The 70,478-nt window shown below is 36.8% G+C and overlaps 6 protein-coding genes and 2 long non-coding RNA genes across 16 annotated transcripts in view; 3 read left to right on the forward strand and 5 right to left on the reverse strand.

Annotated features, from left to right (window-relative positions):
* The first annotated feature begins 1,337 nt into the window (after positions 1 to 1,337).
* On the forward strand, positions 1,338 to 6,598 carry LOC130460718 (serine carboxypeptidase-like 20). The gene is made up of 14 exons (XM_056828206.1): positions 1,338 to 1,769; positions 1,937 to 2,082; positions 2,219 to 2,295; positions 2,943 to 3,065; positions 3,160 to 3,262; positions 3,356 to 3,393; positions 3,482 to 3,583; positions 4,429 to 4,509; positions 4,619 to 4,873; positions 5,514 to 5,579; positions 5,685 to 5,806; positions 6,065 to 6,178; positions 6,266 to 6,311; positions 6,410 to 6,598. Exons 1-14 carry the CDS (start codon positions 1,378 to 1,380, stop codon positions 6,491 to 6,493), a joined length of 1,749 nt encoding a protein of 582 aa, XP_056684184.1. The 5' UTR covers positions 1,338 to 1,377; the 3' UTR covers positions 6,494 to 6,598.
* A 334-nt stretch (positions 6,599 to 6,932) lies between these two features.
* LOC130459097 (uncharacterized) lies at positions 6,933 to 10,372 on the reverse strand. Of its 2 annotated transcripts, none has more exons than XM_056828205.1 (4): positions 8,936 to 10,372; positions 7,928 to 8,118; positions 7,758 to 7,816; positions 6,933 to 7,670 (listed from the first exon to the last, which is right to left on the reverse strand). In XM_056828205.1, the coding sequence occupies exons 1-4, from the start codon at positions 10,114 to 10,116 to the stop codon at positions 7,161 to 7,163; spliced, it is 1,941 nt and encodes a 646-aa protein (XP_056684183.1). In that variant the 5' UTR covers positions 10,117 to 10,372; the 3' UTR covers positions 6,933 to 7,160. The 2 variants fall into 2 exon arrangements, with proteins under 2 accessions (XP_056684183.1, XP_056684182.1); XM_056828204.1 differs by having other exon boundaries at positions 7,758 to 7,822; positions 8,936 to 10,370.
* A 1,374-nt stretch (positions 10,373 to 11,746) lies between these two features.
* Positions 11,747 to 15,877, reverse strand: LOC130461101 (rRNA biogenesis protein rrp36-like). Its single transcript, XM_056829032.1, has 4 exons — positions 15,372 to 15,877; positions 12,835 to 13,172; positions 12,577 to 12,647; positions 11,747 to 12,473 (listed from the first exon to the last, which is right to left on the reverse strand). The coding sequence occupies exons 1-4, from the start codon at positions 15,851 to 15,853 to the stop codon at positions 12,102 to 12,104; spliced, it is 1,263 nt and encodes a 420-aa protein (XP_056685010.1). The 5' UTR covers positions 15,854 to 15,877; the 3' UTR covers positions 11,747 to 12,101.
* Positions 15,878 to 24,494: 8,617 nt separating this feature from the next.
* LOC110780418 (uncharacterized) lies at positions 24,495 to 32,998 on the forward strand. 7 transcript variants are annotated; one of them, XM_056828610.1, is made up of 7 exons: positions 24,517 to 25,861; positions 28,329 to 28,611; positions 28,703 to 28,855; positions 29,317 to 29,693; positions 31,429 to 31,640; positions 31,761 to 31,828; positions 31,919 to 32,998. In XM_056828610.1, exons 1-7 carry the CDS (start codon positions 24,765 to 24,767, stop codon positions 32,441 to 32,443), a joined length of 2,715 nt encoding a protein of 904 aa, XP_056684588.1. In that variant the 5' UTR covers positions 24,517 to 24,764; the 3' UTR covers positions 32,444 to 32,998. The 7 variants fall into 7 exon arrangements, 6 of the variants coding, with proteins under 6 accessions (XP_056684588.1, XP_056684589.1, XP_056684586.1 ...); XM_056828611.1 differs by having other exon boundaries at positions 29,320 to 29,693; XM_056828612.1 differs by having other exon boundaries at positions 24,553 to 24,794; positions 24,886 to 25,038; positions 25,478 to 25,861; positions 28,329 to 29,693.
* Positions 32,999 to 34,662: 1,664 nt separating this feature from the next.
* Positions 34,663 to 38,104, forward strand: LOC130460884 (uncharacterized). Its single transcript, XM_056828614.1, has 4 exons — positions 34,663 to 35,845; positions 36,404 to 36,603; positions 37,100 to 37,164; positions 37,359 to 38,104. Exons 1-4 carry the CDS (start codon positions 34,668 to 34,670, stop codon positions 37,866 to 37,868), a joined length of 1,953 nt encoding a protein of 650 aa, XP_056684592.1. The 5' UTR covers positions 34,663 to 34,667; the 3' UTR covers positions 37,869 to 38,104.
* Positions 38,105 to 43,791: 5,687 nt separating this feature from the next.
* On the reverse strand, positions 43,792 to 44,724 carry LOC130462116 (uncharacterized). The gene is made up of 2 exons (XR_008922257.1): positions 44,493 to 44,724; positions 43,792 to 44,205 (listed from the first exon to the last, which is right to left on the reverse strand). It is a non-coding gene; the product is annotated as an uncharacterized lncRNA (long non-coding RNA).
* A 2,753-nt stretch (positions 44,725 to 47,477) lies between these two features.
* On the reverse strand, positions 47,478 to 51,333 carry LOC130461918 (uncharacterized). The gene is made up of 4 exons (XR_008921947.1): positions 51,122 to 51,333; positions 50,327 to 50,448; positions 50,154 to 50,221; positions 47,478 to 47,789 (listed from the first exon to the last, which is right to left on the reverse strand). It is a non-coding gene; the product is annotated as an uncharacterized lncRNA (long non-coding RNA).
* Positions 51,334 to 62,202: 10,869 nt separating this feature from the next.
* Positions 62,203 to 70,478, reverse strand: part of LOC130461937 (uncharacterized) — an 8,889-nt gene continuing 613 nt past the window's right edge. Inside the window, exons 1-6 of one of the 2 annotated variants that reach the window (XR_008921991.1) lie at positions 69,913 to 70,478; positions 68,017 to 68,234; positions 67,822 to 67,889; positions 65,837 to 66,069; positions 65,655 to 65,734; positions 62,203 to 62,793 (exon numbers count right to left, since the gene is read on the reverse strand). The exon at positions 69,913 to 70,478 is cut by the window's right edge and continues 613 nt beyond it. Coding sequence is in view for 1 of the 2 variants with exons in the window: in XM_056830249.1 (XP_056686227.1) it covers positions 67,198 to 67,722; positions 67,822 to 67,889; positions 68,017 to 68,234; positions 69,913 to 70,478 (1,377 nt within the window). In the remaining variant the exon portion in view is untranslated. Of the gene's footprint in view, positions 62,794 to 65,654; positions 65,735 to 65,836; positions 66,070 to 66,725; positions 67,723 to 67,821; positions 67,890 to 68,016; positions 68,235 to 69,912 lie in introns of those variants that run through there. The other variant, XM_056830249.1, reaches the window with a different exon arrangement.

Here is a 70,478-nt window from a genome sequence, read left to right on the forward strand (position 1 = left end):
TTCTGGGACGGGTTTGGAAAACACAAAAATACACTTTTTAGTTATAAAAAGTGTATAGAGATAATTTCTTTTTATTACGTATTGTAGTTCATAATTCAACCTAATTTATATGCTTTTAAAAGTCACAAAACCAAAAACTAAAAACTAACAGTAGTATCAAACGTCCTAACGCGGTCCATTCATATCATGAAAGTATATAAGAGTGATATAAGAGTCCCTCAATACTCAATAGTGATTGGAACTTTTTAAATGTATGTGGGAGCTTACGTCTCAAAGTTACGTGAAATCAATTTTGTAATGGAAAAAGAAAGTGGTCCATTCCTTTATCTTTGTCTCACTTTTTTTTAGCCATAACATAATAATGCCCACATATATTCTTAACAAATTTATGCTACCAATGATTTTCTTAACGATCTGGTTTTCAAGCCCATACGAGTACACATTAGTACATTATATGTAAGATAAAAGAATCTCGGTCATTTAGACCAGACACATACATTCAAGATAAAAGAGTCTCGACGATTGAACCAGTGAATTGCTTGGTTATAAATCACAAAAAAATTGATATGTTAAAGTGTGTCAATAGAGTCAAAATAAAAATAGTGCAGTCATTAAAAAAACGGAAGAAGTAAACATTTTATGAATTTAACTTATTTCGCGCTCAAAATCAAACATCAATTACATCATCCAGTAAAGTCCGATAAATAGTTATTTGGTATCACCAATTTTACCACACTATTTGCATGGTCGCAATTTTATGCTTACGAAATGCTAACCGCACAATTGCACAATTTGCACTTCACGTCATCATTCCCTTGTTCATACTTGATGGTTGAGTACTTGAAAATATAAAATGGTCTCAAACCCGAATAATAAGGGTCAAGTACATAAAATCTGAATATTCCTCTTATCTTGACGTTGACCATTATGATTCCTTCTGGGACACTCATTTATGAAGTCGAAATCAATATTTGAAGAAATATCTTTACCATTTTACCTCTTACCCTAATTGGATATGTTAATTACTTAATTTTATTTACTTAGTAAAAGCTTTTTAAAACACATTCACGTACCGCTTTTCGCTTCGATCAAAGCTTTATAACTTTTTAGGTAATAATATTTATTGATACGATTTAATCATCATATCGAGTTCTGATTATAAACAATACCAATGAATCATGAGCACACGAACATTGACACTTGACACTTTAAGCAAATACGAAGTACATAATTCATCGTATGGACCCGATACACCGTAACAACAATAATTATCTCGAAATCGGAGCATTATTATTATTGTTAACAAATGTAGTAACAATTGATTAAATTGGTGCTCCATAATCACAATTCAATTCCTTAATTCTTTCCACTATCTAAATGATCTTCCTTTTCCATATCAATCTTAATTTAATCACCCCAATCTTGACTTCTAAGCAACAACAAAAACATATCCAATTAGCTCACGTTTTGGGGGCAACCCATCCATCATATCCCAAACGTTACTATAAATTTGTTCATTATATTTCACATTCAAAACTCATAACTTTGCTCCAAAATCCCATCTTTTTCCCCTTTCTTTCAAAACTCTATAATTTAGGCATGGATAATCACCATTTTCATCTTAATTATATCATGAAATCACCATTAATAATGTTGATAATGGTGTTTTTCCTCTGTTTCATTGTTATTACTGAATCTGCCCCTCAAACTGCTATTGTTACCCAACTTCCTGGCTTTAATGGCACTTTTCCCTCCAAACACTACTCCGGGTATTCATTTTATTATTGCTTTCAACATAATCTTCCTCCTTTTTTTTACTAATATTTTTATAAGAAATGTTTTCTTTTTGGATTCTTGTTCTGTTTTTGTTGTTTTAATGGTAAATTTTGAGTATTTTTCTGACATGATTTTTATTATCTTGTTATGAAATTTGAAGGTATGTAACAGTTGATGAAAATCATGGGAAGAAAATGTTTTACTACTTTGTTGAATCAGAAAGAAACCCATCACAAGATCCTGTTGTTCTTTGGCTTAATGGAGGACCCGGGTGCTCGAGTTTTGATGGTTTTGTCTATGAACATGGTATGTACATCTTCCAATTCCAACCAAGTTTTAATGGATTAGTCTAATTAATTTAGTTTTGCTTATTAATTTAGTGAAAGTTTATAGAGTTGAAGTAGTAATTTGATGTATAATTGTATATATATATATATTTCAGGTCCTTTCAATTTTGAGGCAGCAAAAACAAAGGGAGGCATGCCAAAATTGCATCTTAATCCCTACAGTTGGTCCAAGGTCACACAACCTGCCTCGTGTTTTCCCATGAATGGGCATAATTTTGATTACTTCATCATTGTTACAAACTAGACCTAATCAAATTGCGGGCCGGGTTATGACTTAAATTCTGCCCACTATGTCGGACCGGGTCGGATTGGGCCAAACATTTCTGTCCCAAAACCCGCTATTTGGGCCAAAAATGGCAGGCTTTACGGGCCATTCGGGCCGGGCCAACTTTACAACTAAAGTTGCAATTTTGAGTTGCCCAAAACCCACGCAAAAATGAAAAAAAAAACTGACTGGGCCCAAAAATCGGGCCTAAAAATTCTGCTCGGGGTCCGCTATTTTCGGGCTGGGCCAATTTACAACTAAAATTGCAATTTTAAGTTGCCCAAAACCCACGCTAAAATAAAAATTTGGCACAGGCCCGGAAATCGGGCCTAAATTTTTTGCTCTAGATTCGCTATTTTTCGGGCTGGGCCAAATTTACAACTAAAATTGCAATTTTGAGTTGGCCAAAACTCACGCCAAATAGAAAAAACTGCCCGGGCCCGAAAATCGGGCCTAAAATTATGCTCGGGATCTGCTATTTTTCGGGCCTTGCCAGCGGGCCAGGCTCATGATAACCAGGTGTGTTACAAACTCATTTTGTTTCAAAATTCCAGGTTTCCAACATGATCTACTTGGACTCACCATCAGGAGTTGGATATTCTTACTCACAAAACACAACTGATTTTAATACCGGGGATCTCAAAACCGCATCTGACACTCATACATTCCTGCTCAAGGTTCATTTTCATTTATTAATCACTGTAATATAATGAATATGGTTAAATTTTTACTAATTTACTGTACTGATTGTTGTTAATATGGTGCAAACAGTGGTTTGACATCTATAAAGAGTTTGCTGCAAACCCATTTTTCATAGCTGGTGAGTCTTATGCTGGGATTTATGTGCCAACACTTGCTTCAGAAGTTGTCAAAGGTAAATTTTCCTTTAAAAACTTGTAAGAAGATTATGGTTTGATTCGATTTTATTCGATTTTATTCAAAGAGTAATAAACTGAGAGGTATGCAGGACTTGATGCTGGTTTGAAGCCTGTTATCAATTTGAAGGTAATAATTTAATTTACTGTAACTTTGTAGATTAACTGTGAGTTTGAATCAGATTTTCTAATACTTTAATTACTGTCTTGATATTCAGGGTTATATGGTAGGAAATGGAGTAACAGATGAAACCTATGATGGAAATGCTTTAGTCCCTTTTGCACATGGGATGGGTTTGATCCCTGATGAACTATACCGGGTACAGAAAGTTTTCCTCTTCATTTTTTTTGATTCTTGAACTTTTTTCAGATTTTCTGATGATTCTATTGTAGCATATTTATGTGTTCTTGGTTTATGAGATGCCAGAATCAAGCTACATGAATTTTTTTGCTGTCGTTTGCATGATTGCATCAATTGTTTACTGATTTGGAAGCAAACCTGTCAATTTTTAAAAAGCAGAACATGTTACAGTTATTTAAATATACCTGATCAACATGAGCACGGACGCTAGCGCGGAAAATAACGGGCTTTTTGGGAAGATTTTTAGGCCCGTTTTGGGGACTGGCCTAGCCTGATTTTAAAAAATTTAGGGTGGGTTTTGGACAACTCAAAATTATAATTTTAGTTATAAATTTGGACCGGCCCTAAAATGGCCCACAAACCCACTATCTTTGGCCCTAAATAGCAGTTATTTTACCTATGGGCAGAATGTTTAAAGCATGGCCCGGCCCACAATTTGATCAGGTCTAAGTAGATGTGATCAAAATTCGGGCCGGACCGGGTTTTAACACTAAAATTCATGCCCAAACCCATAAAATTGGCGCGGGCATCGCCGGCCGAAACTTGGCCGGGCTCGGGTTTTGGTATAAAATGCATATTTTAGGCTACCCAAACCCATATGACAGAATATATAAAATTGGTGTGGGCATTGCCGGCCGAAACTTGACCGGGCTCGGGTTTTGGGGTCGGGACCGGGTTGGGTCGGGCTGCGCGGGCCGAGCTATAGTTGATCAGGTCTAGGTCTAAGTTATCATTTTGTTAAGAATAACCTTACCAAGCAAACATCCCTTGCGATATATGACAGATTATAGTGTAATTCTGCAGAGGATCGTCACAGAGTGTGAAGGAAACTACTACAATCCAACCACTGATGGTTGTGATGCCTTGATTTCAAAAGTTAACCAGGTTAATTATTTCCACTTTCCTAATCATGTAACTTAATTTCATTACATTCTATATTGATTTGGGTTAGCTTTCTGCTTAAACATAATGCATTATGTTTAATCACTTGCAGGATGTTGATGGATTGAATATATATGACATTCTGGAACCTTGTTATCACTCCCCTAACTCAGGTATACAGAACACTACTACTCATCTAAGACTACCTTCAACAATTTCCAGCTTCAAGGCATTAGGAGAAACCGAAAGGCCTCTTCCTGTGAGGAAAAGGATATTTGGTCGGGCTTGGCCCCTTAGAGCTCCTGTCAGGCCCGGGAGAGTTCCTACCTGGCCCGAAATCGCCAACAGCGTTTCTGTTCCTTGCATTGTAAGTTACTCGATTACAGTACCTTCAGATTTTTTTGAATGAGCAAGTAGTACTAGACCTGTCAAACGGGTCGGTTGGGTCGGTTTGTAGAAAAAATTACTTTCGCGGTCGGGTTAATTCGAGTCGGTCACTTTCGGGTTTGGATTTACAAATGCTTATTCGAGACCAGAAGTTTCGGGTTTGGGTCGAACCGATGGGTTTAGAGATTCTAAAACGCTATTTATATTTTTATTAATTTGGATAATAAATACGGAGTATACAAAATATGTGTATAAATTAACAAATTTTCATACACAAGTTTACATTTGGTCAAATTCAACCATAAAATGACATAGTTCAAATCAAAATTATATTACATACAGCAATAGTAACAACATGTTTAATGTGCTTAAAATTCTTCGTACTCTCATTTATTATTATAAATACAACGATAAAACGAGTTCGGTCGGGTTTTGACCCATTACTTTTCTGGTAGTTTGGGTTCGTATAAAATCGGGTTACGGGTCACGAAATCTTGTTCAAGACCCACTACTTTGGGTCGGGTTCAGGCCGGATCGGGTCGGGTCGGTTTTTGGCAGGTCTATGAGCAACCACTACATGGAGGACTAATAACAATGTGAATGTGTATTTAAACTTATAGAATGATGAAGTTGCAACTTCATGGCTGAATGACAAGGCAGTAAGAAAAGCACTTCATGCTGATGAGGTAAGAGTATCACTTTCATCTCTTTTCTTCTGCAGAAAGAAATACAAATTTAGTACAAAGGTTTTCTATATGCCAATCTGATTGTTCTTCTGATTATTGCTTCAGGAAAGTGTAGCAGGTCCTTGGGAACTGTGCACAGGCAGAATTTCTTTCGACCATGATGCAGGAAGCATGATCAAATACCATAAAGATCTCACTTCTCGAGGCTACCGAGTCCTCATATACAGGTAAATCAGTTTCTGATAACCATAAAAATAGACCTGATCAACTACTGACCGGCCCGCTGGCCCGACCCGAACCAATCTGTAAAAAAATGTGGGTCTGGACAGCCTCAAATACGATTTTTGATATATGTTTTGGGTATACATATTTGTGTTAAAACCTGGCCCGACCTGAATTTTGATCACCTCTGCATAAGCATGATTTCACTGATAAATGTGATTTTTGTTCTGATTTTTTTGTTCTGATTTATCAACATATGACAGTGGAGACCATGATATGTGTGTTCCATACACCGGGAGTGAGGCATGGACGAAATCTATTGGATACAAAGTAGTAGACGAGTGGAGGCAATGGGTTTGCAATGAACAAATTTCTGGGTTAGTCTTTACTTTTCAGATTATATGTTCAGCAAATCTATTGTGTAGTAATGAAATGATTAACTGGTATTCACTACATATTTGCAGGTTTACACAGGGGTATGAGAAGAATCTCACTTTCCTTACCATAAAGGTAAACAGAATTTAAATTTCTTAGTTCAATCCATGTTTTGGAAAACATGAAATCTTCAACATGAGTCTGAATCTGCAACATGAACATTTGTTGTGCAGGGGGCAGGACATACAGTACCAGAATACAAACCGCGAGAAGCACTGTATTTTTATAGCCAGTTTTTGGCAGGAAAAAGAATATGAAAATATTTCATGTTTAGAGACTCGAATGTAATTTCATCTGACAAATAAGTTTCTGTAGGATTACAATTTGAAAGAAATATACATGGTTATACTTCAGATGCAGCAGACATGCTGATGCATTTGTTTACTTTGCTAGTTTTCTTTGCTGGTATTACATCAGAGACTTAAGACAAGTCTGCAGTGGCATAGAGAAAGTATGTGATTATGCGATTTCAACAGAAATGGAAAACTGAAAACATAAAAGATAACACACTACGAGGTCAAAAAAATAAATTCTCAACCCATCTGATAAACCATTTTGACACGTTTAGCGTAGACCTGATCAACATGAGCTCGACCAGCTGGTCTGGCCCGAATTGATTCAAATATGAAACAATCAATTGAAAGATTACAAACAGAACAATCAGAATGCTGTGAGGATCAAGGCATTTTTCCATAATAAAAATGATAAAGGCATTCATAAAAGCATATGACAAATTAGACTAAAAGTCTCAAAATTCCTGCATTTCTTCATAATTCCTGCATTTTTCCATAATAAAAAGGATCAAGACATTCCTAAAACATACCATATTCCTAAAACATAACATATTCCTAAAACATAACATATTCCTAAAACAAACACAAGGACTGTCAGAAGACGTACTACACAGCAAATTGCATTTACAAATCAGAGAAGTCCCTCTCCCAGACACTGATCAAGATCTATTGGTTCCGGAAATGGAAGTTTGGCGGACAAACAAGCTTTTTTCTCATCAAGTTCTTGCTTCACTTTAGCACTACGAGCAAGGAACTCTCTTTCCTTTTCATCAATTTGAGCTTTTGACTTGTTAATAGCCATTATAGACTCAATCAGAGGCTTACTTTTATGCAGTGTCAGAACCCACTCAACAAAAGCAACTAACCAGTCTACCTTTAAGCCTACACATTGAAGGTCATGCAGATTGGATGCGAGTTCCTGAGCTAAGGAATCAGTCAATGTCCTCAGTGTAGTCTTTTGGAGAAATATTATGATATTTGCTAGTGATTCTAAGGTAAGGGTTAACATGACTTTGCTGCGCACGGTTTTTTCTCCAATAAGGTTCCCATGCTTGTTCCAAATCATTTGCAAAGTTGGCAATAGATTGGGCCTGATACCCAGAGATTCTAAACCTTGAAGCCCGATGTTTGGTTCACAAGCCTGTGAAGCATACAACATTACAAAAAGATAAGAATGTTTCAGTGATGCCTACATAAAATTTTGAAGAAAAAAAACAAGCATCCTTACCAGTACTGAAGAAATAACAGGTGGAAAGTCCGCGATAGAAACTTTATTTTCTGAGATATCTGGTGCTGAGTGTGAATGGAAATCAAGTCAGAAATCATGCAAGGGAAAGAGAGTTCAAACTTCAAAGCATTAAGCAAAAATCTGCGAATTCAGACTAAAACACAAGTTACCTTTTTTGTGCTGAATCTCAGAAACAGGCAAATGGGATGAAGATTTCCCTTGAGTTGCCGAGGTTGAATGGATTTTAGTGTTCTGTTTCTCAGATTTAGGTGTATTTGAGGGAGCTGAGCCATGAGTTTGTGAAGATGCACCATTTTGATTGGTTGCATCTGATTCCATCATTTCATCTTCCTCAGGATTACTTCACAAATATAGGCAGATGAAAGTTCAGATTTCAAGCATTATTCTAATAAACCATTCAGCAACTACATGTGGCTATGCAGATAAAAATGGTTAGCTACTTATCTCTATCGTACAGGATCATGGTTTAAAATTTTCTGAAACAAAGAAAATTTGCCATCTCAAAATAACTGTTTTGTACAGATAATACTGCATATTTGACTTTGATCCCATAGTTTCTCACTGTCGACCTTTTAAGATGACACATCCGGCATTTTTTTGGACGAAAAGGTAACACACACTCTAACAAAATTAAACACTTCATCAACCTATACTGTGTACTTAAATCTTGAAACCTTGAGATGCCTTGCATAACATACAGATAAGCCACTTTCAACCCTTAAAGTTTCAGCCATAAAATTCAAATTTAATGCCTCAGAATTGTTACTCTCTATCTATTTACAGTATAAGACACAGAACATTAAAGAAGTGGCAGCTAAGAAAATTTGCTGCTCCCTAATGTTCACATTGCACATTTGGAATAAATAAACATCAACAGCAGCAACAACAACAACAATAACAAGGTCAATAACAACCAGGTCAACAACAATTCAAACAATCCAGCACAATCTCCATATTATAGGAAACACAAATCATCTAAGCTTTGTTTGGCTGAGGAAATGTCCTGAACTAAGAAAATAGTTTTAGATGTCCATGTTCAAATTTCTAGTTCATATCACAAGTCAAATCATTGATCCTACAAACATCAGATATCCATCATCACAAAAACCATAACTTTGAACTCTAAAGAACTAATTAATATGACCACTATTGATTACCTTTGATAATGTGGCGGAGATGGAGATGATTGAGCCTGCAAGGCCCATTCCGGCACAGAAAAAAGGCCAGATTTCAGGAAATCTGCAATTGGTTTGAAATCCGCAATAGGCATGAAAATATGTCCTCCTAACCAGAAAATCTGAATATTTTCTTTAGAAAACTTGGATTCATTAGGTTTACTATAGGGATGGAAGGCGTCATTGGAGAAGACAATGTAGTTGTCAAATCCGAAACCAGGGAATTCAGCAGCTGAAACAAAGAAGCTGTAAACTTTCGAAACAAACAACACCATAGGATCATCCCCAAAACTCTTAACCTTAACCCAACTCCATGACTTCTTGTTATGAACCTTACACAACTTGAAAACTTTAACCATTTCATTGATCCGCATAATCATAAACAAATCCCCAGATTTTGATGATCCCACCAAACGTTTCCCCCACCCCTTGTTTACGCAATCCGGCTTAATCACCGGCTTTTCAACTAAGGTTTTAAGTACTGCAAACTGATCAGTAAACATCCTGTACAACTTCCCAAGTCTATCCAATGCATAAATTACACCCCTAAAACTCAGAATATCATCAAATTTGTCAAGTGAACCATATGATATGTCAAACCATGGAAGTTCCGTTCCATACTGATACTCCGGCTTAACTGGTGGAGACCCACCTAATTGACCCCCTCTAAATAAAACCAACAAAGAACCATCATCAACCATGGACGGAATACTCCGATCCTTGAAAAAAAGCAACACTTTCTCATGATATGAAAGTGCCCTCGAACAATCATTCATTTCCTCTTCATCAGCCATATGGTAATCAACAGAAAGACGACGAGGTTGAAACCGATCTAAGGTAAAATTCTCAGGAATATCAAAGAGAGGCTCACCGGAGAGAGGATTGCAGAGTTCGAATTCCCCTTTGGTAATTTCCACAGAAGCGACAATCCACGGTGTGCCGGAAACAGGAGGGCGGATGAGATAAACGGAGGAAGAAAACAGAGTTTCGGAACCCATGACGAAAGGCAAGAGGGCGGAGATAGCGGTGGCTCGCCGCCATTTCTTACAAACTGATCGGAAGTTTTGCACGTCTTTGCGGTTTCCCTTGAGGTGGATGGCGATAGAACGGAGGACTTCAACGGGAAGTTCCGACCAGATTACTTTCTGGCGAAAATTCCGCATTTTAGGGTTTCAATCAGTTTTATAAGCTGTATTTGGGGTTTCAATTAGGAAGCAAAATGGACTTACAAGGTTTTTCTGGAGAGGTTTGCCGATGTAACGGAGGATTTAACCGGGAGCTCCTACCAAATTATATTTTCCGGCGAGAACTCCGCGTTTTTAGGGTTTTGATTTGGGAGAAAATTGTAGGTGAAAGAGAAGAGGTACTCCGTACTAATCTGCAATAACTTTCCGTTTCAATTGCTTTTTCGTTTAGAAAAAATACAGTAAAAAAAAAACGGTAACTTTTTCGTTTCAATTGCTTTTTATGTTCCCAATATATTTTTAAACTTTCCCGCGCAATGTTGTAGATTATGTAGCAAGAATTGGTAATGGGCTCGGCCCTAAATAACCTCATTTGGGCCTTTATCATGTGATGTAGCATGTAAACACAATCTTGTCAATTGCCAAGTCAAATTAGTCTCTTAAAATAGCAACATAAAAATAACCTTGTTAATTTCCCTCCAAAGTATTTTAATTGGGCACATAGAATTAGTGGAGGTCTAGTTAGTGACCCGAACGATTTTCCGGATTATTGGATAATGTGAAGCACGGAGTATATTGTAACTACAGGTGCCAATGACTCTAAAGCTCGAGTTATAATGTCACAAATAGAATTAGATATTATGCAATTTAGCTCTAGTGATCATGTCCCATGTTGCGACCATATCTTTTTCAATGTTGGGATGAGACTAAATCAGACCTTGTGTAGAGTCCATCAAATCTTGTTGGTGGAGTCCGTATCAGAATTTGATCACTAGTAAAAGCAGGGAAGGAGTTTGGACAAGAAAAAATTATTACCAAACTCATAGAGGTTATATAAGCCCTAATATAGCAATACAGGTGTACGTTATTTCAACATAGACTTGATCAAAAGCCAGGCCGGACTGGGTTTGGACTGGGCAACAACCTAAAAATCAGCTCAATAAGTCCGATTGCCAGACCGGGTTTGGACTGGGCAACAACCTAAAAATCAGCTCAATAAGTCCGATTGTGCCGAATTTTGGGTTGATTTTATGCGCCCAAAATCTGTTGTTTCGGGCTTAAAATAGCGGCATTTTAAGGCTAATTTTGGACGTATCAATTTTATATCTAAATTTGTGGTTTAAAGTTGCCCAAAATCCCATCCAAAAAATTAGAAGGGATCAGTCCAGGCCCAATTACCTAGCCTAATTTTGCCAAAATCGTTATTTTTGGACCGGGACAATTTTATAACTAATTTTGTGTTTTAAGTTGCTTAAAACCCACCCCAAATAGAAAAAATACAGGACGGGCCAGACCCGACAAAACGGGCTTAAAAATTCGCCAAAAACCCGTTGTTTTGGGGCCGAGGCAGGCTCTAAGTGGATCAGGTCTACTTCGATACCCTCATTTGGAGCTAAATAGCCAATAGGTCAAGTGCTGAAAAACAACTACAGAAAAATGACACAAGTTGAATGCAAACTATGTCATTAGTTACCTTCCTCAACATTGTACATGACATAAAAAGTTCCTATAGTTTTCTCTTTAATTAGCAGCAAATGTAGTGTAGATAACATTGCAGCATTTCATTTTCCTCCCTGTTTGAACCAGATCCTACCCAGGCTTACTTGATAATTAAAGATCATTAAATTCTTCTTGAAACTACACGATCATGTAGTTTTAACACAAACAAAATGATATCTGCTTCAAATAACATACAAAATGATGCTTTGTTAATTTGCCATCAAAGGTGGCAGAGTATGAGGTTCAGATCAACCTTAGACCATATTGACATCAGTTCTAAGCAAAATAAACTTAATACCAAAATATACTGATCTGAAATCACAGTGCCTGAAAATCATCCAGATCAATAATCTTATCAGAACTCAGAAGAAATAATACCAGTAGACAAACGAGTCATCTTCTCCTCTAATTCTCTCCTTTTCTTCGCGCTTCTTTCCATGAACTCCTTTTCCTCCATGTCAATTTCAGCTTTTCTCGATCTTCTTCAGCATCTTTATCCTCTCCATTCTCAGCTTCTTTTCATTATGTTGTGTCTTTGCCTCCTCAACCATGGGAGCTAACCAGTCCACTTTTAAGCCTACGCGGTTGAGATCATCTAGAATTAATTGTATCTCATCTACTGTCGAATCAGTCAAGTCCTTTACTTTAGCCCTTTGGAGTGTGATGTTGAGCTTTGCTAATGACTCTAAGGCATAAGCTCGCATTGCCTTGCTACGGACAGAATTTTTACCGAATAGGGTACCGTGTTTAGCCCAAATTGTTTCTAATGTTGGGAGGAATTCAGACCTGATATCAACCCCTTCAAAGTTTACAGTTGATGAACCAGTTTTACGAGTCTGCAACAGGTCGAAAGAGTCAAAGAGTGCAATATTTGAGAATGCTGTAATCTTACTACGCAACTGAAAATAAAAAGCATTCTCGAGAATTAATTATGGTTACCTGTTGTACAGTTGAAGGAGTTACAGGTGTGGAATTTGCAATGAAAACTCTCCCTTCTGATAAATTTGGACCTATATACATGAATATAATTAGAAATCCTTGTATAATTGAGTTAATGACTTGAAAAACACCTTCACAAATACCTAATCTTTCTTCTTCGACATGAAAAATGACTTTTCTGATGTCAATTAAGAATCATTAAATGGAAAAAAGTATACGAGTTCATCACTAGTTAGCTAGGGGGTTAATTAGTATTACCTGTACTTCTTCCATTTGGAGTAGGTCTTATTTCATCAGAGTGATTTGCTGCACAAGAATGTGGTTGTTCATTGAAAAAACTTGTCCACGCCTCTTCTTCTTCTTCATCCTGCTTGAAATTGGTTGTTCTGTTAAGTTCACTTGATTCGGAAAACTCCTGACTAGAGGAATCATCCACCACTCCATCTGAAGCTTGCTGGCGGGAAGGGCCTGCCTTTGTCTCATCATCATCATCATCATCATCATCATCATCATCATCATCATCTTCATCATCATCATCATCATCATCATCATCCTCATCTTCATCATCATCTTCATCATCATCATCATTGCGTTCACTTCAAAAGCAAACAAACATCCTGTCAGAGCTCTGATGAACAACTATGGAACATATTATTGACTCATAAAGAACAAAACCACTTCATATAATCATATTGCTATGGTTTAAGCTTAGTAGTAGTAGACATCTATTGTAATTAATAACTTCATTGCTTATCAGACAAGCTTTTTAGCCATATGCAACCATTGAATCACATCAACTGTAACATGTACTGTTACAAACTGTACTTTGAAATATGAAAACGAAATTATAGAAACTAGATTAGGACGAGATTATCTCTGTCCTTAGGATAATATTAGCCCCCACTATAATTGCTGATGAGATTCAAAGCTAATCTACCCCCAGGATTCCCTAATCATATGAACGGATTACAGCAATATCATCCATTCTCAAGAACATGTGTTTATCAGAAATATGAATGAAAAACGTAATTAACATTAACCTTCTGCCTTAGGTTAAATAGGAAAATAATATGGCAGTTACAAAAGTAACCGCCTCTGATATTATCCTATTTAATTAAATCGTTAATTAGATCCTTAAATAAGCCGTGCGCGTGCCGGCTAGCAACTAGCTTGTTATTTAAATGGTCTAGCTATTAGCTTGAAATTTATAAAAGTTTCAAGCTAGTCCCTCTCCCTAGCTACAACCATTGGAGATGCTCTTATTAACCCAATTAACCCAACACTAGCAAACAAGCCCAATGCCCCACTTGGTCCAATGACTCAAGGCACAACATATTTAATAAGTCAAGCACATGGGTATATTTAAAGATATACAAAGGTTCATATTTCTTCCATGTGAGAGAAAACTCCCACATAACAAAGTGAAGACTATTATATCTAACATGTACTTCATCCATTATACATATATAGTTCTAACTTCTAAACTCCAAGTAAGCAACTTCTTTTCATCCATCGAGTTACGAGTGTGTTACATAAAACATTGACTAGTACTTTACAACGAGACAATATAAATGATTATGAAATGCTCAAACTCAGCTCGATCTCTCAAGTCATGTAATCATGGAAAATGCTTTTGATTGTTACCTTTTCCTTAATGAAAATTAGCAATGACAAATCAACAATTACTTTAATTTGATAATTGGTTACAACGATCAAAAGGAATATATTTGTCACCCTAAACCAGAAAGTTCAAAAAAAAAAATCATATGATTAATTACTGATTACAGAATAGCTTGAATAAGCATCATCAACAGCCAACACAAGCCCTTCAACAAAACTTAATTTACTATTTCCATGATATATAGTACACCAACATTTTACCATTTTCATGTTATAGTACAAAACAACACCCAAAAATACAAAAGGAGAAGCTTGCAAAAGTGAGTAATTCCACATAAAACAGGGGAAAACGGAAAGTGAGTAATTTACGATTGGTGACCCTATCAAACCAATTTTAATTTTCTTACAAACCTTGATACTTTGATCAATAATACGAAGCACATATTACCGATAACAAATTCACAATTACTCCCTCCGTTTCATTATATTTGCTCCGCTTTGACCAAAAAGCCCTGACAAAAATTGGTCAAATGGAGCGAATAAAATGAGATTGAGGGAGTATGAAATATTTCTTCATGACTAGGCCAAAAACGAGACGTACAATTTGATTGCATAGCTACTTAATTGTTTTGTTTCCTAATTTATTAGTACCCTGCGCAGTACACATACTGACTTACATAGAACACGCAAATAAAAAAACTAGACCTGATCAAGACAAGCCCGGCCTGGCCCGCCCGAATTTTTTGTGAGTTTGGGTAGATTTTTCCGGCCCGGTTTCCGGGCCCGGTCCGAAAAATTAATTTTTCTGGGACGGGTTTGGAAAACACAAAAATACACTTTTTAGTTATAATTTTGGCCCGGCCCGAAAATGCCCAGAAAAGCCCGGTATTTTAGGCCCGAAAATAGCGGGTTTGTGTACAAATCTCGGCCCTGCCCGGTCTGGCCCGACATAGTGGGCTGATTTTTATGCCCTGGCCCAACCCAAACCCGCCCCGCCCCGCCGTTTGATCCAGTCTAAAAAAAACTATCAAATTTCTGTAACAAGTGAATCGAAATTTGACTAGCTACTTGTTTGGTTTCTTTATAAGAACAAACAAATCAACCAGATTTTATCAAATTTCTGTAACAAGTAAATTGAAGCAAGAAAATATTATCACATATAAATAAATGCATACCTTTCAGGTAAAAACCAAGTCGGAGGAGGCCAAAACATTTTAGAAAAACTCGAAGAAAGTCTGAAATTGTTTCCTTCTCCCAATCTATGAACTCCAACATCAACCTCTTCATCATCAAACAATCTGAAATCAGGTGCATCAGATTGACCACGATACTGAGTAAAACAATTTGCAACAAACAGAATCCGATTCCCCTTCCACCCAGAAAAATTAAAATCTTCAGTTTTCACAAAAAAACAATAATCAACCCCAACACACAAAACTCTCCTCCCATTTCGCAAACAATTAATCTCATCCCACCTCCTTCTTCCCTCGTCAAACTTATAGACATTAAAAACAACCGGTTCATCTCTTTTCACATACTCCCGCACCACCAGGTAAAGCTCCCCTGATGTGGGGTCCACCACCAACCTCTTCCGCCGGTCACCGGGTCTTTCAAAACCGCAAATTGGTTGCGCCACCAAGGTAACCGCCACCGTCATTGTTTTAGTGTTTAACTTATGAAGCCTACCTCTCCTGTCTATTACACAATACATTCCCTTAAACTTCACCAAATCATCCAAATTCTTAAACTTCATTGTCTCCCAACAATACCCCACCTTCTCCGTTTTGTTACCGTCGTTAAAAACACCGCTTCGAGGTTTGATCTCCGGTAAACTTACAGTGAGTTTTCCTAATATACCCTCGTGGTACAACACCAAAATTTCCAGAGAAGATGAGGATGCGGAAAGGAGAACTTTATTAACACGACCTGTAGACTCTTTGAAAGTGTACACTTGAGCGAGCTTTTCAGGTTGGAACTGCATCAAATTCAGACCGACGTGTGGGATGCTCGTGCTTCTTTTACGGGTAAGGGGATGTCGTAGCTTAATTATATTCCCCATGCCCGAATCCGATCCATGGACCATGATCATCCCCTTACCCGACCCGGGGTTCGAATGAGGAGGGGTGATGAGGTAGATCGAGTTTCCTTGGAGGACTAATTTGGTGGAACAATGAAAAGGTAAAGGAATTGGAAGATGCAAAGTAAGGGATGAATTTTTTGCATGCAAAGAGGGGGGAGAATGATCATTTTCCCTCTTTGTAGTACAAAACATCTTTATCATTTTGAGAATTTGTTGTCTTGTTTTATGTTTTTCTGACATTTTGTGGATGATTTCTTCATCTTGATCCCACGACATTTTTTCCGACATTATGGTTTCTTTTAAGCTTGGTAGTGTTTTAGCTTATCATAAAGAAGATGGTTAGATATGGAGAGTGTGGAGAGTAAATTAAAGAAGCTAGTTTAAATGCGGTTTTGAAAATGTTGGTTGGTATGAACTTAATTATGGGAAGAGCCCTTATGAATTATGATCTTTCTTCTTCCTATGCACACTTCTTACGTGTGCTTCAAGTCTTAAAAATGATTTTATTTGTAATTATTCCTACAAAAGAAAATAATCATAGACGTTAAAATATATATACCAATTGAAAATACTAAAATTTCAGGTACTTAAGAAATTAGTTCTACTAAACGAGTAATACGAATAGCTACCTTATTAGTTTCAGCACCTTATTAGTTTCAGGTGACACCTTATCAGTTTCAGCTACCTTATCAGTTTCAGGTCACTTTCAGCCAATGTTGCCAAACAGAGCCAAAATGTAGAGTGTTTTAGGTGTTTCAGGTGAATACCTTCCTCGAGTCGACTTGACTCGAAAACCGATCCGAACCCGACCAGAAAATAATGGCTCTTGAACAAGATTTTGTGACCCCAAACCCGATTTTATCCGAACCTAAGCAACCCGAAAAGTAATGGGTCAAAATCCAACCGAACCCGTTTTGACCCGACCGATTGAAAATCATTATATAGTAATAAATGAGATAATTATGATGAACTTTTAGCATAATAAACACGTTATTTTTACTATTATTGTGTGTAATATGATTTAAATTTGAATCATACGTCATTTTATGATTGAATTTGACTAAATATAAACTTGTGTAGGAAAATTTGTTAATTTGTGCACGTATTTTGTATATTTATTACCTAAATTAATAAAAAAAAAAAATGCGCGTTTCAAAATCTCTCAACCCGTTTGGTCGACCCGAGCCCGAAAGTTTTGGGTCTTGAACAAGCTTTTGTAAACCCAAACCCGAAAGTGACTGACCTGATTAAATCCGAACCCGAAAATAATTTTTGACAATCCGACCCAACCGACCCGTTTGACAGGTCTATCCTCAAGCGTTTAGCTTCAGTCCATAATAATAACAAATGGAACTATGTTTAAGCCCTTATATATGAAAGGGATAAAGAGATAGATAAAAAAAAATTATTTTTTTCATGTGCCCTTGTTAATATTTCCTCCGATTCTTTTTTTTTTGCAACACTTTGCTTTTCACGCTTGTTAATGCATATCTTGAATAATTAATATATTTAACTAATAATAAATAAAAATTATAAAAAATTAATTTTCGCAAAATATACATTAAGACAAATTTAACAAAATCCCACCTGAATATGTATTTCTCCTAAAGTGTAGATCATCAAAAATAAACAAAGTACGGAGTATAGATTATGTAAATAGTGCAAAAAACAAGGTGTTTCAACTATTTTGAATTGGAGAAAGTACTAAATATATAATACGTATAAGATATGTGATGAGTGCTTCAAGTCTTTAAAAGAATTTGTACGACTACCATTTAAAATAATACATTAAAATTTAAGGATATTTTGGGTATTTTTTTATGGACATCTAACTCTTAAATGTTGGTTTGTACACTATATAATGAAAACTAGTGTGTGGCTCGGGCGTTGCCCCACTTTCTTACTTTTATTCGGGTTTATTAATTTTTTAAACATGTGCACATATAGATGGAGTCTTCGTCGACATCAAATGACATCGAATTACGGTGGCGACACAAGATTAGTGGTCGATCAACAACTTTTCCAAATATGAAACCCCACATTCGAAAATCAAAACAAAGTTGGATACTTTTCTTCAAAATTAGTTGTTTTATTACACCTTTTTTTGTTTTTTGTTTTTGAGGCTTAAGCTAGAAAAGTAATAACAATTAAGTAATCATTATTTTTTTTTTCCTTTTTTTTTACATTCACTTTTTTTTAATGTATTATTTAACGTCAAAAGAATATATATATATTTATGTAGAAAGATGTAACATAATTAAGTTGTGGTTGGCTAAGATGGTAGGAATTGAAGTGTAACTTTTAACAAAGAGGTATAGTGTTCAATCCTTGTTATACGTGACACATATACATTCTTAAGAACGCCTTTCAATATATTAGTATAGATTTCCACTAAACTCGATCCATAATAATAACAAATGGAACATTTAAGTGAAATAATTTAAGTTACTATAGTGAAAGTTTTTTTCCCCTTCCTAAAAGCTAATGATAAATGATAATTATTTAGAAAAATATGATGTTAGTTAAACCACAATTACGGAGGAATGGAAGGAGCACTTAAACATCAATTAACCAATGAGAGATGTTCTTTTTGTCGCCCTTAAAGGGCGATTTTTATGTCCCCCTTAAAGGACAGGAGGGCGATTTTTTGATCAAAAAAGGCGACAATTTTTGTCCATTTTGATCCTGTTTGTTGTAGTGATCTTAACCAACTATTTGATATTATCTTTACTACACATGAAGATGTAACTTGAAAAATAAATGTTTATTACGAAGTGATATGTACTACCGTGTAACTTTTTAATTATTTTTATTCTTTTAGTAGAAATTGATGGAAAAATATGTTTATTTAATTCTACGTACCAAATAATTTTTATGGGCGGAGAGACAATTGTTCAAGCTAAAAACTAAATTATATTATTTTAGTATAAACCCTGAATATTATTAAAAAAGAGGTCGTACACCAGCACAAACCATTGTTCAATTCTTATTAAAGAATCGATAAATTTGGTAATTAATAGTCTATACGGAGTATATCTTTTGGTGGGAAAATAGTGTTTCATTTTTAATCCCTCAAAACAATTGTCCAAGTACCTTACAATGGTCCACTCATATTATCACTCAATTTTGACCGTAAATATTTAGTTACCTATATAACCAAAATTATAGCTATTTATTTTTTAAAAATATACAGATTAACAAGTTAAATTAAACAAGATTTCACATAAAATTTTCTTTCTTGTGTACAAGTACAAATTATGAAAGACGATCGAATATTGTACAAATAGTGTTAAAATGAACAATAATGAATAAACTTTTAAAAAATTCGTTAAACCTAAAAGTTCTTAAATGATTATTTTCACCAAGCATATCATGATAAGTTGTTTGGTTGGTTGACCGAAACATAGAAAATTGCATAACATTTAAAGTTCATTTTTAATTCTAAGAAATGATAGTGATAGTTGTATAACAATAAATCGGGGAAACATGTAAATACAAATATTTATTGGCTTGATCCATCCAATCTCTTTATCTTCCTCTTGCTCTTCAGTAATTGGGCTATATATTTTTAAAACTATAAATCATAAAACTTTTTTTTAGAACTATAAATCATAACACTTTTTTTAAAACTACTACATCCTTTTTGTTTGTTACGTTTAGACTTTTGCACGTTTATTAACGTACATAATAAAAAAAGTTGTTTTTCTTTTTTATTAAAAAAATAAACCCAAGTAAAATTTCAATCCACTAATCATTACAACAACCAATAAGATTGTTTTATTTATCAAAATGAACCCATAATAGAAAAGCACACAGATGGCTAACTTAACATACTTGAGAAATTGTAAAGAAATTTAATGAGTTGAAAAAATTGGACCAATTAAAATTAAAAACTGGCATAACAAATGAAAATATAATAAGTTTATAAAAGGAAAGATTTTCCCAGGTAACAAACATTGTAAAACTCCCTAAAAAGAACACGTAAAAAATAAAAATAAACGGAGGGAGTATAAATCATAAGACTTTTTTTAAATCAAGGTTTAATGATTAGCGTATGTTACGAGGAGAAAGGCTACTGTTATCAAAAGGAGATCGGAAGACTAGGGATGTTAGGGGGTCGGGTTTTATGGGAGATCTGCCCCGCATCCATCCGATGTAGGCAGGGATGAAGGGAGGTTTGGCGGGTGATGGGGCGGGGATGAGTATAAAAATCAAAGGGTGATGGGGCGGGTGTGGATTTTGTGTTTGACCCGCCCCATCCTCGCCCACCTTGCCCCATCCCCACCCATCTCGCTTGATACTCGTCAATCCTACCCGAGTATCATTTTCCACGTGAATAGATAATTTTAAAGAAGATAAAAAGTTGAACAATTTTTTATGCGTTTGGATTTGTTTATAGTATGTCATAGTATGAATTTAGGCGAGACTTTTAATTTTGTTTGTTCGAACTTTTTAGTTATGGAAGTTAACTTTTTTTCATAATGTTTGCTAAATAAGATAAACTAGGTGGGTGTTGGCATTAATATGGGGTGGGGATGGATACCGAGGTGGGTGATGGGGCGGGGATGGATTTTAATTTGTACCAGTTGGGGAGGGAACGAGATGAATTTTGTACCCGTCATGGGTGATGGGGCGGGGATGAGATGTATGTTTTTTTTCTTATATATTCCCAACTTAAATATTTTTGTCGAAACGCTAAACTCCTACAATCACACTAATCACTTTACAACCCAAATAAAATAATAATTTATTAATTTTATCTGATTTTTCCAACATCCGTTGATAAAAATTGATTTATTTTGTTAAAAACTTCGTTTAAACAAATTATTCAGAACAGAAAACATATATTTAGTCTACCTAATCCAGTACTATTAATAAAAGTATGTCATTTATAGAAACGAGACGCGTATTAAGAGACGCCTTTAAGAGGAAAGCGGAGCAGGTATGAAGGGACGGAGAGAGTACACCCTAAAGACTCAAGTCAAGCTGTCAAAAAAAAAAGGGGGAAATTCTCTTTGGTAGCAATGAGCTCTTGCAAATTATCAATGGTAGCAAAATATTTGCCAAATTCTCCCAAATAGCATTATTTTTTAAAATTTTCTATGTAATAGCATTAAAATAAATATGTACAAAAAAGGATACAATATATAAAGAGAAACTTTTGTGTAAGACCGCCTCACAGGAAAGACCGCCTTGTTGGCAGCCCAGTTGGCAGCCATGTTGGCGCATGTGATGACGTCATGCTGACGTCAGCATATTTTTTTTTTTTTTGAATTTTTTTTTTTTGAATTTTTTTAAAAATTTTTTTTTTTAGGAAAAAAAAAATTTAGATTTTTTTTTCAGGCTTAACTAATTGGAATTCAGACTTAACTAATTGGAGTTCAAACTTAACTAATTGGATTTCAGGCTTAACTAATTGAATTTCAGCCTTAAACTTTTTCTTTTTTTTCCCGATTCGAAATTTTTTTTTTTGAAATTAAAATTTTCAATTTTTTTTTTGGTACTAACTAAACTAGTGTAAAACATAACTAAAAGTAATAAAATCATAACTAATTGAATAACAAAATAGTTTAACTTATGAGTCAAATAGTTATTAAATTAAACAAACATTTTATTAACTAAAACTCATAAAATCTTAACTAATTAGTTGCAATGCTTAACTAATTGATACCATTGCTTAACTAATTGGTTTCAGTACTTAACTAATTGGTTTCAGTACTTAACTAATTGGTTCATTGCTTAACTAATTGGTTTCATTGTATAACTAATTAGTTTCGTTGCTTAACTAATTGAATCTCAAACTTAACTAATTAGTTCCACTGGTTAACTTAATTAAATCCAGTGCATCACTAATTGCTTCCAGTGCTTCACTAATTGATTTCAATGCTTCACTAATTGGTTGCATGGTTTAACTAATATGTTACATTGCTTAACTAATTTATTACACTAATTGATTCTGAAGCTTAACTTAATAGTTTAATTTTTTAACTAATTGATTCAATTACTTAACTAATTGGTTTCAATGCTTACAATTTTATATCTTAACTAAAACTCTGAAATTCGTTATCCAAAACTCAAAAATACATAACTAAAACTCAAAAAATCTTAACTAAAACCAAGAAAATCGTAACTTAAACTCGTGAAACTCAAAAAATCGAAACTAAAGCCCTGAATTGAAACTAAAAAATACGTAACTAAAACTCAAAAAACTTTCACTAAAACCAAGAAAATCGTAACTAAAACTTATAAATTCATAACTAAAACATAGAAAATCAGAATTTTTAAATTAAACTCGAAAATTCGTAACTAAAATTAGAAAATATTAACTAAATTTCAGAAAATCTTAACTAAAACTCATAAATTTAATCTTAACTAAACAAGATTATTCTTAACTAAAATGAAACAATTCTTAACTAAAATGAAATTATTGTAACTAAAACAACAATATTCGTAACTAAAACAAAATAAATTATAACTAAAAGAAGCACTTGAAATGAAATTAACTAAACCATCAACATACTTAACTAAACCAGCAACATTCTTGACTAAAAGAACCATATTCTTAACTGAAACAAAAGACCTAAAACTAATTAAATAACAGTAATCAATTGTTCATTCGCGACAACGCAAGTCTTAGCAGCCACCGCAAGGCTTCCTTTCTGCATCAATTGGTCCGATTACCACACCAACAACATGAGCAACACCGAGCACCAACAAGCATGAGCACCGCAACTTCCAGCACCAGAGTGGCGGCTGTAGCCTCCACGGCAACCACCAGAAGCAACCACCAGTGGCAAATCCTCCTCCTGTCAGAAATCCACCAGTCGCAGCGTTGTGGAGAGCCAACAACAGCCCTGTTTCTTCACAGACACCAAGCATGCATAGTACCACAGACCTGTACAACAAAACCTAATTAAATTCAATCTAATTGACATAAAAACCTAATTAAATTCAATCTAATTGACATGAAAACCAAATCGAATTCAATCAAATTGACATAAAAACCTAATCGAATACCGAAAAACCTAATCGAAATCATCACCAGATCGATCAAACTAGCATCAACAGATCGAGGTGAATATATCTCCGACAAGTCAACCTACGAATCAAAAGTAGGTCCAACAACAAAATCGGCAACGGAACATAGCTTCAACCATCAAAATCGACAACAATAAAAAACGAATTACATACCTTGAAGATTTAGTTAGAGCGAGAGAGAAGCCGGAAATTTATAGGTTGCGCGAAGGAGTTGGATTTCCGACAACCTTCGATGGCGACGGCGGCAAGGCGGCGACGCCGGATTCTCCTTCCTCTCTTTCCTTCGCCGCTCTGGTTCTCGCTTCCCTATCCCGCCGGCCACCAGGATCTCCCGATGCTAAACGCCGCAATCGACTTCGCTGGTCGCCGTCGCGTCATTCACGTTCGCAACCACCACCACGAGCCACAATAAACCAGTAGATCTCGTTTCATCACCACCGCGCGCCTCCTTGCACGATACCAGTAGCTCGTAGCCGCTCACCGCCATCGCACCCCCTTCGTGGACCACCTCTTGGTGGTGGTGGCCATGGAATTAGTTTTGAGTTTTGAGGAGAGAGAAAGAGGCAGGTGTTTTGAGGAGAGAGAGTTTTGAGGAGAGAGAGAAACCGAGAGTTGTGAGGAGAGAGAAATGAAAATTGGTATTATATATTTTCAGAAAATAAAATAAAAATAAAGTTGATATTATGTTGATATCAATAATGACGTGGCAATAAGATGACAACAAGGCGGTCTTTCCTGTAAGACCGTCTTTTCTAAAAGTTTGTATATAAAAGTCCAGACTTTACTTACAATATATTTTTAGTAGTTCGGGAATATATTACAAATATGTATTGCACCTAAAGAAAGCAAAAGAAAACAGAAATCATAATAAACGAAGAACATACACTGATACACCTCAGCTTCATGCTTGATATGTTTGAATACCAACGTATCTCCCATGTTCTTAATTTACTGGATTATCTTGAAGAACTACGCAATTGGATCATCCATTGACGACCACCCCACCTAAATCACCAAATTGTTATGTATCTTTCAAGTTTTAAATTTTTGTATAGCTGTCAACTGTCAAGATATGAGAAAATAGTACTGCGTAAGTTATAAACGCAACGAATTGAAAGAACCAAAAAACCATATCATTAGGATGTAGGACTTGGCCAGTAAAATAGGATGAACCCTCGTTGCGTGCTCGCCGGGAAAACATAGGATGGTACCACAAAAGGTTGTTCTGCTTAATTAAAAATTAGGTGCTCATTTTTTGCTACCATTAAGAATTTACGAGAGTTCATTGCTACCAAAGAGAATTTCCCAAAAAAAAAGTCAAGTAGTCAACTCATCCCAAACCCGTTTCCACGTACCAACTCCCCGCTAACCCCCAATTCCAGACAGAACATTCCGGCAGTAAGAGGTTCCGCCGGAGTAGCTGAGAAAGAAAGAGAGAGAAAGAGAGACGATGCAGAATTGTAGCTATAATCGTCGAAAGGTAAGCTGGTCTGATCTCCCCCAAACATTGCTTCAATGTATCGTCAAATTCCTGGGAAATGATGTGGATTCCTTGCGCCGTTTCCGATCAGTCTGCAAAAATTGGCGCCAATCAACTGCTTATTCTGTGCCCCCTTCAGTCAACAACAATGGGTTTTCTTCCTCCGTCATCCTCCTCCGCCCCCGTGGTGACTCAGCCGCTAACTCCACCCCATGGATGGTGTTTTCCGTCAATATCGCCCAAGGTAATACCCTCTTTTTCCACCCTTTCTCCGGTACCCCTCTAGTTAATCTTCCCCCAACCCTCAATTTCTCTCAATTTCACGCCTCCTATATCTCCGACCCCGCCGCCTACCATAAGGCTGATATTAGCGGCGTGGTTGATAATTTGTCGGCTCTTTTCAGCCATGAGAATTTACAGCGAGGTTCTAAATCTCGACTCTCGAAAAGGGTTGAATGTGGGGATGAACAAACTGATGACATTGTAAAATTTAGGTGGTTTATTTACTCCGTAGACAGGAAAGGAAACATATATTTCATTTCTTCAACAAAGAACTTTCCAGTTTCGAAAACACTGTGTTCTACTGCTAGTAATGAAGGGGAATTACATGAAGTGGGATATAGAAAGCGCCTTGTGACAACTTCTTCAACATCACCTAATGGGAAACTGTATTTGGTTGCAAGGGAGAAGAACATGTTAAAGATATTCGAGTGTAACAATGGGAGGTCAAGACGGACATGGAGCTTTTTCCAGATTCTTAGCTTTGGGGGTAAAAGTGGCCATGGATTAGTGCTGTTTGCCACTAGAGATTACAGTTTCTTTGTTCCGACTGAACAATTTCCTGGTTCTCGATTAAAGGATTGTATTGTTTTCACCCATGATGCTTTCCCTCCTTATTCCGGTGTTGTTGATTTGGTGATCCCTAAAGTTAGTGGAGGGATTTATATTTGCAAGATTGGAAGAAATACACATTCTTTCATACCGATTTGTTCTTACCCGGGATTCCCTCTCCATCTTTGCTCACCTCCATCTTGGGTTTTTGAGTTCCCCAAGTCTCAATCCCATAGGTATATAATTAATCATCAATAATCGTTTATTCCTGTTAATTTTTTATTTTTTGACATGTACAGTTCTGTTTTTTTTTACTTGGAGTAGAAAGTAGTATTATAGCACTTGTGAAATGTGTTATATGTTGCACGGAAATGGAACTTAGAAATGGGAATCAATTGAATACATTAACACATTCGGTTTTGGGTTTTACGAAATGTGGAAACGTATAAAGTGAACTTATGATTAATTATTTTGTTTTAGAAATCTAGATTTCTTTGTAATGGTTTTAACAATAATCTAGGGAAGGAAGGGGAGGGAAAAGAAAGGGTAAGGTGGAACTCTACTTTCCCTTCAAATCTCTCCTATTGGGCTCAAGTAATGGTTCTTCCCAAAACAGTTTTAAAATCTATGAATGATATTTATTGAGCCTACTTGTGGCATGGAAAAACAGCTTGCAATGTTCCTGGTCGTGTAGCCTGGGATATCATTTGTCAGAAAAAGAAATATGGAGGGTTGGGAATTAGGGGCACTGAGGTATGGAATGTAGCAGCCTTAGGAAAGCATGTTTGGGCCATAGCCTCTAAACAAGAATATATGGGTAAAATGGGTAAATAGCGTCTACTTGAAGAATCAGGATTGGTGGAGCTATATGCCTAAGAGTAACTGCACTTGGTACTGGAAACAAGTGTGTGTAGTAAAGGAAAAAATTGAAGAGTGTGTATAATCCTGCTCAGCTGGGGCAGGGGAGTAAATACTCTATTAGTAAGGTGTATGAGTGTCTCAAACCCCCAGGAATCAGATGTCGTTGGGACACCATTGTGTGGGAAAGGTATGCTATTCCTGAACACAAGTTTATACCTTGGTTAGTTATGAACAAAGGCTAAAAACAAAGGACAGACTGATGAATTTTGGTATAATCGCAGACAAAAAGTGTGGGACTGCGGATGAAACCCACAACCACCTTTTCTTTGAATATGTATATAGTAAGAGATGTTGTGATGCTGTCAGAGCTTGGCTCGGCTTTAGTCAAAAGTTCAGAAGTATCAAAGGTTTAATCAGAGGCTTGAGAAATGGAAACTGCTCCAAATTCAGAAAAGGGGTGTATAGAACATGTTTTGTAGCTCTGATTTACCAATTGTGGCAGGCCAAAAATGAAGTATACTGGCACCAAAAATTAGTGTGCATAGACAGTTTCATAAAGAAACTAAAAGGAGATGTCAAGTATAGATATTATAGTGTTAGTCCTAGGATTAGCTCTCAGGATAGAATTTGGTTTGATAACATTTGTAAATGATGTATTCTTTTGATGTAATCAGGTCTGTTCATGGTGCCCTCTCCCCTTTGAGTTGTAAAAAGATGTTTGGGAATTGAAATATACATCTAAACTTGCTTACCAAAAAAAAAAAAACTCTCCTATTTTCTTTTACGGATGGTGTTCATTAAAGAGCTCTCCTTCTTTCCCCACCCCTTATCCAAACAAGGGTACTTCTTTCCCTCCTTTTCTTTCCATTTCCTCTTTATCCATATTAAGTGTAGAGTTAGTTTAGGTATATTTAAAAAGACTTCATGAAGTAAAGGTTATTTTCCGGACTTGAAAGGTATCACATGAAACAGGGCTTCCCCTGAGTTTTCGAGTTTTCTTAAACTGATCTACAATGAGAGCTTCCATTCATAAAACTTTTTCAATAAGCATTTTTTTGCCAGAGAGTCATGCTTGTTAGAGATTTGGTGTCAGTAGTTTTTCCTGTATTCAAGGATATTGGCCTGGTTGATTTGAATTAGAAGATACTGCTTTCCTGTTTTCCCCTCATTTCAAAGATTTTTTCATAACCTGGTGGATCTTGGGTGTGCCCTTTAGTTGTTGTGGACAACTTATTTTATTAGATTGCTATAATGTTGGATTCTTGTTAATGCTATTTCTTTCTCTTCTAAGATGTGACCATGAAGGATGCAGTTCACTCACTAGATGGCAACAATGAAGGATCTGTTGCGGACTACATTTTTAAATTTGCTATACATATCCTTTCGCATCCATGATCTTTCTGTATGTTGCTAAAATCTAAGGGTGCTAAGGCTATCTTGCAAGCACTTAATGATATGTTAGGACTGTTGTTTTATGTTTTTATGGAGCATCATGCATTTCCTCTGTAACCAAAGACAAGATCAAAGTGTGTGACAGAATTGTGTTATCATGCAAGTGCATAAAAATATCTTTATTTGGTAACCTCACCTTAGGCTTGCATGATACACTCTTGTAACCACCTTGGGTAAACATTAAGTTTGAGAGAAGACGTTCATGAAGAATAAATAGTGCTAATAAAAACAAAAGGATGCTTCTTCGGAACAAACATATTTTGGTATGAGATGACACAATCATATTTTTTCTATAAAGTCAAGCAGATATAAAAATTCTAATGCTTAATCACATGTTTATGTAATCTGAAGAAGAGTTCTCAAATTTGAAGTTTTCTGTGTGTTGTGAAGGGTGGCTGACAGCTGTAACAAGGAAAAGAATGGAGAGAAGCAACCTGTTCAAAGCTGTCAAGATGGTGAATCTCTGCTAGATAGTACACAGCATGAGTGTGCACCCCCACTTCCAGTCATTATGGCCGGAAAGCCTGCTTCCTCTCCTTGCAACCTCACCACACCATCCCACAACTCCCTTGAAACAGAGGATTCAATCATCAAGTGCAAGCCCGACTCCCAACCTTCCAATTCGTCTAAAATAAAGAAATTGAAACTGCTGCAGATTTGTACTCACCAGAAGGTAATCTGGTCAGATCTCCCTCAACCATTGCTTCAGTCTATCATCAAATTCCTGGGAAATGATGTTAACAGCTTGCGCAGTTTCCGATCAGTCTGCAAGAAATGGCGGAAATCAACCGCTTTTTCTGTGTCCACTTCCATCAACAACACGTGCTTCTCTTCTTCAATCATTCTCCTCCGCCCCCGCGGTGTCTCTGGCTCTAGTTGTACGCCGTGGATGGTGTTTTCCGTCAAGATGTCTGAAGGTACTAATCTCTTTTTCCACCCTTTCTTTGGTACTCCTCTCATTAATATCCCCCAAAACCTCGATTTATCTCAATTTCACACTTCCCAGATCTTCGTAGCCAAGCATAAGCTTGTTATCAGCAATATTAATAGCCTTTCACCACTTTTCAGCGTTGAGAGTTTGATGTGGTTATACAGAATTTATGATTACGAGTCCAAAGGGATTAAATATTTATCTATGATAAAAGGTGAATGTTGGGATGAACAAACTGATGATATTGTTGATTTTAGGCGGTCGATTTGTTCAATCGACCGCAAAGGAAACATATACCACTTGTATTCAAGTACGAAATTTCCAGTTTCTAAAACACTCCATTGTGCTGCTGCCTGTTACGAGATGGAATTACATGAAATTAGTTATCGTAAGCGCCTTGTCACATCTCCATCATGTTTTAAGAATTTGTATTTGGTTGCGAGGAAGAAGGAAACATTCAAGGTTTACCAGTTATCTATGCAATGTTGGTTATCAAAGTCATGGAACTGTGTTGAGGTTCAGAGCTTTGGGAATAAAGATGGTGGTCTGGTGCTGTTTGTCACCAGAGATTACATTTTCTTTGCTTCTGCTGAAGAATTCCCTGGTTGTCAGTTAAGGAATTGCATTGTTTTCACCCATGATGCTTTCCCTTCTTATTCTGGTGTTGATTTTGAGATCCCTAAAGATAAGGGAGGGATTTACTTATACCAGCTTGGAGGAAATTCTCATGCTTTCATGCCCATTTCATCTTACCCGGGTTTCCCTCTTCATCTTTGCTCACCTCCTTCTTGGGTTTTTCAGGTCCCTCCCTCACAATCCCATAGGTAAGTAATTTATGACCATCAATGATCTTCTATTCCTTTTAACATACAGTTTTAACATGTACTGTTCTTCATTTTTTATTTTTATTTTACTGTTTCCACACTTGAAAACCTTTATTTGGAATAGCACTTGTGGAATGTGTCATATGTTGCACGGAATCTGAACTTAGAAAAGGGAAACAAGTTAACACAAATTCAATTATAGGAAATGCGGAAACTTACAAATTGAATTTATAATCAATTATTTTGTTTAGAAATCTAAAGTTCCTTGTAATGGTTTTAACAGTAATGTGTAGATGAAGAAGTTGCTAGGTTAGGTATGTATAAACAGACTACTCAAAGAGAAGGTTGTTTTCAAGACTTGAAAGGTATTTAAGGGTAAGAATTTTTAGTCATAAATAAAGGACTTCCTCTGGTTTTTCGAGTTCTCTTAAAAAAGAAACTTAATCTCCATGACGTTTTCTGTGCACAAAGCTTGTCAATAAGCATCTTTTGTCCCGAAGGTTGTGCTGGTTAGAGATATGTCACATATGTTGTAGTGTTTTTTGTGTATTCGAGATATAGGCCTTGTTGGTTTGAATTAGAGACAATAGTTTCCTGTTTTTCCTCATTTGAAGCGTTTTTTGGTAACCTTGCTCATTGGATGTTATTTAAGACTTTAAGCTCATAAAATGTTGAACTTAAATATCTCTTGAACTAAAACTGAAGAAACAGAGAATTTTCTCCAATCATCCATAGTTGTAGTTTCAGCTTGAAGAGATATTTTATTTATGTTTTGTTGAAAGAAAAACTATCAGCTTAAGGTTATTTATACAAGTTGATTAAATACATCAGTGTTTTTTTTTATCCTGACCAATAGAAACACAACATATCAAACTCCAACAAAAGAAGAACAGCACTGCTGCATAGCTATTGCAGTTTGTTTATGGAGAATCTCTTAAGCTGGGACTCTGGGAGGCTGGGAGCTTCTCTAATAACCTTCTAAGTGAATCCACAATTCCAAAACCATGATTGTCAAGCTTCTTATCTACCTTTGATTTGGCTAGATTACTCTGGATGTTTCTGGACTTGATTGTAGCTGACTGCAGAAGCTTGCAAGTCTGCGCAAGCTGTTGCCTGAGCTGATTGTTGAGCTTGAGTTTGCTGCAGCAACTTTTGAGACACTGCTTTTCTGTTTTCCCTCATTTGCAACCTTTTTATGGTAACCTAGCTCGTTGGAAAACAATGTAGGATCTGTTGTGGACTACATTTTTAATTTGCTATACATTTCCTTTCCCATCCACGACATTCTGTATTTTGCTCAAATCTAAGGGCGCTAAGGCTATCTTGCAAGCACTTAATGATATGCTAGGAGTGTTGTTTTATGTTTTTATGGAGTATCATGCATTTCCTCTCTAATCCTTACAAGATCAAAGTGTGTGACAGAAGTGTGTTATCATGCAAGTTCGTAAAAATTATCTTTATTTGGTAACCATACCTTAGGCTTGCATGATACACTCCTGTAAGTGTAACCACCTTGGGTAAATATTAAATTTGAGACAAGGCGTTCGTGAAGAATAAATAGTGCTAATAAAAACAAAAGGGTTTTTCTTCAGAACAAGCATATTTTGGTATGAGATGACACAATCATATTTTTTCTGTCAAGTCAAGCAGGAAAAATAATTCTAATGCTTAATCACATGTTTATGTAATGTGAAGAAGAGTTCTCAAATTTGAAGTTTGATGTGTGTTTGTGAAGGGTGGCTGACAAGGAAAAGAATGAAGAGAAGCAACCTGTCCAAAGCTGTGAAGATGGTGCATCTCTGCAAGAGCGTACTCAGCATGAGTGTGCGCCCCCATTTGAACCTGAACCTGAGACACAGATCTCTGAGATTTCTGCTGTTTCAGCAGATGAAAAGAACACTACAGGATCCCCTACCATGAATGCTATAAATCATTTAGCTGATGAAGGTAATATTGCATCAATCTATAAATATTTTCGAGGGGATGCTTCCATCTATATAAAGATGTCTGAAATTGGACATTCCCCCCTTCTTAGATTTTGGGCCAAACATTTTTCTTGTTGATTAGATCCAGAGATTTCGAGGGAGGATATCTTACACTCCGTATCCAGGGCTTACATAACCTCTGCAAACCAAGTAATATTTTAAACCACGCTTATCCTATCATTTTCTATTCATCCCACTTCTAGGACCTAGTATGATGTTCCCCTTTCATTCTTTTGGCAGAGCAACAGAAGTGATAGTTCAACAATCAAATTTGAAGGACTTGATATAAAGCCTAGTCTAGTCCCAACATTGCAAAAGATTTGGTCAAAGCACGGGAACATCATAGAAGATAGTGTGATGTGTAATGGTGATATGATTGCTAGAGCGCTAGAGTCACTTGCTACCATGGTACTCATTCTCGAGGGTAACTCAGTCAGGTCTTTGAGTGATTGCCAAGTTGATTATCTGAGCTCTGCATTGTCTGACTTGAAATGCATGCGCTTTAAAGTCGACTGGTTAATTCCTTGTGTTGAGAAGGCAGTAGGACTGTACAAAAGCAAGCCCGTGATAGAAACCTTAAACAAGCTCAGCCAGTTAGAAGACCAAGCCAAGGAACGCAGATCAAACCTCCTTGCGGAATTAGATAAACTTGATGGGATACAAAAAGAACTGAAAGAAGACAAGGCAAATCTATCCAAGATGATTTCTTTTTCTGGAGAAGTGGATATGGACTTGGACATACCTTTAGGAGGGGGATTGTCATAAATTGAATGATTGTGGGTTCTAAATCACCTAAGGGGATGTTTGGTATGACGTTTTTTTGGTCTGGAAACGGATTTAAGTAACCGATACCGTTACTGAATGTTTGGTTAGAGGTATGGAGTAAGAATTACCATTACCTGTGGGTAACCTATTTCTCCCCTAAGTTACTGGTCAAACTCCAAAGGTAACCGTTACCTTTCCTTTCTCCTAACAACACAACAGCACAACTCCTCTCTCGTTTCTTCGGTGGTGTTCTTCTTCGTCTTCTTAGGTAATGATTGCAACCTCCGTCTCTATCTATCCTCTCTTTCCCAGATGATGTTGTTTTGATTCTTTCATCTGTTTCAAGTTGAAATTCATTGTTCTTCGATTTTTTCTGTACTATTTTGGCTTTATTTTGTTGAATTTATGTTTTTTATTGTCGAATTTGTGCTTAGATTGTCGAATTTGTGCTATAATTAGGGTTTCATTGATTTTCGATTTTTTCTGTACTATTTTGATTTGTAACTTACGGTTCATGATTCTTCTTTGTTAGTGTTTGTTGAATTTTCTCCTTAATCTTGCCAATTTGTGAGGATTTTAGTACGGACTTTGAATTAAGCAGATTTCATAATTGGATAGCCTGAATGCCTGATAGAGATTGACATAATTGGATTATATAATTTTTGCTGTTGGTGTTCTTTGTTTGGCAATTTGGGTACTGTTTTTATACATTTCAGCTGTTGCAATGCCAATTTTACTAGGAGTTGACTGCCTTGAATTCTTTGCAGTTTGCAATTTGTAGTTGGGTTGAAATGTGCATTTGTGTAGTTTTGGAACTGGTGCTTGGACTGATCCTTTTTATGTACGGCGCCATACAAGCTATTCCTATCAATTTTCCGTGGTGCTCTATTTGTTGTTCGGAAGTTGCTACTTTGATCTGGGTTAAAGTATGTTACTTTGGGAAATGAGCATTTGGGTTTTCAGTGAAAATACACAAAGACCAATCCAAATTGGCAAGTTCAGTCATTCAGGATTGTGTACCAAGTACAGTACCAGATCATCTTTCTCAGTTCTGACATTTTTAAGCATACTATATCGGCCACTTTGTCTATGTGATGCTATTTTGTACCATTAACTTATCATTATTGCACATTAGACCTGGTTATTGGACAGGGTAGTCCAATGGATATAGGGTTAGGGTCAAGTTAATAGGGCTTTTATTGGGCAGGGCTCTTATTGGACAGGGCCTTTATTGGACATGGTCATTATAGGGTCAAACTTATACTACAATTATTTTGAAAATTAAAATAGTAATGATCTACGTGTATAGAAGAGTAGTCATGTTACTCTGGTACAGTTGTACATGTATTGAAGTATTTGTTTGGTTCACATAATAAGAATCAACTTTATGGAAATTATTCTCTTTACGTACGTACTTCCTTAGAAATGACCTTGTCGAGTTGTCGTATACTCGTATTTGATTGACAATATGACTTATGCACTTCCTAGGAAATCGACATGGAATTGTAATTGAAATGTTTTGACAACTTTAGTAATCGCCTTAAGCTTCTTTTGCCTGATAAGCAAGGATTAGCATGATGATAAATTGTGGTTGTTTATAATTAGTACTCTTGGGTTTGTGTAACTGGATATTACAACAGGGATGTTGCCCTGCAAGGCAGCTTAATGTCTGTCTGTACATTGTGGTTGTTTTTATAATTCTTACTCTGTAGTGTAGTCCGTACTGGTTAGTTAAACATGAATTTATTTACTGAGAGTAGGGAGGGGAAGTTAGGTGGATGAGTAAATGAGTAAAGGACCAAAAGAAGTAAGAGAAAAAAAAAACTTGCCATAAAAGGAAAGAAACAGGAAATTTGAGAAATTTAACAAAAGGGAAAATGGGCCAAATAATTTGAAACCGATGAAGTATAAAATAAAATGAAAATCATTTGTTAGTTTTTTTTGTTTTAGTCTTGCAAAGTCAGAACCCTTCTCGGGTCAATTTATTAGTGGCAGTTGGCACTCTAGTCTTTGCAGAGATACTTTGGGATTGGAGAGAGAAGGCAAAGATACTCTGTACTCAGTAATGTCAGTACTCAGTACTATCCTTTGCTTATTGAATTCAACAAAAGTAAACAAAAGGGCTGACAAACTCCATTAAAACTGTCAAACTCTAGTTCTTCATTGATTTCTTCATCTTCCTCCAACAACCTCCTCCTAACTGTTACAGCAACAACTAACCCAGATGGAGTTTCCTCCATTAAAGAGAAACAGAAAAACAGAGCAAGAAATGAAGGTGCTAAGCTCGTGGTATCTACTCCCTGTTGAACTCCTTAGATCCATCGCCGAATTCCTCAAGAACAACCCCGAAGACCTGCGTAATTTACGGTTAGTTTGCAGCAATTGGCAGCACGCAATTCGCCCAATTTCCTCCCTCCTACCTTATAAAACTCTGTTTTCTTCCTCCGTTTACCTCCTCTGCCGCCGCCGCTGCGGCCGTGACACCGACCAACCATGGCTCGTCATCTCAATGGAGAGCACCAAAGGTAAATTACAGCTTTACCATCCTCTCCTTGAACACCCTATCCCAGATATCCCTGATAATTTCACCTTACATGATAATCAAGAGTTAAACCCTTGTCTCCTTTCTGTAAATTACCATACTAATTATTCCAGTAACAATGACAAAGTGTTGCTCATCTCTCGAAACAATTCTTCCCCTTTTACCCTTGATGATTGCTCTTTGTTGGTTTTGTCTGAATCCGGTCTATTACACTGGTCTCTCTCCGTTGAACCGGAGAATCAATGTATATCATTCTGTAGGTTTAAATCCAAAACAATTGGTAGTTATGTCAGCAAATTTGATGACATTCTTAATTTCAATGATGTCGTTTATGTTCTAGATAGGAAAGGGAGATTATACCAATTGATTACCAAGCAATTTCCGCCTGTTATTGAAATACTTGTCCGAATCCCCATTGTTAGAGTCAACAAAGGGTGGAGGAAGCGGTTAGTGGGATCATCAATAGATAATACAGTCTATATGGTTGCTATGGATGATCTAAATTACAAGCTTAAAGTTTATCGGTTTTGTGAGTATACTAAGAATACATCGAAATGGATCAAAGTCGAGAGTTTTGTAGGTGATCAAGTGTTGTTCTTGTCTAAACATTACTGCTTCTTTGCTGAAGCTAGATATTTTCCTGATTGTCAACTTGGAAACTGCATCATCTTCTATGATGAACTTCCCTTGGGTGAAACATTCAAGTTTCCAGAAGAGATACAGGTTTTTTGGTTAGGAGGAGGAGGTCATGGTTTCAAACCAATTTCGTCTTACCCTGGCTTTCCTGCAATCAATTTATTTTCAGCACCAATTTGGATTTCGCAGGCTCATATGTCTTCCTGTCAATCATATTCTCAAAGGTAATCCATAACTTATTCTGTCAGATTAGTTGATTGCTTGATAAATCCTTTGTGTTAAGTACTTTCTAATTTTCTATGGCTACAGTCTATGGATTGCATTGGAAGTGCCTTATATGATAATTATTTCGGGCATGTATTTCAAATTTGTGCATAAGCACCAGATATGATTAGTTTTCATGGTTGATCTCCGCAAAAGTGATTCATGGTTTTCAAGGGTAAACAATCTACAAGTGTTATGCCATAGTATCAACATCTTTGAGTTGTAAATTCTTCATTCTGTTAGCTGATGTTCACGCATTGAATCTAGACAACTAAATTTTGAATGAAGTCCAGATAAATGGTTGATGGTACACTGTGCAAGAGCAGGTGTAAAATGTGAGTTATCATTGGAGCAATTGGATTTTATTTAGGTACATGAAATTCACAACGTTGTGTAAGAAATATTCTTTATATGATGACAATTGTGAAGAATAAATCTTTTTCCTTGTGCTAAACTATGTTTTCAGGAAGTAGTTTAGAACTCAAATTTGTACTTATGTGATGTTTTTTTGTGTGAAGTGGGTCTAAGGAGGATGAAATGATCCACTCTGATTCAAATGGTGAAGGTAGTGCATCTTTGCAACAAATGATATCCCCTGCTAAATCTCATCCTGGAAGAGAGAAACAAATCGTTGAGATTCCTTGTTCCAGTTCTGTTCAGGCTGAAAGTACACGTTCTCCTTCTGTCGTGAATGACATGGAGCATGTTGTTGAAGGAGGTAACTATTGAATTAATATCAGATGCTCAGTTTACTCTTTTCTCCTTTCTGCTGTCCTGGAAAACAGAAGTAGCTACCCTAGGGGCAGAGGCATCATAGTGGTGAACTTGAAAATTGTTGCTTACTAGTTTTCCCTTTGGCTCATATTTTGATTTCCAATGTCAAAAGTTATCAACCTTAACCATATTCTTTCACCGTGATATAAGAAAGGACATTATCGTGTAAGGTGTTGTTTGATTTATTTTGATACATCTCTTTGAAATCAAAGAAATCAACGGTAAAAGGACTGTCTGGAGACCATAAACAAAAGAGGCAACAAATTTGAGATAAAGGAAATATGTGACAAATCATGTTGAATATATGATTTCTGTTCTTTTTATTGGTCCTTTCCTGCTAAAACTTGCTATTTGTTGAGTTTTTCACTTTTATTATTCTAGTAGAAACTGGATTTACACTTAAGAACCATTCTAATTTGGGGTTTATCTTTGCTAAATAGCTGTGGAGGAAGGGAGCTTTATGGATGACATGGTCCAGACAAATTCAGTGGTACCTTTGGTTCAGGTAATATCAGGAATTTCATTGCATAATTCATTATTGTTGGCTATTTGGCTTGTCTGCGTGTACTTCCTTTCGACTTCTAAATAAGTTCCTGAAACAATGCTAAACAGTATAACGGTTCATATACTGTAAACTTAATTGCATTGTGAGATCATATGGCATATGTAGGTAACCATTTTTTATCTGGTCTAATGCAGCCATCCTCTGTAAAGAAAGTCATAACCACCTTCAAGTTTCGAGGAGTAGATGTCGAGGCTGACCACCTCCCTGTTTTACAAAAGATTTGGATGAAGCATGGAGATGTTATTGAAGGGAGTTCGATCCATAGTTGTGACACGATATCCATGGCGTTGTCTTCTTTGGCAAAGATGGTACTTATTCTGCAAACCAACTCTGCAAATACCTTGACTGATGACCAATCCCGTTATCTGGAATCAACTTTAGCTGATCTACAATATATGCATCTAAAACTGGATTGGCTGACTCCTACGGTTGAGAAAGCCATGTCGATCCAAAAAACCAAGCAATTGCAAGCATCTTTGGTGGAACTTGAGAAGTCCAAGGCTAAGGCAGAAGAGATGGAAACGAAGTTCCTTTCAATGATGGCTGAAATGAAGCAAGGTTTGGATAGGGATATAATACTTGTTTCTGACAAAATACCACCGACATTTGATCCTGAAAAATTCCTTGGTGAAGGACTGTACTGATTTCCTGCTGAAGGTATTCGTTTATGTTGATGAAAATTTTAACTGTTTCGTTCCTATTAGAGTATTATGATTAATTGGCTGATAGATATATTTCTTACTTGATGTAAGTATAATTGTTGAGTTGTTTGTGTATGTGTTAATATGTGCTTCGATTTTCTAGATATAAGTATAACTTTGGCAACTGATCAAATGAATTGTTTTAGCTTGTTCTTAGTATAAGATGTTTGTCACTGTTGGCTTATTGTGAGTAATTCAAGGAAGAAATTTACTTGAAAGAGTGGTTGAACTGATGCTTAAAAATGCAATTACCAAATCATATAAATTAAAATGCAAACTATGGAAATTCTGGATACCCCTGCGGGCTCCTTGCTCTTATCTCCCTGTATATCATCTGGTGAGAAGGATGAAGAAGTTAACTTCATCTCCCCTTATCTGATTGTCACTCTTTAGGCTGATATTAGTCACAATTAAGCCCGGTTATTGAATTGGGTAATCCAATGCTATAGGGTTTGGGTCATGTTAATAGGGCTCTTATTGGACATAGTCTTTATCGGATAGGGTCAATATGGGGACCAACTTATAACCCATTAATTTTGAAATCTAAAATAGTTCTGATATAAAAATTTATATGGCTAGATTCGTATTCACTTGTATTCGCTTACGACTCTACTTTTTCTTTTCATTTTCTTCTATTGACCCGCCCATTATCGGCCCGACTAACAACCCGTGGACCCGTCCTTTATTGATCTGGTAAAATTAACCCTTTCATTACCCGACCTACTTTTGACCCACACCGACCCTAACCCGACCCAACCAGTAACCAGGCCTACTCACAATAAGCAGTGGTTAATAAGTGATCAACACCACTTATATGATGTTGAACTCATGTATTAGTTGTCCCGGTAAGCGATTTTACCAACCAAGTAACGATCTTAACTACTCCCTCTGTCCCTTAATACTTGTACCGTTTTGACTTTTTGCATTAGCTCTGAAATGTACAAGTGTAATTTTCTTAATCTAACATTATATTAGTATTTTACTTGGACAAGTTATGTAAAATATTATCTCTTATTTTTCATTTAAGTGATAGTTTGGACAATGGTATTAAACGATATGTAAATATTTCATAAATATGCATTATTATTCTTAAATTAACGAGCTTGCGAGCTTTCGAGGAACACCATTGAGTTTGAGTTTGAGTTTGGTTCATTTAGATATCGAACCATAAATTTAAGCTCAAGGTTGATTCATTTACAAACAAATAGCTCTAGCCGAACTTTTATCGAACTGATTCCGAACTGTTTACGAACCGTTCTGTTCGTGTCCACCCCTACTTGTGCATTGCACTTGTATTACTTAAACTTTGTTAACCTTAATTGCGCGCCCGAGTAATTAGTGGTCATTTGGTGCATAGGAACTATCATTTCTTAATATATAAAATTTTTAATTTAAAAAAGTGTAACAAATTGTTTGGTTGATCATGTAAAGTCAAACTTTATGGAAAATTTTAGTCACCTAAAAAACTTATTCCATATATTTTATGGAAAATATGGAATTTTAAATGAAGTGCACTTTCCTATGTTTCTGTTAACCAAGTAACTTATTATGCATTTGCTTGCTGAGATTTTCAATTTCAAATGCATTCTCATATCAATCAGACAAGTACCACTAAAAGAAATTGTACCATTAACGACCAGAAATCCCGTCCCTAAAAGTCAATAATCGTTGATTAACGATGGGATTTCCTGTCGTGAACCTGTTAAAAGGGGGCTGTCATTGATGGAAAATCCTGTCGTTAACTCGTCGTAAAATACATTTATGACGGTTGTTCCCGTCTTTGTTTGATTGTTAGCCCCATCACAAAAGGCTTTTGTGGCGAGATCTTTAACCTGTCGTTATTGGTACACCATTTTAGCGGTCGTTTGCTATATGATATTAGACTATAATTTCTTAAAATATAATATTTGCATTTTCACGTAAAAAGGTGCATCAAGTTGTTAATTTTGTTGATCATCTTAACACAATACGCTTCATTTTTAACCATCACTAGTTATAGTTTCTTGCATGCATGGCTCTAATAAGAGTAGCTACTACGAGTTCCTACGAGGCTACGAGTACTTGCATTTCATCTCCCCATAGTTTATTTTAGTGGGTGGATATCGAGAAATTTTAAAACAATCTCTTTGGCATATTAAGTGACATTCTCGTAATTATAATGAAAAAATATATAATCTACAAATTGCAATGTACAACATATTTGATATTTTAAAAAATTAAAAATAAAAGAAAATAATTTTAATATAAAAAGAGATTGTATATTTTGATAATTTATTTACGAAAATAACACTATATATATGTTTAACTCGTCAATCATGGAGATTGACTGGGCATAACTCGTGGATATTTCTGTTGGAGATTAATTCAGAATTGTAACGGACTTTAGGCCTTGACCCAACTTTTTTTAATAAAAACCTAAATTTATTAAAATAAAAAGATATATTAATAATTAAAGTTGTGTATTGGAAAGTAGGTAAGTCAAAACTTGTTTTAAAGAGATGTTGGAGTGTCGCCTATAATAACTAAGGAGTAACGAAGGTTGCTTAATTTCTCTGCTCTCTGTGCTCTCCCTTCTTCATTTTTCTGAATATTAGAGACTCCATTTTTCTCTCGCTTTTAAGAACTATATACCTAAAAGACAATGTCATGGGATCAAGAAATCATCCACAAAATCCCAACCCAATTCAAAACCAGAGAAAAAATAATCAAATTTATTAAGTTCATTAACCAGGAAAATCATTCAATTACTTTGACACAATGCATCCCTTACTTTGCATCTTCCAAACTCCTTACCCTTTCACGATTCCACCAAATTAGTGCTTGAAGTCAGTTCGATTTACCTAATTAACCCTAATCACTCTCCTAATTCCAAGTCGGGGATAGGGATGATCATGGTTCAGGGATCGGACACGGGGAGGAATATTCAACTACGACATCCCCTGACTGGTAAAGGAGACATGAACATCCCACACGGTGTTAACTTGAAGCAGTTCCGCCCTTCAAATCTCGCTCATGGTTACACATTCAAGGACTCCGATCGTGTTCACAAGGTTCTTGTCAAATATTGTGTAATCTCGTATCATTCTCATTAATAACATACGTATATATAGTACAACTCAGTTACCTAAACCCTAGGTACACATTAGGTAACTCACCATAGTTAGGACTCTACAGAATATTCACAGAATAATATCTAATATCTTAACATATCTTAACATCCCCCTCAAGGTGGAGCATGTAGATCTCGAATGCCCATCTTGTTCAAAAAAAACTCAAATTGCGCCTTCCCCAACGCTTTGGTGAAGATATCTGCTAACTGAACCTTCGTCGACACGTACGACGGACTGATGATCCCTTCCTTGATTGCATCTCGAATAAAATGACAATCTGACTCGATGTGTTTTGTCCTTTCATGGAACACCGGATTCTGTGCAATATGCAACGCAGACTGACTGTCGCAATACATCCTCATGCCTTGGTCGTGTGTCACCCCCAAGTCGCGTAGTAGTTGTTTCAACCACTTCAACTCACACGTCAGAGCTGCCATCGACCGATATTCTGCCTCAGCAGACGACCGAGAAACAGTATGCTGTTTCTTGGTCTTCCAAGAAACTGGCGACATACCAAGTGACACAAACCATCCAGTTACCGACCGACGCGTCATTGGACACCCTGCCCAATCCGAGTCGCACCACCCCTCCAACTGCAACGCACTGTCCGACCGAAGTAGTATACCTTGACCCGGACACTTCTTCAAATATCTCACTACTCGCAAAGCTGCTTCCCAATGTGCCTCCTTTGGTGCTTTCATAAATTGAGATAGGACATGTACAGAGTAGGCAACGTCTGGTCGCGTGACAGCCAAATAAACCAGACGTCCGATCAGACGCCTATACTGCTCACCGTCCGACAGGTCTGGCCCGTCTGCCAATGCCAACCTATGATTCTGTTCCATGGGAAAGTCCACAGGCTTTGCTCCCAACAATCCGGCCTCTGAGATGATGTCGAGGGCATATTTTCTCTGACATACATAGAACCCTTGACTACTTCGTGCCACCTCTAACCCAAGGAAGTACTTCAGAGCCCCGAGGTCTTTCATTTTAAAACACTCCTTCAAGTATGCCTTAAAACTCTCAAGCGCAAACTTGTTATTGCCCGCGATAATCATGTCGTCCACATAAATGAGCACACTCAGCTGCAACGTACCTTTAGACAGAGTAAAGAGCGAATAATCGGACAGCGACTGTCGAAATCCATAGTGCGTCAATGCCGTCGACAACTTCTGGAACCAACATCTAGGTGCTTGTTTCAACCCATACAACGACTTTCTCATTCGACACACTTTGTCAGAGTGATTCTTCTGGAATCCAGGAGGAATCTTCATATAGATCTCTTCCTCCAAGTCACCGTGCAAGAACGCATTATGGACGTCCATCTGATGCACGTCCCACTGTTTGACAGCTGCGACAGCTAGGAAAGTTCGAACTGTCGCCATCTTCGCGACGGGAGCAAATGTCTCATTATAATCCAACCCTTCCTCCTGATGATTCCCTAAACATACCAATCGAGCCTTCAGTCTCAACAAATTCCCATCCTCATCACGCTTCTCAGTATACACCCATTTACTCCCCAGTGCTTTCTTCCCTTCCGGTAAATTTTCCAACGTCCATGTCCCCTGTTCCTCCAACGCGTCGATTTCAGCGGCCATTGCCTGACGCCACCCCTCATGCTGCATCGCTTGTTTAAAACTCTTAGGAACTTGCCCTTCTTGCAATGCTGCTATATAATGCCTGTGCTTTGACGAAAAACGCTCATAATTAACAAAATATGTGATAGGATAAGGAGTACCTGAGAGTGATGACGCCGTAGGTGTTTTGTCGGAAGTACTATATTTTTCCCGTATTGTATGTATCACACAGTCTTTCAGCTTTGTCGACGGAAACTTCACACGCTTCCCCCTTCCTAACTCCGTATCCTCCACACACTGCCTTGTCTCACTCTCGTCACTACCCGTCGATTCCTCTACACCTGTCTGTGAGGAGACGACGTCTGAATCCACTCGACTAGGTGTTTCATGTTGTTGTTCCTCCCTCACAGGCGACGACACTCCCCTGTCGTCACCACTGGTCAATGACACCCCCTCATCAGCTCCCGGAAGCGACAACACTCCCTCAGTATCACCTGTAGGCGGCGACACCCCAGCAGTATCACCTGCAGGCGACGACACGGTCTCAGGACCCGTAGTCCCACTCTCATCCAAACTCCAATGGTCAAGCCCCCCATGACCATCATGCACCGGTGGCAACACATCCGATTCATCTGCAAAAGGAAACGTCCCTTCATGAAACTTGACATCCCGTGAGACGAAGAACTCATGTGTCTCTAGATCATAAAGTTGCCATCCCTTCCTGCCAAACGGATAACCCAAAAACACACATCGGCGACTCCGAGACTCAAACTTATCCCCTTTACACCGGAGATTATATGCATAACACAGACACCCAAACACTCGGATAGGCACATACGATGGTGGTTTACCAAACAACATCTCATAAGGTGTTTTATTGTCAAGGATCGGGGTAGGTGTACGGTTTATCAAGTAACAGGCGGCCAAAATACATTCCCCCCAAAATTTTATTGGAAGATTTCCTTGAAAACGTAACGCCCTCCCAACATTCAAAATATGTTGGTGTTTTCTCTCGACTCTCCCATTTTGTTGAGGCGTCCCAACACACGACGACTCAAACAGAATCCCATGTTGACGAAAATAATTTTGTAAGCAATTGAATTCAGTACCATTATCACTGCGTACTACCCGAAGGGATCTATTAAACTGACACTTAATCATGGCAACAAAATTAAGAAATGTCGATGCAACTTCCATTTTATTATTCAGTAAATAAATCCACACACCTCTAGAATAATCGTCAACAATGGTAAAAAAATACTTTGCCCCACAAGACGAGGGAGTCTTGTAGGGTCCCCATAAATCAAGATGAACCAATTCAAATGTGCGACTAGCACGACTAACACTAACTGGAAAACTCTCCCTACATTGTCTCGCCCGCGGACATACATCACAAATTGTTTTATTCTTCCTAATCTTATGACTCACATGAGGAAGTAACTGCAACACTTTTTCCGACGGATGCCCCATCCGTTGATGCCACAAGTCGACCACACACTCCACTGCTAGCACACGAACCTTTGGAGCCCCACGGAAAAAATATAGTCCTTCCTGTCGATCACCTACGCCAATCACCATCCTCGTCGAGCGGTCCTGAAGAACACACATTTTGTTAGTAAATTGAGCAGCACAATGTAATTCGTCACTTAATTGAGTTACAGAAATTAAATTGCAGTTCAATTTAGGCACAAATAGAACATTATCGAGCACGAAACCATCCTCCAAGACCACCGAACCATATTGGTTTGAATTTGCAGGTTGACCGTCCGGCAACACAACCTGTTGATTTCTTGATGTCTTGATATTTCTCAGGATTGAAATATCACCCGTCACATGACGTGATGCCCCACTGTCAACAATCCAACGTAAATCAAGATTACCTTGCAACTTGGTTGAAGGTCGTGACAAGATGTCAACTATTTGCTGGACTTGCTCCTTCGTCACCCCAACAAGCTCATGATTGGTGGTCGTCACTGCACCATGCGATCCGTCTCCACTCGTCACAGTGGTTGTCGCCCCTCCTGTGGCATTGCTCACGGCATTGGCACGAGCGACACCACTGGTCGACGACGCTGCCCCGCGAGCTACTCTGCCTCCTCTAATCGACGTCCTGCCTCCCCGACCAGGCCCTCGTCCACCTCGTTTCTTCTCATCCCACCATTCAGGAAATCCAATCAGCTGATAACAAGTTTCTTCCTCATGACCCTCACGATTGCAATGACCACAAAATCTGCCACTGACATCTCCCGACCTCGACCGAGCCTTAGTCTCGACCTTGAACGCCATGACACTCTCCGGACCTCTCGCAGCCTTGGCGCGCATGGTCTCGGTATTCATAACCGTCTGGTACGCCTCGTCGAGTCCTGGCAACGGCGATCGTGCTAACAGTTGTGCACGAATGGCTTCATAGTGATCATCCAGGCCAATTAGGAAATAGTGCAGACGATCTTCATCGTGAATGTCCCCCACCTGCTTCGCTATATTACACGTACAACCCGCACATACACACCTGGGAACTCGTGCATACTGTACGTACTCCTTCCATACCTTCGACAAGCGGCCATAGTACTCCATGACGCCCTCAGACGTGCCCTGCTTGCAACCACTCAGAGCCATCTTAATATGGCAGACCCTGGTGCCCGACACGACGCAGTACCGCGTCCTCAAATGACTCCACAACTCGTGAGCAATATCAAAGTCCTCCAGATGCGAACGCAAACTCTCGTCAATGGTGTTTGTGATCCAAGACACCACCATCGAATTGACCGCAATCCAATGTTTCATCTTCGTCTCGTCCGTAATGGGCTCCTTCACAGACCCATCAAGAAAACCAAATTTGAATTTTGAAATCATCGAGCGACGAACGGCTTTGGCCCATTCATCGTAGTTCGATGCTCCTCTCAGTTTCACAGGGGTGATAACAATACCGGGGCCGTCGCCTGACCCGAGATAGTAGTCTAGGTCGACGGCGGCGGCGATGACCTTTGGTGGTGCCTCCTCATCGGAACTCATGGTGATACTTAAGGAATTGTTAACTCCTAATCTCAATACTCAACAAGCGAAGAAAGTCGCTGTTCTCAATACTCGGCTACACTCTCTCAAATTTCTTGCGGAAAAAAAAAATCTAGGGTTTTTAATCCTAGGCTCATGATACCATGTCAAATATTGTGTAATCTCGTATCATTCTCATTAATAACATACGTATATATAGTACAACTCAGTTACCTAAACCCTAGGTACACATTAGGTAACTCACCATAGTTAGGACTCTACAGAATATTCACAGAATAATATCTAATATCTTAACATATCTTAACAGTTCTCCTCTGTTTAACAACTTGCTCATCTTTTGAAATCTTGGTGTTATACCAAAGAGGCTCGTTAGGGAAACTCACTGTATGGGTTCCTGAAAACAACAACAACAACAACAACAACAACAACAACAACAACAAGAAGAAGAAGAAGGAGGAGGTGGGGTATTGTTGGAAGAGTATGAAGATGAAGGTTAAGTATTTGGATGATGTGGTGAAGTTTAAGGGAATGCATTGTGCAATAGACAGGAGAGGGAGGCTTCATAAGTTGAACACTAAGACAATGACGGTGGTGGGTGCCTTGGTGTCCGAACCAATTGGCGAGCCTGAAGCTCCCGGAGACAGGCGGAAGCGGCTCGTGGTGGGCCCCACATCAGGGGAGCTCCACATGGTGGTTCGAGAACACGTGAAGATATATCATGAACTACTAGTAAGGTTGAAGATCTATAAGTTGAATGAGCGATGCGAAAGATGGGTAGTGATCATACCCAGATAACAAATTGTTCCATGATAAGGAGTTTGATATCGGAGTTTATAAATTCAAGGAAGAAAACAACTTCAAAATATTGTCATCCAATTTTTCTAGAATGATTTGGCCTCCTCCTACATGGTTTCTCCAAAGGTATTGCTTTAACTTAAACTATTACAAAACATGTGTTTGTTTTTATGTTTCTTTCAATTTACATAAGTTTCGATATGTTATTATATTGTACATTCTTTCAACTTGAGTTTATGTGTGTGTTGGTACGACTAGCTAGCTTTAATTCAAATTGTGCCTAATTATGTGTTTGTTTTTCGTACATTGTATTGATATTTTGAGGAACTGATCAAGATTTCGTGATTTATCGAATTGGTTACTAGTTAGTTGCTATTGAAGATAATATCAATATCCCTTGATTGATATGATCGATCTCCTTGATTACAGCATTGATCTACTCTCTTGTATGCATATAATATATTTGACTTCTTTTATGTGAATACTAGTTTTATATGCACGCGATACATGCCTGTATTATATATCTAGTTAAATGTAAATGGTTGAGTTTCCAACTTTAGGGGCGGAGAAGCGTAGTCGTTGGATCTCCCTCGGCCATGGCGATTATTCCGAGATTTTCAATGAGTTCTTCTTGTATTAGTTTGTCATGGGGTTTTATAGCTCTTTCATTCTAGGCATTTTGTAATTGAATTAAGTTGTGAACTTACGAAGGCCCTTACCGCGGTTTGATTTTAGGCATTTTGTAATTTAATTTGATAAATTATGTATAATTAGAATATTGTGTAATCTTATAAATTAGATTAGCATATCTTTTGGTCAATAATTATTCCGTTATTTTGGCCTAGCACAATATGATAGTTTAGGCAAGCATATATTTTAGTCAATAATTAGTCCTTAATTATAGCTTTAGTTTACGTCCTCAGCTCTTCCGAATAGAGATATACAATGTATTTCTAATTTACAAATATACTCCGTATATCTTTTGGAAAAAAAATTGCAAATTTAACGTTGATTACTATGCTTTGTGCTATTATATATATCACCACAAATTTTAGACAATACAAATTGTTCACAAAGTTCATCTTAAAAAAATTATACATCAAATTAGTAAGTTCATTCAATAATGCGAAGAAAACCTAAATCACAAAAATAATCCCCAAAATCTGTAAAAATCAAGAGAGATTAATAAACTTAACATTCTTCCTTCTTTGCTAAAACAAAACTTAACATTCTTCCTTCTTCCTTCTTTGCTGGGGTTATAAGAGAGATTAATAAACTTAACATTCTTCCTTCTTCCTTCTTTGCTGGGGTTATAAGAGAGATTAATATCAGTAACATTCTTCCTTCTTTGCTGGGCCATTTTTCAGCTTCTGTAAACAAAACAAAATCAAAAGTATGCAGTGAAGAATGCCTTGTGCTTAATATCAGTGACCTTGTTCACGGTCTAGTCCTAGGTACCTACTCTGCGTTAAAGTTAATGACATTTGAGGGAGTATACGTTGTCCTATTAACTCCTAGAATGCAAAATATTCATAATGTTGTACACAAAAGTACAGATGTATATTTATCCTTCAATGTCCAAATAAGGTTCATTATATTTAAAATTTTGCTAAGATTGAAATATGCGTTGTGACTAAATAGATAGCTCTGATTATATTAAAGTTCTGCTAGGATTGAAATGTGAGTTGTGACTAAATAGGAGCAGCAGACTAAGGTGTTTATGTTCTTGTTGTTGTGTCCTCTTGAAGATCATTAGCCGTGTGAGTCTGCTAAAGATCATGTCTTAATGATGGTGTTTCTTATAAAATAACTTTGAGACTCTGGATTTCCAACTTCCTCATTATGGACAATATTTATTGGGTTTTGTGTGGAATGATTTTAGAATATGAATTCCTTTCTTCTGGATAACCTCTAATGGAGAACTCTGAACCATGACTATCAGGTAAATTCAATCAGCTTGTTTACAACAAAATTCAGACCAGGAACTTTTTGATTTCCTTCTCCTCCTTACTCGATGATCTGCTAAAGAAATGCATAATTTCTGAAATCCATAAGTAACATGTACGGAGTAGGATTTACTTCAAAAGTATTCCAAAAACTCAACTAATTCAATAAAAATCCTTCCTTATTAATCTCTCCTAATTCTTACTCTTCTCACATCAATAACCAAATCAAACCATAAAAAAACTCTGTTCTCGAGCAAGAATAAAAATTCAACCCAACACCGGCTCATCAAATTCAGCCTAAAACCCATTTCTATAAATCAATCATCATAAATAAAGATTCAACCCTAATCTACTCACAGAGTCACAGTAGCAATTCAAATAAATACAAACAAAAAGGTCAAAATAGACAAATGCTCACACAAATTCACCACAAAAAACACATAAATGGAAGCAGATTGAAAAAATGTAAGAGAGAATCGGTGATTGCGTCTTGCAACATTCTGGTGGACCCTATGGAGAGAACATTGCCGGTGGCTGTAATGGTGGATATGAGTTAAGTGGCACAGATGCAGTATTGATGTTGAGCCTATGTAGGAGTCGAACCTACACCTTTGTGTAAACACAACGCTCTAACAATTTGAGCTTATGGCTATATCATCAAATTTAATCAATCCGACAAAATCAGCATTTCTACATTAACATTAATGCAGAGTCACAGATGACGACTTTCCAACTGATTCATTCAACAATGTCAAATATCATTATTAGAGTTTATGATTCAGCTATCAAAAATAGGAAATCAAAGTTAAATATTGTATATGGCTTAGAATACAGAAGTCCATAGATGAAAAAGAGAATTAATTTAAATTGAATTTGTAAAGAAAAAGTCAGAAATCTCGTGTGGATTAGCCACGCTCATCGCAAACGCCATGAGATTGCTGCGTTTGCAAAAGAATAGAGATTCATCACCCTTTTTCAGCAACATTGCAACAGAAATTTGTAAAACTCAATTGGAACACAAATAACTTTCGAGGATAGAACACAATACACCGAATTTGAAATTGAAATGGGAAGTTCAATTTAAAAGGGAGAGAGAGAGGGGAGGGGAGGAGAAACATTTCTGTGTTGGGTATTGCTGTTACTGATTGCAAAAATTTAAAAGACCTCTGTTGCATTCTTGATGTTGCATTTCTACTGCATTTTTGATTTGGATTTATGAGTATAGTAATAAAGCAATGGTATAAACAGGATGTATACAAAGGTACGGAGGAAGAAGGAAGGAGGAAAATGGATGAAATGAGGGTTGTTAACTTCAAGTAAATTCAGTTACTGTCTAAAATTGAAACTTTAAATAAATTTTCAGCCTATAATTAAGTCGAATTACAAAGTAATAATAATCCAAATTGGATTAAAACCCCTCAATCTTGTTTGGGAAGTAGCCAAAAAAAACCAAACTAATCAGATCCCTAAAACTAAAACCGCAATAACTACAGATTTTATTGAAAAATACGATATAAAAATTATAAATTTCACAACAAAGAATAGTAATTGTACCAAACCCGAGTAAAAAATATTGAAACATAAATTGTAATTGCATAACAACAAAGAAAATTGGGGAAAAAAATCTGGTTCACACCTTGAAACATAAACTGATAAAAGCCCAAATTTCTTAAATTGAGGGAAAAGAAAATACCTGAATTCCTTGTTGATTCAAAATACAGAATCAAAGCTCATAAAAGATATGAAACCCTAGAAATACAAAATTCAAGATTTAGAGTCAGGAAATACCTAGAACTACTCCCTTTTAACTGATGAGCATGATTTGCCACTTGATTGAAATCTACACTGGCTCCTCACTGTAAAACATAGAAAATATCCATTTTAAAATTACAGAAATGAAGCAAAAATAAATTTAAAAAACCCAACAAATATTGGAAAAAAAAACACATAATTAAACTCACAGAGTTATGTCAAGGAGCTTTTCATAATCTTGAAAGAAAAGGGTTACAACTTCAATAACAAAATCTGGGCAACTCTCGTCAGCTAATTCCTGCAATTGGTTGAACTGATCATCCAAATAAAGCTGCCAAAATCATCAATAAAATCATTTAAGTTTAATAAATAGAGATTGAATAATAGAGATTGAATTCCCCTCTTGATAATTAAATACAATCCAAAATGAAAATTGAAAATTCACCAAAACCAATCAAGTATTTCGTTATCATTCTCGATATGTTTTACATGTAAAAAAATGCAATTAAGGAATTAGAATCTCAAGGCCTTAAACCCGGAGCTGCTCACGACGCTCACTTTGGTTTCCACTAGTCTCTTGCATTGTCGGCCCTCCAGCAAGGGTCCGATGTTGTTGCTCAAATCAATTCCACGAATCACTGTCTTTGACTTTTCCCAAATCAAATCCCCAAATCAGATCCAAATTCGAATCAAATATATCCAAAATAAATCCCCGAAATCAAATCAAAACCCCCAAATCAAATTAAATCTCATCTACAAACTGCAATTCACCAAATCCCACAACTCTTTTCCAACCGATCTCAAAAACCCACCAAATTTCTTTCCAAATTATGAACACCAACTTCCAAAAACAACACAATTGAAGAAAAACCCAGGAAAAAAGAGCAATTGTGAGAAGATCAGACGGTGATAAAAATCGGAAAAAAAAACACACATCAAATCAACACAATCTTCATAATCAATTGGAAAAAATGAAAACTTAAACAAAATTTTTGAAATCTTACCCGAATCTCCAAAAGATCAATCGGTGATGGTGATGGTGATGGTGATGGCGACGGCGAGAGGCGGAGGAGAGAGACTGTGTGTGTGCGGTGAAAGAGAGATGAAATATTTAGGGTTTAGAATGGAGGATGGGATTTGGTGGAAGAGGATTAGAGGGAGAAGATCGAAGAAGATGAAGAGGATCGAAGGAAAAACACAGAGGAAGGAGAGAGAAAACGGGAGGGAGGAAGGGTTAGGGTAGTTTAGTTTAGTCGCTCAGCACGATAATCAACGAAGGAAGGGTATTTTGGTAATTTTGATTGGGGACACGAAAAGTGTTATTACCAAATTAACCTCAGCTGTTCCTTTATATAATAGAGATAATTCATTAGGTAAATATTTTCTATAACCATGTATAGAATATCCCTTTGCAAGGATATTATTTACTTTCCGTAGTTAGGTTTATTATGTTATATAATTAGCCTTGTACTCCTTATTAATTAAAAAAAAAAAAGTAACTTCCTCTCAACCTTTCAGTTGCAAGTTTGGTTATCAGTCTTTACAAGTATTCACAAATTCTTATTTACAATGGGTGTACAATAAATATTGTATATCGGAGTAAAAGTTAACTCAAAATGTTTAAAAGTTAAGCATATATATGTAAAAGTTATCTATTTTTCAATGATAAATTTTTTCATTTTAGTAAAACTTATTTCTTCAAAATAAGTAATAATGTATAAAATTAATCATTTAACCCTTTAAAATATTTATCTATTAATTTTCTTTTTACTAATATAAAAGTTAATCAAAACTAGGTTAAAGTTACAAAAAAAAAGGGTTAAAGTTATCTTGGTATACAATAAATTTATTGTACACCTTGTGCGCACAAGACCTTTTGACAAATATTTGATAAAATCTCGTCATTGTGCTTGATTTATGTGTGTGTCAGTACTAATTAAAATAAATCAATACAACTAGCTATACGCAATCAATCAATTGGTTATTGTCATGATATGGTGAAATAATTGGTTATTGTCTTTGGTTATTGCTTGCTAGTTACTACAACTGATACAAACTTTGCATAAAAAAACATGTGTTTTTTTGAGCATTTCGTAAGCTTATTTCCCCAACAAAATCATAGGAATAGTCAACTACTCCGTATATGTCCCATAGTTGTTTATGACAGCAGCATGTATTATTTTCAAAATCAAAAGGCAAATATGTCTAAAACTACTTTAGTTGTAATTAACTACTACGTACCTTATTAAAAAAAAATTATATTGTAAGATACTACCTTTGATTGGATTACCAGCATTGATTAAACATTTCGGGGTCGACCTCGCTCGTTCCTTTTATCAGATGTGATCAAGAAACAGATACCTCTAGTGAGGAGTCATCTGAATCAAGTGACATAAACAGAACAACCAATTACAATCAGCAGGATGATGATGCAGAAGAGGCGCGGAGAGGTTTCTTCAACGAAAAACCACATGCTTTTGCAGCAAATCACTCTAATGAAATAAGACTTACTCCTAATGGAAGAGGTACAGGTAATACTAATTAACCCCCCTAGCTAACTACTCCCTCCGTCCCTTAATACTCGACCTGTTTTGACCGGACACGCTTGTCAATGCACAACTTTGACCACCAATTTCTTTAACTACATATTATAAAAATATTATATTTTGAAAATATATATTAAGATGAAGCCAACAATACATTATATATTAACATTTATTTTCATATACTAGAAATAAAATAGGGTCAAAGTAAATTATGTAAATAGTAGAAAAAGTCAAAACAGGTCGAGTATTAAGGGACAGAGGGAGTAGTGATGAACTGATGATACTTTTTCCATTTATGATTCTTGTTTAATAAAATTGACATCAGAAATGTCCTTTGATATCGAAGTAGAAAGATTAGCTTAAGCATGTGTGAAGGCGTTTGTCAAATTGTACACTCAATTATACAAGGATTTTAAATTTTATTCATGTATGTAGGTCCGGATTTATCGGATGAGAGAGTTCGGAATGCAAATTCCACACCTGTAACTCCTCCTTCAACTGCACAACAGGTAACCATAATTCTCGAGAATGCTTGTTATTTCCAGTTACATGGTAAGTTTACAGCATAGATGCTCAATTATTGCACTTCCTCTGACCCTTTCGACATGTTGCAGACTCATAATATTGGTTCCTCAACTGTCAACTTTGAAGGGGGTGAAATCAGGGCAGAATTTCTGCCAACCTTAGAAACAATTCGGGCTAAACACGGCACCCTATTTGGAGTAGATTCTGTCATTACTAAGGAAATGCGAGGTTACGTCTTAGAGTTATTGGCAAAGGTCATGATCATTCAACAAAATGTTAAGGCAAGGGACTTTACTGATGCCGAAGTTGATGGGCTACCATCGAAAGTATCTGACCTCCAACGGGTAGGCTTAAAAGTAGACTGGTTAGCTCCAATGGTTGAGAAGGCGAGGATAATCCATAATGAAAAGAAGCTGAAAATGGAGAGGTTAGAGAAGCTGAAGAAGATCGAGAAAAGCTGAAATCGACATGGAGGAAAAGGAGTTCATTGAAAGAAGCGCGAAGAAAAAGAGAGAAATTGAGATGGAAATAGCTGTTTTGTCTCCTGGTATTCCATCTCCTTAGCTCAACCATTGTGTGGTTGTTTTTGTTAATAGGTGAATGGCCTTATTAAGATGTTCGGGATGAGTTCAGATTTTGTAAGTGTGACTAATGAAACAAACTATTCGACCGGTCTCTTTTATTTTATCAGTGGCTTAAATATGTATGAAAACATATGAATGTTTAATTTGTTATTTTAATTTGTGAAACTACGAGTACTACGAGGGGATGAGTATGAGTTTTTCGAGTCTTTTTTTTAAGGTATGAATGAGGCACAAGGACAAACGGAGGCGAGAGGATTCGAACATGAGATCTATTATACACAGGCTTTCGGTCTTAATTATTAGGTCAAGACCTTAACGGTATGAGTTTTCCGAATTCCGAGTCTTGGATATGGGACTATGCAAATTTCAGCCTTCGAAGCTGAGAGAGGTAGTAATACTTTTGTAGGGAACTAGAGATGGGCTTTATGGAAGTTAGCACCCGGTTCACCTTTAGGGCTAATCCGGATTAGGGGCGGGTTCTAGGTGGTTAGGTTCCAGTCCCCTCCCAATTGTTTTTTGCGGAGATAGAACTGGGTTCTCCCTACCAAGTTCAACCCCAATCACTACTGAACCAACAAGCAATTAGTAGAGATATGCTTTATATATGGGTGTGTGCCTTAAACTTCAGAGTTCAGACTATCATAGTTTGGGCTTTTGAGCAGTACAAAACAGGTTAAATGAGTAATTGGACCGGACACATCTATACCTAGTATTTAAAAAAGAAAACCACAATTTATTAGATGACATGTGTCAACGTATTTGATTAGATGACACGTGTCATCCATTCTTTCCTCTATCAATTTGGTTTTATTTTATATTTTCTTTGTTGTTTGATATATTATACAACTCCAATCGATTCTTTCACTTCATCTTCCTCATACAACATCAATTTCACCAGTCTATTCATTCAACATTTTCCACTCCATCTTTCCGATTAACACTCAATACTAATACACTATTTAATTTATATATTAATTCAACTTTTAAAATTTACCTCTATTAATCATATATTCTATCTAAAATCACAAGCTCAAAAAAATTTGAACTTAAAAGGATAAACTAAATACAGAGTATCATAGTAACCACTACACAATCGCCTGTTCTTTGAACGGGCTCAAAGGCTAGTTCTTGTAACTTAGCATACCATAGTTTACTAATCATACTTGTGAAATTTTGTTTAGGTCATTACTGAAACTAACCATAGGTTTTATATTAATCCACTTCCTAAACTTCATTATGCTTCTGCATTATGAATTAGTCCTTCAACGGAAGCCTACTACATCCCAACATTCATATAAGTGTTGATCAAAGAAATCGAGTTCATAGTTCACAAGTTGCATTTTTTGTAGAACAGCAACACCAAAATAGATAGCTAGCCTACTAGCACATTCTATCACCAAAAAAAAAAAACCATGAAACATTCAACATTGAAACCAAAAGAACAAGTCAAATCATTTGCTTATCATCTAACAAACAGGCTGCTATGTACCAATTTCTATCCAAAAGATGCACCAAGAAATGCTTAAAACTGCAATCCCATCACAAAAGACCGACTCCCAAGCAATGATCAAGATCTATAATCTCCGTGGAAGAAATCCCAGCCGACAAACTAGCCATGTCCTCTTCAATTTCTTTCTTAACCTTAGCACTACGGGCTAGGAACTCTTTCTCCTCTTGTTCAATTCTAGCTCTTTTCTTGTCTAGAGCCGTTATTGATTCAACCACTGGCTTAATTTTAGGGAGTTTCAATGCTTTTTCTACAGTTGGAGCTAACCAGTCCACTTTCAACCCTACACGTTCAAGGTCTGACAACATCAATCGCATGTCATTAGCCTGAGATTCAGTTAAGCTCCTTCCTGTAGTATTTTGAAGAGTTATCACGAGCTTTGCTAGTAACTCCAAGGCACAAGCTCGTAAATCCTTGCTATGCACAGTTTTATCACAAAACAGGCTACCATGTTTGGCCCAAATGGTGTTTAAAGTTGGTAAAAGCTCGGACTTTACATTAACCCCTTGAAATTTGACAGTTGAAGAGCATCTTTCACAAGCCTGCAAACATTTGTGTAGAAGAAGAAATGCAATAAAACATGCTGCAATGGTAATTAAAATGTACTGAAAGTAATTAACAAGCATACTTACCAATGGAGGCAGTACTGTTGAAGGAGTATAATGAGTGGGATTTGCATTGAAATTTTGTTCCTCTGAGAAATCTTGTCCTGCATATTAACATAATCAAGTCTGAGTGTGTTACTCGAGTGTTGATCAAATTATAAAGGTCCTTCAATGATTATGAGTTTTAATTTTGAATTTAACAACGGTCATGCCCGAGGAGTAGACCTGATTATCATGAGCCCGGCCCAAAAAATACTGGGTATTGGGCAGAATTGTCAGGCACGAATTTTGGGCCCGACCCGAATTTTTTTATTTTTTGGGTGGGTCAAAACTGCAATTTTAGTTATAAATTTAACCGAACCGAAAATATCCGAAAAGCCTGCTATTTTGGCTCTGACCCCGACCCGAACCCGGCAGAATATGATCAGGTCTACCAAGGAGTAGGGAAGTGAGTTACCTAATCCTTCTCCTTTCTTCTTATTGTTCATCTTGGGAGTGACTATGTTGTGTTCTTCATACTCAACGGTTAATGGAGGGGCAAAATATACATCATTTTTTACTGATGGTTGCAGATTGCAGTTATCTGGAGAAGCAGACCTTACTTTGTCAGCAGAGAAATTTGATTCAGTAGCTTGTGGTTGTTCATTGGAGAAACTTGTATCTGTATTCTCTTCTTCGCCTTCCCCAGAATCAATCGATCCATTGCTTTCATGTGCTTTGGACGACTTTTGAGTAGATGAATCTAGAAACATCTCTTCATCTTTGTCCTTATCTGAGGAGCTTTCACCTGATGAATCTGTGAGCATCCCTTCAGCGTGATTGTCAGAAAGAGATTTCATACTGTTGGAGTTCTCTTCATCTGAAGCTTCTTGGGTTGAAGAATCTGATTTTGTTTCCTCTTCATTGCTGCATTCACTTCATAAACAAACAAACAATCAACCAGTTTAAGAAATCTTGACATTCATTCCCTCCCAAATTTGATCTGATCAAAGATGATAACTAGGTCTCTTCTTTCTGTTATTTGTTTAGCAAGAGGTTGTCGTTTGTTTTGGATGGAACATTGATTAGAGATATAGAGATGTATTCCTTCTAACACAATGTTAACTCATTTTTAAGTTGTGAGAAACAAATTTTGATTAGAATTAGCAAAATACAATGAAGATTGAGTACGAATATAGAGTGATAATGACAAAAGATCGAGTACTAAATCATGAAATGTTAACTGTCCTGCAGATTGTTATTGTTGTCCTATATTGATGCTAAAATACTCAAACAGATTCTATGGAAGCTGAACTCCATGGAAAACAATGGCATAAGTAAATTCTGTCAACAGATTGTAAGATGCCTCTTTTAAAACAAGGCTTAGATCTGTTATATGATAGCTTAGCTAAGTGTTTGTACTAAGTTCCTTTTGCAGGAAAAACTTCAAACTAGTTCTAACAAGTAACAATATTTCTGCTGTAAAGCTAATTTGAAACAAATTGCAGGACATTCAGGAGCAACTAATTAAGGGCTTGCCACTCTTTACGGCACCTCAATTTTTATCATAACAATTAATTCATTATGTTTAGCTGTTTTGTTTCTTTTATTAGTTTCCTTTATTAGTACCCCACACACATTAAACAAGTAATGTAACAATTTTTTATCAACAAGTGATGCAGGAACGAACCCAAATACTACGCAGAAAATACTTGTGTAGGAAGTATATTTCTGCTGCAGCTAATCAATCTGCTCCAAACTGATCAGGAGCAACTTATGGGTCTGCCACCCTTTATCAGATAACATGATTGCTGTTCTTTACCTTTCATTTTTCTGATTTTCTGATCACTTCTATGTAAATGTATAATTTAATTAGTGTAAACTGACAGCAAACAACAGTTAACCAATAATTTTGTCATGGGTTCAATCAGATAGTTGGCTTGTCAGTTCAGAATCCAAACACATAAAATAGAGCACACAAACTTTCATTAGATTTCTACTAATCTATTTACTACGGAGGACCAGACATATGTTACATAAGTAAAACTGCTCTTTCGAGTAAAGTTGTTACTTGATTTACTAACAATAAGCCTTAAACTTACTCGAATGCAAACGGTGACAAACATTTTAAAGCCAAGATCATGCTAAAACAATAATCAAAACAACCAGTTAATTACCACTTACCAGGCCTATGAAACCAGAGTTGATTACTGCAAAATTCAGTCACTCCAACCAAAATTACCCTAATACATGATCAGATGATTACCCTTCCAATTTGATGTATTATTCTGGTCACTCGGTTGCATATGTAAACATCATTTAAACTCCTATTTCAAGTAAAGTCTTTACTTGATCGAATGCCAACAGTGACAAACTTTTACAGTAACAAGTACAACCAGTTACCACAGTTCAATCAATTCTACATAAAACCCCAACACACATAACACAACACACACATATAATTTATTAAATCAACAAACAAATACTTCTCTTATCTATCAACCGATTTATAATCTTATATGATTTGAAAGAATTGATACCTTTTGCAGGAAAACCATGTCGGAGGTGGCCATATCAACTTAGAGAAATCAGGATAGGCAGAAGATAATAACCTAAAGTTATCCCCTTTCCCTAATCGATACACTCCAACTTCAACATCCTCATCACTAAACAACCTTCCATCAGGGGCATTACGACCACTATACTGAGTGAAACAGTTAGCAGGAAACACAATGCAATTTCCCTTACATTTAGGAAAATCATTAACTTTCCCAAAGAAAGTGTGATCAACACCTACGAACAACACTGTTTCTTTTCCCAAATCCTCTAAAACATCCCATTGTTTGTGTTTGTTGTTGAACTTATAAACCATAAACCTCGCTTTGGCCGTCGTGTTCTCCCGTACCACCAAGTGTAGCTTCCCTGATGTGGGGTCCACCACCAGCCGTTTCCGCCTCTTGCATTGCACTTCCCCTTTTACAACCGGTTCAGACACCAACACTTTCGCAACCCTCATTGCTTCAGTGTCCAAGATATAGAGTTTCCCTCTCCTGTCTATTCCACAATACATTCCTTTAAACTCTATGATATCATCCAAGTAGCGGAACCAGTATTGACGATTTTCCCGCACTTTTAAATTCTTCCAACAATACCTTGTCGTCTCCACGTCTTCGCTGTCACTCTCATCATGAGCTTGATTTAGATCTCTCACAGTGAGTTTCCCTAAAATACCCTCCCGGTACAACACAAGAACATCAATAGAAGAAGAAGGCGAAGTTGATGAACAGAGGAGAACTTTGTGAACACAATCAGAATACTTGAAGTTCCACCCTTGAGCAACTTCAGTGACTCGGAACCGAGTCAAGTCGAGAGTAGATGGGAATTTCTTGCATCTTTTTGCAGTTAAGGGATGTCGGAGTTTGAGTTTTCCCGAGTTCGATTCCTGAACCATGACCATCCACGGCTTCAAAGAACCAGTGAAAGGGGTGATCACATAAATGGAGCTCACTTGGAGAACTAAAGGACGAGCATGATCGTGAAAAGGAGGAGTTTCAGAGGTTGTGGAAATGGGTATGTTGAGAGGGAGAGTAAGTGATAGAGTGTTTACAGGGGTAGGAACAGAACGCATCCTCCATTTCTTACAAACACGCTTAAATCGAAGGATTTGGTCTCGAGTTTTGAGTTTTTTCGAGATTTTGTGAATGATTGATCTAGGAAGATTGGACCAGGAAGTATGATGCTGCCGGGAACTCACCATTTTTTCTGTTCTGTGTTTCAAAATTTTGTTGGAGGTTTTTAGTTTTTGTAGAGGTGAGAGGTTTTGAGTTGATGATTTAGGTGAAATGGAGTAAGTGGGCAGTAATAATAGTTCTGGGAAGATGAGAAGGTTTTCGACAATGTTTAAGTTGCATTGAATAAGGTGTATGGTAGTGGATAAATTAAACACTTTTCTCTATCAAATTATGCATCTTAAGGTTTTGTTTGGTAATTATTATTTGCTGGGATAATTAAAGATGGTCGTGGACCGTGCTGGTCTGTGATTCGTGTATCTTGGGCTAAAATGAGTCCTTGGCCTACACCAAGTTCACTAGCTTGTTTTATGTCGGACGTATTAGATCGAAAATTTTAAAAGACGGTCCAGACTCTAGGTAAGACCCAAGCCCACATGCCTTTGTATTATCTTTTGTATCCAAGTTAATTTCATTTAATTTCACGTGTTTACCTCAAGGGAATGACTCGTAGTTTTTTTCTTTTTTGAGCTCAAGGAATGACTCATAGCTTGAGCCATACATAAGAAATAAACAATAATAAAAAAAATAAAAAAAAAAGTACGAGTTGTGATATTCTTACAAGTTGTCAATATTACAATCGACTATTGTTAAACCTGTCTGCCCAATACGTAGTAAACTTGAGAGTAAAATAATGCACATATGATCACTTTTAATATAAGGCAATCACAAAACAAACGACCTAAAATAAAAATTCGGGCAAACTTAAAATAACGAAAGGAGTTGTTTGAAAAAAAAAACCATTTTACAATATTAAGTTGTTTAGCCTTGTTCATGGAGTTAAAAAAATTAAGGAGAAAAAACTAGACAAAAGTCATTGGTCGATCAAGAAAAACCTACATCAAGTTAGGTAATTAATACACATTATCTAAACACAATTAAATATCCTATTTAAAGATACTACAACTATCACAAGCAAGCATTAATTGAGGCCATAGTAACAAACAAAATATATTCAACTTCTTATAATCAAGGGGTAAATGAATTAATGATGCTCCCACTGCCCAAATACACACTTGCAGTTGGGTATACATATACTCCGTACTCATTACAAAGAATTTAAGAGCATGTGATAACGTATCCGTGTATAAACGAAATAATACTCCCTCAGCTTCTTTTCTGTTTTTCCTACTTTGACTTTTATGTCACAAAAAGAATAGCAAGTATAAAAGAGACCGGACTCACGAGAGAAGAGTATTACGTAAGAATGTAAGATGCTAAAGCTAGCAAAAAAAAATATGATAACGTTCATATATTTTTGTGACAAATAGATAAGATAAAGAAAAAATTGATAAAGGCCAATCTAAAATATCCCAAATAGTAATATGGCTTACAAGTAGATATGTTAAAAATCCACCCGACCCGAAAATATTGGATCTTGAACAAGATTTTATGACCTGTAAATCGATTTTATCCGAAAAGTAATGGATTAAAATCCAATTGAACTTGGCCATCTTTGAACCGGCTGATTGAAAATCTTTGTATTTATAGTAATAAAATAAGAATATGAGGAGAATTTGTATAGGATTGACTAAATATAAACTTGTATAGGAGAATTTGTTAATTTTTACCCATATTTTGTGAATTTATACCTAAAATAATGAAAATATAATACGCATTTTAAAGTATCTCAACCCGTTGGATCGACTCGAACCCGAAAGGTCTGAACCATGAACAAGCATTTGTAAGCCCGACCCTAACTAACTCGAACCCGAAAATAATTTATTTACAACCGACGGACCCATTTGAAATGTCTACTTAAAATCTATTGAAAATCATCCGAGTTATGTCAATCCATTTCCTAAAGGAGGTTTGGTGTGTGTTTTGCGGCCTGTTCATCTACTTGGCTGAGTCTGTTGAACGAACACTATGTTACTTTTATATCATGCTCATATATTACATGGTTATGTAATCATGTTTGATCATCACACATGTCCATGATGTAATTTTGTGCTCGCCCACAAGGATGCTTATGCTTGGACCAAACAGATTACAAAATTGGCAGTAGATTGGGCCTAAAATCCACACTGTACGTGGAACTTGGACTTATCCATAGCTTGCATTTTAATCAAAAGGTCTTGCGCGCACAAGGTGTACAATAAATTTATTGTACACCAAGATAACTTTAACCTTTTTCTTTGTAACTTTAACCTAGTTTTGATTAACTTTTATATTAGTAAAAAAAAATTGATAGATAAATATTTTAAATGGTTAAATGATTAATTTTATACATTATTAGTGATTTTGAAGAAATAAGTTTTACTAAAATGAAAAAATTTATCACTTAAAAATAGATAACTTTTACATATATAAGCTTAACTTTTAAGCATTTTGGGTTAACTTTTACTTTGGTGTACAATATTTATCGTACACCCATTGTAAATAAGAATTTGTGCATTTTAATTATATTGGTCTGTTTATTCTCCTTGCATTAAAATTGCATATGTAACTATGTAAGTATCAGTTAGCAACTCTTTCAAGTAAATTAATTTCTTCCTTGAATTACTCACAATAAGCCAACAATGGCAATCTTAATACTAAAAACAAGCTAAAACAATTCGTTTGATCAGTTGCCAAAGTTGAATCGACTCTAGAAAATCCAAGCACATATAACAAATTAAATACACAAACAACTGAACAATTATACTTACATCAAGTAAGAAATATTATCTATCAGCCAATTAATCATAATAATCTAAAAAGGAACAAAACGTACAGTTATAAATTTCATGAGCATAAACGAATACCTTCAGTACGAAATCAGCACAGTCCTTCACCAAGGCATTTTTCAGGATCAAATGTCGGTGGTATTTTGTCAGAAACAAGTGTTATATCCCTATCCAAACCTTGCTTCATTTCAGCCATCATTGAAAGGAACTTCTTTTCCATCTCTTCTACCTTAGCCTTGGACTTCTCAAGTTCCACCAAAGAGGCTTCCAATTGCTTGGTTTTTTGGATCGACATGGCTTTCTCAACGGAAGGGGCTAACCAATCCAGTTTCAGGTGCATATATCGTAGATCAGTTAAAGTCAAATCCAGATAACGAGCTTGGTCATCAGTCAAGGTATTTCCAGAATAAGTACCATCTTTGCTAGAGAAGACAACGCCATGGCCCGGGAAACGACACCAAAAAAGCACGGCACTTCATGCAAACATTGTGTTTTAAAATAATAGAATAGATAAGTCAATAACATATCAAATTGATAGTTCATTTTTACTAACACACTGTTTTCTCTTTCTTTATCCCCTTTTTTGACCCTATAGAAGATGATATTTAGAACATGTATAGATGTACAAACCTAAGATTATGACATGTGATAAACTAATGTCTAATGACATGTGATAATAAAATATCCCAAAATATCCCAAATAATTATGTGACTTGCAGTTGATAAAAGCCAACTGATACAGCACAAGGATTCTCAAAACATAAGATACACATGAGAATTCAGTTAATATTCACCTCTATCATTTACTTTTACTAGCCAAAACAACTACACAAACAGTGTCATAAACTCATATACCTAGCCTTAATAATAATATAAACACGCTTTCGGTTTATGATAGTCCCCCTTTGTAAAGAAATAATCTAAGATAGATTTGCCCCGTTTTCTTTCGTTCTTTCAGCATTTCATCAAGTTTAGCTAATTTCTCAAGGAGGTTTGATCTGCATTCCATGGCTTGGTGATCTTTAGCAATGTTGGGACTAGACTAGGCTTTATGTCAAGTCCTTCGAATTTGGTTGTTGACCTATCACTTTTGTTGCTTTGCCGATGATCTCATCCTGTTTGGGGAAGCGAATGAGAAAACCTTGAAAGCCATGATTGATACTCTTGATCTATTTGGTAATGTTTCGGGCCAAACAATCAATTTCGAAAAGAGCAAACTAATCTTCTCCCCCAATACCACATCCACCATGATTGAGCTCTTCCAAGACCACTTGAACTGTCAAAAGTCGGAGGATCTTGGTACATATCTGGGCTTTCCTTTGGTCCATAAAAGACCCACCAAGAACCAAGTTGAGTATATTGTTGAAAAAGTGAGAAATAAGTTGTGTACTTGGAAAACTTCCTACCTTTCTAGGGCGGGTAAAGTATGTCTTATAAAAGCCTCAATCGCAGCTATTCCCTCTTATTATATGTCATGCTTGCCTATACACAAAACTATCATAGGTAAAATTAACTCCATAGCTGCAAATTTCTTGTGGGATGCGTCTTCCAATTCAAAGAGGGTGCATCTTGTCTCCTGGGATTCTCTATGTTGCCCTACTTGGGCAGGGGGAGTGGGTTTCCGTAATCTAGAGGTTTTGAACAGGGCCCTCTTTCTGAAATTGTGTTGGAAGCTTGTGTCAAATTCGGATAACTTAGCCTCTCAAATCATGAGAGCTAAGTATATCCAAAGAAGAGCTATCCCAAACAGCTTCAATAAAGGGTCTTATATTTGGAAAAGTTTGGGAGGAGTCTGGGACCACTTTAAAAATTCCACTAAATGGGTAATTGGGGATGGGGCTAATATCTCCTTCTGGTTTGATAAGTGGGTGGGAGAGTGCACTTTGCGATCCATTGTCCATGGGCCTATTGGGCCGAATGAAGAGGGCCTCACCTTAAATCAATGCATTTTAGACTCTGACTGGTCACTCCCCCAAATCAGTTTTAACCTCCCTCCTCTCATCAAAAAACAAATAGCAGCTACTCATATCCCCCTCTTCCCAGTCAATGATACTACGGTATCCAAATACGTCCACAATAACAAGTTTAGCCTCAAAAAAGCCTACCTTGACCTACACCAAAACCAATTTGTTTATGAAAAAGATCTATCCCTCATATGGAAAGCCCAAACCTTGCCTAAGATCAGATTCTTTATGTGGTTAGTTTGGAAGGAGAGACTACCCTCCAACCATACTTTAGCAAACAGGGGGATCATACACTCGCCCAACTGCCCCTTCTGCCCATCTCAAAACGAAACTCCTTTCCACATCCTTTTCCATTGTATTCGTGCAAAAGAAGTATGGGGGAAAATCCCAAGTGCCCCTTTGTGTGCAAATGATACCGTTGAACATTGGCTTCTGGGAAATATGAAAAGTGATGTGACACATGAGGGGCTAGGGTGGAATATTTTCTTCCCCTTTGTTATATGGCAGGTCTGGAAACGAAGGAATGCATGGGTCTTTAATATAGAGAACACATCTGTGGTCAGTTGTTTAAAAATGGCAAATTTTGGTGCATGGGAGTGGCTGTCAAACCAGCCGCCTAAACCTCCTACCTCTATCGCCCAGACCCATGAACAAGGCCCAAGGTGGACCCCTCCAAATCCTGGTCTGATTAAAGTCAATGTTGACGCCTCGTGGGATAAGTCATCTTGGGTCGGGGGCATAGCCGTGGTAGCCAGAAACTATAGAGGTAGATGGATGCTAGGGGGTTACCAGAAAAATGTAGTGAATAACCCTCTTGCAGCAGAAGTTTATGCAATCCGAATGGCTCTCCAAATGGCAAAAGGCAGGGGATGGGGTAAAATATGTATTACTTCGGATTGTAAAGTGGCTGTAGAACTTCTGGAAAAGGACACAAGACATGAACATGAACTCGCTAATATTATTAGTGATTGCAGGGTACTGAAGGCACACTTTTCAGAGATGCACCTTCGGTTCGAGGGTAGAAGATCCAACCGGGTGGCCGACTTACTGGCAAGAAGTGCAAAGGAGGAGCTGATGGATTTTAACAAGGCTATTTGGTTTCAACAACCCCACTACTGTTGTAATCAGATTTATGAGGAAGAACTTCTTAGTTGTGTAACTGCAAATGAGTCTGTAACTTAAATGAGCACTAAAACTCTAACCACTACTAGGAAACTTTTGTATGATTTCGTTATTTTAATCTAATTTCCTGCCCTCTTTTACCAAAAAAAAAAAAAAAAAAAAAAAAAAAGAATGCAAGGGGAACATCATACTAGGTCCTAGAACTCGGATGATTGAAAATGATAGGATAAGCGCGATTTTATTATTACCTTATTTATACAGGTTATATAATCCCTAGATACAGTGCATGATATCCTCCCTCAAAATCTCTGGATAGACTGATAGAGCCCTAATCAACAAGAACACTGTTTAGCCAAAAATATTTACATAGATTTCAGACATCTTTATATAGGTTGATCAAAAACATATATAGAGAGAGATGGAATATTACCTTTGTACCAGCTAAATGATTTAGAGCACTCATGGTAGGAGTTCTGATACTGTTCTTTGCATCTGCAAAAACAGCAGGAATCTTAGAGGTTTGTGTCTCATGTTCAGGCTCAAATGGGGGTGCAAACTCATGCTGTGTACGCTCTAGCAGAGATGCACCGTGTTGACAGCTTTGGACAAGTTGCTTCCTTTCATTCTTTTCCTTGATGGACCTCCACTTTTTAACGGGCAACTCTGGACCGTTAAAAACAAACAAAACATGTGTTAAGCATTACTATTTCGGATTCACTTCACATAACTAATGTGATTGTGTCAACTCATACCAAAGTATTCTTGTTTCCAAAGAAGCACTACTAATTATTCATAAACATCTTCTCTCCAGATAATAAAGTGCTTATTGTGCTAGCTGATTTTAGCAACATAGTAAATTAGATGGGCAATGATGCATCATTATTGCCAATTTGCCATCTTAGGAGACAACTACCATCTTAGAAAAGAAATCAATAGCAAAAACAAGAATCCAACATTATTGCAATCTTATAGAAGAAGTTAACCACAACAATAAGGTGTATGTCAGCTGGAGTATATGAAACAGCTGACACTTCCACATCGGCTCAAGAGTTGCAGCCAACTCAAGGTCAACAATCAGTCCAAGCAATGCGGACTTGCAAACTTCTCAAGTCTGCTGCAATAATATCTTAACCAAAGTGTAAGGCCCAAACAACCTGTTTGGAATTGAATATGGTTTGTTTTAGTGCTTTCACCCTACTAAATATCCGCATTGAACTCTAAAAAAAGCCACTTCTCATTCATTATTTGAATACCCATAATAATCATCAACCAAATTTTGATTTATATTTACACACAAATTTATGTAACTGACAGCTCCTTTTTAATGTATGGTGCACAACAAAACAAAGAATATCCGTAACGTTTATTTTGTGAATAGTAGAAAATGGAGTATTCTGTCTAAAATATCCCAAATAATAACACAACTTATTATCTACGGAGTATTGCAGTTGATAAGAGCCAACAACTAATATGGCATTCTCCACCAGAAAACTCCAAACATCCATTATTGTTTGTTACAATGTGACAGCAATTCTTTCCTTCAAACAAATATCACAAGAATCCTCGAAACACCAGATACTCACACTGGTACACACATATAGGTAAGCACTATGCTACGAGTAGCCGATATAACCGATACAAGTAAATACCCTAAACAAATCATGAGAATTCACGATTAACATTGAACACTATCATTGTCTAGCCAAAAGAAACAACACAAACAGGGTCATACATTCATATCCCTAGCCTTAAAAACACACTTAGGTGATTTAGAACCCACAATCATTCAATTTATGACAATCCCCCTCCTAAAGGTATGTCCAAGTCCAAATCCACTTCTCCAGAAAAAGAAATCATCTTAGTCAGATTTGCCTGGTCTTCTTTCAGTTCTTTTCGCATCTCATCAAGTTTAGCTAATTCCTCAAGCAGACGTGCTCTGCGTTCAATGGCTTGGTCGTCTAATTGGCTGAGTTTGTTCAAAGATTCAATCAAGGGCTTGTTTTTGTATAGTCCTACAGCCTTCTTAACAAAAGGGACTAGCCAGTCTACCTCAAAGCGAATACATTTCAAGTCAGACAATGCAGAGCTCAAATAATCAACTTGGCAATCACTCAGGGACCTGACTGAGTTACCCTCAAGAATGAGTACCACTGTAGCAAGTGACTCTAGCGCCCTAGCTTTCATATCACCATTAGACATGAGGCTATTCTCTATGATGTTCCCATGCTTTGACCAAATCTTTTGTAATGTTGGGACTAGACTAGGCTTTATATCAAGTCCTTCAAATTTGATTGTTGAACTATCACTTCTGTTGCTCTGCCAAAACGAATGAAAAGAGGAATATCGTACTAGGTCCTACAAGTGGCATGAACTGAAATTCTGAAAATGATAGGATAAGGGAGATTTAATTATTACCTGGTTCACAGAGGTTATAGAAGCCCTGGATACAGAGTGTATGATATCCTCCCTCAAAATCACCGGACCTAATGAACAAGAACAGTGTAACAGTGTTTATCCCAAATTCTAAGAAGGGGGAAATGTCTGATTTCAGACATATTTAGGTAGATTGATGCAACCCCTCAAAAAATTTATAGATTGATGCAATATTACCTTCGTCAGCTAAATGATTTAGAGCATTCACGGTAGGAGTTCCTGTAGTGTTATTTTCATCTACAAAAACAGAAGGAATATCAGAGGTCTGTGCCTCAGGTTCAGGTTCAGGTTCAACTGGGGGCGCAAACTCATGCTGTGCACGATCTAGCAAAGATACACCATCTTGACAGCTTTGAAAAGGTTGCTTCTTTTCCTTCTTTCCCTTGTCAGCCACCCTTCACAAACACACATCAAACTTCAAATTTGAGAAATCTTCTTCACATGACAAAAACATGTGGTTAAACAATAGAATTATCATTCCGGCCTCACTTCACATAGCTAATATGATTATGTCATACCAAAGTATTCTTGTTTCCAAAGAAGCATCCATTTCTTTTTATAGCACTACTAGTTATTCACAAACATCTTATCTCCAAATAATAAAGTGCTTGTTGTGCAAGCCGATTTTAGCAACATACAAGATGGTTGATAACAAAACAGCAGCACATAATAAATTACATGGGAAAGGAAATGCATAGCAAATCTTTTTTTTTTTGGGGTGAAAAGAGAGCCACACAGGACAAGCCGATAAATGGTGTAGACGAGATTCGATCCGGGTACCACCCCTCAAGACTTTACTATCTAAGCTAGTGGACATCCAAAACAAATCTTTCAATATAGTCCTAAACAGATCCCACATTATTGCCATCTTATGAGACAACTACACCCTACATTATTACCATCTTTGAACAGAAACCAATAGCAACAAACAATAAGGTGTATATCAGTTGGAGTGAATGAAGCAGGTGACACTGCCATATCAGGTCAAAAGTTGGTGCAGCCAACTCAAGCTCAACAATCAGCTCAAGCAACAGCTTGTGCAGACTTGCAAATTTCTTGAGTCGGCTGCAATCAAGTCCAGAAGGTTCCAGATTAATCCAGCCAAGTCAAAGGTAGTTAACAAGCTTGTCAATCAAGCTCCTGGAATTCCAAATTCAGTTAGAAGGTTAAATAGAGAAGACTAGCTCAGAGATTCTATTACAACAAACTACATTAGCTATGTTGCAGTTCTGTTCTCCTGCTAGTCAGAGTCCGATCTGCTGTGTTTCTATGGGTTAGGATAATAGATATTGACATATTATCATCTTGAATATACATAAGCAAAATATCCCTCCAAGCTGAAACTACAAGATATGGATGATTAGAGAAAATTCTCTGTTTCTTCAGTTTTAGTATGGAGAGATATTTTAGTTAAACATTTTATGAACTGAAGGTCTTAAACAATAAACAAGCTATGTTACCAAAAAAAGGTTCCAAATGAGGGGAAACAGGAAAGGCAGTGTCTCTAATTCAAACCAACAAGGCCAATATCCTTGAAAAATACTACAGCATATGTAACATATCTCTAACAAACTAACAAGCACAAGTGCACAACCCTCGGGACAAAAGATGCTTATTGACAAGCTTTGATGCACAGAAACTCTCATATAGATCAAGTTTCCTGTTTGATAAAACTCGAAAACCCAGAAGAAGCCCCTTTAATATGACTAGCAAATTCTTACCCCTAAATAACTTTCATGCCTTGAAAACCAACCTAGCAACTCTTCATCTATACATTATTGTTAAAACCATTTAGAACTTTATTTCTAAACAAAATAATTGATTGTAAATTCAATTTGTAGGTTTCCAACTTTCCTAAAACCTAAAATAGAATTTCTGTTAACTTGTTTCCCATTTCTAAGTTCCATTTCCGTGCAACATAGGACACATTTCTCAAGTGCTACTCCAAACAAAAAATATAACTCCATAAAGCTTTCAAGTGTGGAAACAATCTCAAAATTTGAAGGACAGTACATGTTAAAACAACAGGAACAGAAGATCCTTGATGGTTAATCACTACCATAAATTACTTGCCTAAGGGATTTTGAGTGGGGGGCCTGAAAAACCCAAGACGGAGGTGAGCAAAGATGAAGAGGGAAACCCGGGTAAGACGAAATGGGCATGAAAACATGAGAACTTCCTCCAAGCTGGTATATGTAAATCATACCCTTATCTTGTATCTCCAAATCAACACCGGAATAAGGAGGGAAAGAATCATAGGTGAAAACAATGCAATTCCTTAATTGGCAACCAAGGAATTCTTTAGCAGAAGCAAAGAAAATGTACTCTCTAGTGACAAACAGCACCAGACCACCATCTTCATCCCCAAAGCTCTGAACCTCAACACAATTCCATGACTGTGATGACCAACATTCCACAGATAACTCGTAAACCTTGAACATTTCCTTCTTCCTAACCACCAAATACAAATTCTTACAAGATGGGGAGCTTGTGACAAGCCGTTTTCGATATCTCATTTCATGTAATTCCATCTCATAACAAGCAGTATTACAACACAGTGTTTTAGAAACTGAAAATTTCTTACTTAAGAAAAATGAATAAATGTTTCCCTTGCGGTCGATTGAACAAATCCTCCACAA

This window comes from Spinacia oleracea, chromosome 5 (genome assembly GCF_020520425.1).
Source record: "Spinacia oleracea cultivar Varoflay chromosome 5, BTI_SOV_V1, whole genome shotgun sequence".
NCBI classification, from domain to species: domain Eukaryota; kingdom Viridiplantae; phylum Streptophyta; class Magnoliopsida; order Caryophyllales; family Amaranthaceae; genus Spinacia; species Spinacia oleracea.

Excerpts from the sequence above, each read along its gene's own strand:
- LOC130460718 (XM_056828206.1), top strand. The coding sequence starts at position 1,378 with ATGATCTTCCTTTTCCATATCAATCTTAATTTAATCACCCCAATCTTG. Across the intron at positions 4,510-4,618 it reads TGATTTCAAAAGTTAACCAG|GATGTTGATGGATTGAATAT; the intron begins GTTAATTATTTC and ends AATCACTTGCAG. Across the intron at positions 4,874-5,513 it reads GCGTTTCTGTTCCTTGCATT|AATGATGAAGTTGCAACTTC; the intron begins GTAAGTTACTCG and ends TTAAACTTATAG.
- LOC130459097 (XM_056828204.1), bottom strand. The coding sequence starts at position 10,116 with ATGCGGAATTTTCGCCAGAAAGTAATCTGGTCGGAACTTCCCGTTGAA. Across the intron at positions 8,119-8,935 it reads TCTCCGCCACATTATCAAAG|TAATCCTGAGGAAGATGAAA; the intron begins GTAATCAATAGT and ends ATATTTGTGAAG. Across the intron at positions 7,823-7,927 it reads TGAGATTCAGCACAAAAAAG|CACCAGATATCTCAGAAAAT; the intron begins GTAACTTGTGTT and ends ATTCACACTCAG.
- LOC130461101 (XM_056829032.1), bottom strand. The coding sequence starts at position 15,853 with ATGACGGTGGCGGTTACCTTGGTGGCGCAACCAATTTGCGGTTTTGAA. Across the intron at positions 13,173-15,371 it reads ACTTGGTTTTTACCTGAAAG|TGAACGCAATGATGATGATG; the intron begins GTATGCATTTAT and ends TTGCTTTTGAAG. Across the intron at positions 12,474-12,576 it reads CTCCTTCAACTGTACAACAG|ACTCGTAAAACTGGTTCATC; the intron begins GTAACCATAATT and ends GACCTGTTGCAG.
- LOC110780418 (XM_056828608.1), top strand. The coding sequence starts at position 24,765 with ATGCAGAATTGTAGCTATAATCGTCGAAAGGTAAGCTGGTCTGATCTC. Across the intron at positions 31,641-31,760 it reads AAATCATTTAGCTGATGAAG|ATCCAGAGATTTCGAGGGAG; the intron begins GTAATATTGCAT and ends CTTGTTGATTAG. Across the intron at positions 31,829-31,918 it reads ACATAACCTCTGCAAACCAA|AGCAACAGAAGTGATAGTTC; the intron begins GTAATATTTTAA and ends TTCTTTTGGCAG.
- LOC130460884 (XM_056828614.1), top strand. The coding sequence starts at position 34,668 with ATGGAGTTTCCTCCATTAAAGAGAAACAGAAAAACAGAGCAAGAAATG. Across the intron at positions 35,846-36,403 it reads TGTCAATCATATTCTCAAAG|TGGGTCTAAGGAGGATGAAA; the intron begins GTAATCCATAAC and ends TTTTGTGTGAAG. Across the intron at positions 37,165-37,358 it reads CAGTGGTACCTTTGGTTCAG|CCATCCTCTGTAAAGAAAGT; the intron begins GTAATATCAGGA and ends GGTCTAATGCAG.